The sequence below is a fragment of the Saccopteryx bilineata genome, chromosome 9 (genome assembly GCF_036850765.1).
Source record: "Saccopteryx bilineata isolate mSacBil1 chromosome 9, mSacBil1_pri_phased_curated, whole genome shotgun sequence".
Taxonomy (NCBI): Eukaryota; Metazoa; Chordata; class Mammalia; order Chiroptera; family Emballonuridae; genus Saccopteryx; species Saccopteryx bilineata.
In genome coordinates, this window is record NC_089498.1 from 88,304,604 (window position 1) to 88,376,692 (window position 72,089).

Sequence of the window (72,089 nt, forward strand, 5' to 3'; positions counted from 1 at the left end):
CAGCGACAGCATCAAATCCAAGTAGATGCTAACCCACTGACTTGTGTAGAGGGAGCTCTCCATTTACTTCCAAGCCAGAACCTGCTTGGGTCAATGTTGGGACCAGACCTAGCCTACAGATAGTGAGGTCAGTCTTGTTGGCAGCTGGGTGGGGTTGGGATGGTTTGGAAGTGTTCCTCAACCTTTGTCATTCTGAAATGATCTGTAGGAGGATCTTACTGTTGGTGTTCAGGCAAGTGAAGATGTTGGTGCTTAGCTCTGCCAATGGAAGGTACATGTAATAACACTGGTTTCATAGATGTTGTGGGGGTTTTGTATGTTTGTTTTGTTGTGTTACTTCTCTTTTGTCTCCTCTTCCACCCGTTTTTGCTCCTTTTTTCTTTCTCTCCCTCTTCCCATCCACCTATTCTCCACTTTCCCTTCCCTGCCTCTTCCCTTCCTCTTTCCTTTCTCTTCCTCTTCCATATTCTACTTCTCGTCTTCCTCCTCCCCTCCTGTTCCTTCTTATCTCCTCTTCCTCTCTACCTTCTCCCTCATCTTCCTCCTTCTTCCTCTCTTCTTCTTCTTTAGTTGTTTTGTTATCTGCCATTCCCAAAAGTGAAGGTAACAAGAATAAAACATTGATTTTTTTAAAATATAGATATCTATGTCTTTTATCAGAAAATTTATCCTGTCAAAGTTTTTAATCAATTTCTAAATTGGACATTCCTGAGGGGAGCTACTAAGGCTAGAGATGACTCCTGGGAACAGAGTTCCTTATTGGTTTATCTTGCACCTACAAGTCCCAGGATCAGCAAGAGGTCTGTGGTTGAGAATATTCACCACTTATGATCTAGTAACTATATAGAATATCCTTCCCCAACTCACCTTGCCCCAAGGAAGTCAGTATCAGAACCCAGAAGAATGTCTTCTTTGTGTGTTACTAATTGAAGTCCAAGATCAATCTAGGTGAGAGGGAGAAGGGTAAAAGGGACCCATGTGAAGCTGGGATCAGAGTTTATTCTCAGTTAAAGTTTAGATAGATTTTGGGTTAGGGATCAATTAAGCTCTAGAGTTAGGGATCCAGTTTTGGGCAGGGTTAAGAAATACTTGCAAACCAGGGCTTAGCTCTGCGCTTTGTTGAAGATGCATTCTCTTTAGATGTCCTCAGTGTTTTACAAAGATGGACAGCTAGTCTGAGCTGCAATTTTGAAGGCTGTTGGATCCAGTGACTCTGACAGTAGACAGCGCTGATGTTCCCCACTCTGACTTTGGGAAGAGATTCAGTGCCTGTGTTTGCTTACCTGATGCATTGCAAAGTGCCAGATCAGAATGTCTCAGAAGACAAGAAAGTGATTTCCCCCTGTAGTGGTGGTGGGAGGTGGGCGTGAGTGACAATCCTGGGTATGTTTAGTGAGATGTGAATATCAGATGGGCTGTTTCAAGCTGGTACTATTCTGCCATAAGGTGCCATAGATCCCTCTGCTCTGTCTGTCTTGAGTAAATCCTGGACCGAGGAACAGCATGGTGCTAACATGTCATTGTGAAACCACAATTACCCAGCAATGGTGTTCCTGCTCAGGAAGAGGCAGCAAGTCATTCACAGGCTAGACGTGGTGCTATATGAGACAACCAATGAAACAAGTAAACCAGACTGCTGAGATTTTTCTTAAATTTCCTTCTTAAAAAGTTCTATCCAGGACTGGCCACTGTTCCTAAAACAAGAGTATGAGACTGAGGTCCAAAGAAGCTCTCTGGAATTATAATAGCCATAAGAAAAAAAATCCCTAATAATTGAGTCACCACTAGATAATGAAAGATACTCTGATATGCAGTGCCTAGTTCCTGAGGCAATGATAGCACAGCACTAGGGACAGAATGAAGACTGAATCCTGACCAGGGCCCAACACGTTCTCTATCCTACCCGGTAAGAGAAGCCGAAATATGAAATACAGCGTATCTCTGATCATCTCCAGCTAACAGTTGTGTTACTCATCAATTTTGAAGATTCCATATTCAAATAAACTCAAGTGACAGGGTGAGAATAATACATCGAAGAGTGGTGGAAACTTTGAAGTACATGTGTTAGTCTGAAGTCCAGCAGTTAACTATTCAATTCTGGCAAACTATTGACATATTAAAATATAGAGCCAGTATTAGCAGATCTTTCAAGGTTTTGGAATGGTCATGTAGCCAGAATTTACGTGGCCTATCTTATTTTTAAAAATTATTGTGTAATTTTTTTGAAAAACATGTTGTGGCCTGAAGCTAACACATGGACTGCGCCACACCTGTCCTGAGGCTATCATTTGTAACCTGGAGCTTTGCAAAGATAATGGTTATGTATGGTGGTTCTCTAACTCACTCTAATCCAATTGAATTCTCTGTGGGACTCTGGGTCTGCTGGTAAGAATAGAAACAAAGTGGGTTTTATGTACCGTAAATGAGATTGTGGATAGATGACCTGACTGTAAACTCCGCAGATCTGAGAATAATGTGACAGATTCTTATCCCTAGATAGGTCACACTATGGGATGACAGTGTATTTTCTCTGGGGCTTTAGGGATCAACCCATCTTTCAAGATTGGAGTGTTCACAGCCCCTTTGCTTCAGAATTTATAAACAGCCTTGTACAATGAGCACTTCTGTACATTCTCTGCACTCTCAGCCTAATGTGATCAAATCCCCATGTTCTTCAGCTGGGGCTGTAATTGCAGCTGACAGATGATATAATTTCAAAGACAAGAGCTTTCACAGCCTATAGAGGACTGAGCAGAAACTCTGTGCAGGGACAGTGGCACAGGAGGCAAAGATTAGATATCACGGTTGGGCTCTAGCTATGATCGCAGTTTCTGTAGGCCCCAGAAAACAGCTCTTGATTTTACCGATTTATTGCAGCCCACTCCTTTGGGAGGAGAAATGCTTTTAAATATTTCATAGGCAGCTCAGCCCTCCTCAGAGCCCCTATAGGAAGCACAGGTCCTTCTTCCTTGTCTCATTGACTCATAAAATGTACTTTGTTTCACTTGATGAAAAATTTCTTTGTTAGAAGAGGAGAAGAAGTCCTGTTGTGTGGAGAACTGAATACAAAGCATCACCCCAGCATCTGTCTGTGGCCAGCCAGACCTCCAGGAGTGGCCAGGAGAGAGCGCAGGCAGCAGCGATCTGCTCGTCCTGTGGCTCAGGCCTCTGCAGTCTGGGGAGCTGTGGGCAGGAAGGGTGGTCAGCCTCCTAATATCCCAAGGTTTATGAATTGGAACTGTGGAAATCTGAAGTCCAAATCCAAAAGTTTGCTTTGCCAGGAGGCCCAGGAAAGAGGGGCCCCCCCACCACTGCACACATTCATGTGCACACACAGCCACAGCCCATGATTTGGAATGCTGCCCACGGGCCGCCGTGCTCAGTCCAGTGTTTGGTGGATGTGTCCCTTAGTCATGAAACAGCAGCCGACCTCGCCATTTGGCATGAATTCTGTTTATACCTCTGGTGTTGTGCAGCTCCAAGACTGTTGGGAGCATTCCCCATTCTGCTCTGCCTCCCTGACAACACCTGGGCCAGGCAAAGGGCATAGAGTTTGTCCACTACCTCTTACCGTCCCTCTGTCTATCTCAATATTAGCAAGGGCCAGCAGCAGTTTTGGAAATTATTGCCAGTGTATTTCAAATGTGGGTCAGCATCCCCAACTCTGACCCGTAGCATGGGAAATAAAGTGGCCAAATTAACCTGTGTAGGATTGCAGGGTTTCTATGGTGGCCCATCTACCTGTGCCTTGAGACTGGAGAGACACAAGGTCACCCCTGGAAAACTTGTACCTAGGATGAGCACGCTCACTTCAGAGGGCACAACCTCACCAAGGCCAGAACAAGACATCACAGATGCATCCGTGGGCCAGTGAGCAGCCCCCTACCCCTGCTTTTATCACCAAGTGTTGTCTATCTTATGCTGCATAATACAGGGTCCCACAGCTCAGGGACTTCACAAAACACTTTCTTCTCTTTCATATCCCTTGTCTTTAGTAGATGGAGTGTGGCTGTGTCCCACATTTTTCGTCATTCCAATTCTAAACATGAAGAGTCAGCTCCTATCTAGTGAGAGAGCAATGGGGATCCAAACTATGGCTCCTAAAGCTTCAACTTATGAGTGGTGTCAGTTACTGAAACTCACCTTTGGTTAGCCAAAGCAAGTCGTCAGGCCAAGCTGGGATCAGTGGGAAAAGGAAATAACATAAACTTGCCTGAAGAAATAGCAACTACTTGGTAAGGAATCGTATACCATTTCAGCCATTATTTCTTGCAGGTTCAATATACTGGCTTGGATACAGGAAGAATAAAGCTCAGAAAAATAATCTATTCATTAATTTAACCCTTTGAGTAGTACGAACGTTCATGTACGTCCTCATGCCTCCTGACCATCCAGAGTACGATCGATTTATTTTAAAAATGTGTAAGGCAACATTAAAAAAGGTAAATGTATGTTCTTCTTGTTTCCATAAATTGGTTATCAAACAAACATGATTTTATGTTAATAGAACTGAACTGGAACTAATTTCATTTTTTGAAAAAAAAACAACTCACTCCTGGGGGTCAGCGAGCATGAAAAAAACTCACTAGTCAAAGGATTAACTAATATTAATTGGATACCTACCATATGTCATACACTCTAGCCATAAAGAAAAAAACAAATTAGGACCAAGTCCTACTTTTATAAAGCATATATTCTGGGGGAAGACAGAAAACAAAACAAAACAAAACAAAAATATATATATATATATATTTATATACACATACACACACATACACATACATATATATATGATGTATTTGTGATTAGTGCTATAAAAATAATACAGTAAAAAGAGGAAAATGAAGGAACCATGCATGTGTGTATGTGATGTTTTATTTAGAATTTAGAAACTACTGTCTGGTTTAGTGGAGGCATGGCATGATCTTTTTTTTTTTTAGAGAGAAAGAGAGAGGGAGGGACAGACAGGGGTAGACAGAGACAGGAAAAGAGATGAGAAGCATCAACTCAGAGATGTGAAACTTTAGTTGTTCATTGACTGCTTGTCATAGAAGTCTTGACTGGGGCATGGGGGGGGGGGCTCCAGTTGAGTGTGTGACCCCTTGCTCCAGCCAGCAACCTTGGGCTTAAGCCAATGATCTTTGGGCTCAAGCCAGTGACCATGGGGTCATATTTATGATCCCGAGCTCAAGATGGTGACCCCATGCTCAAGCTGGGTGAGCTCAAGCCAGCAACCTCAAGGTTTTGAGCCTGGGTTCTCAGCACCCCAGGATGATGCTCTATCCACTGGTCAGGCAACATGGCGTGATCTTATTGATCCTACTGCCATCCATTTACTGTGGTTGCTATCTGGCAGAGTTAGCCTGAGAATAGGTGGATAAAAGGGTTTTTGGTAATAAGGCTAGAGTTTGGACATGGGTGGTGGTAATGATCAGAGTGTGTGAGAAGTCATCAGCTTCTGAGTATAATTTGAAAATAGACAATGGATTTTTTATGGATTGGATTTGAGGAACATGAGGAAAACATAATATGAAATAGTAAGTATTTTGTTTTGAGAAGCTCAAATAGATGACTTGCATTTATGGAGTTGGTGAACTATAAGGTGAGAGGTTTAGGGGCGAGTGAAGGAGGGCACCCAGGAGTTCAGCTTCGGCCCTGAGACATTTGAGGTTCCTGTTAGACATCCAAATGGAGATGTCATATAACAGTTGTAGATGTGGTTTTGGAGCTTAGGGAGATTTGAGGCCAGATATTTTAAGTTTTGGGTGATATTAAAAGCCATGAGGCCAGATGAGATGACTGTAGGAGTGATCTGAGCAGAGAAAGGGCCTGAAGTCAGAACCTCAGAGGAGGGGGGACTAGGGAAGGAAGTGAAGCCAAGGGACTGAGATCATGAAGGTCTTTTGGGTACACAGGGAAGAGGGAATGCCCAATGCCCAGTGGGGACAGCGGGAACTGAGCATGGCCACTACTGTTGGCCAAAGGTGGCAAAGAAAAAATGCTGTACAGAGAGGGTTTCTAGGGGAAAATGTGGCACAGGGCCCCATCTTTCTGAACCGTCTCAGCCCTAGTCAGTGAGGATGCCCAGCATTCTGGCTGAGTGCACCTGAGCCACTGTTAGCCCAGAACCGCAGGCTATCAGCCGACTCAGAGTCCAGCCCGTGGAGTCCAGAGGCCCTTTGAGACTGTTGGATCCCAGGAACTCACTAATTCACTGAGTAATGTTTGTTTAATCGCATGTAATCCACATAAAACTGGCCCAAATACAGGGAAGAGCAAAGAGCATTGAGAAGCAGCTGAATTCTTTATTGAGGGCTCTTTCAGAAACACCAAGTGGGGATTATTCACTAACCCAAATTCAAAATTCTGAAATTCTTTTTCTCCACCTTTCTCCTCTTTCATTTATAAGATGCTGAGATTGCTTCTCAATCTCTTGTCCACAGCGACAAACTTCCATGAACCCTTGGTAAACATGATCTAGCCTGGTTCTTTCCCTTTCCTTCTCCTCTTGTCTCTTTGGGTCTATTGTGTATTTTCTTTCTTTTTTTTTTTTTTTTCCTTATTATGCATAGCTTTCTGCCCTTTCTAATGTAGATTAACTTAGCCTTTCTAGTGGTCTTTCAATTTTCTTCTCTACCATTATAAGATCAATAAAGCAAAGGCCAGAAAACTAGCCAGGCAAACACAAAAAGCTCCTCAAAAGGTAAAGAAAAGGAGGGAAGCAGTGTGCCGCTGTTACCCATTACAGTAAGTTTGTTTGTTCTGCTTTGATCCACCTGTGACCTCCGGTCTTTCCTGGGACCAGGAGCCTCACGGGAGCCCACACCACCCTCTCTGGATCCTCATGTCTGCCCAGATCCATTGAGGGATCTCTTGTCAACAGCTTGGACCCTCATCCTAAGCTTTGCCCACTGCTAAGGAATTAGAAATTAGACTTTTCTTCTGTTCTGACCTATTTCTCCTCCTCTGGCACACAAGGGTTGATGCCCTCCTTTGAGGATTTGCCCAAAGCAAAAATAACAAGCCCAGCTGCCTGTCACTGAAACAAGAGGAGATTTACTCGATTTATCAGAAAATACATAGTGCCAGAGAGATAAAAACACAAGGTTAACTTCAGGTCAGACAATCTTGACTCTCGTCCAGTCAGGCATTCCCAAGCAATCATTTTTCAGGCACTATGGCAGTCTTGCTCCTCGGCCTCTGACCCAGAAGCATCCACGAAAAGGAGTAAGAGGATCCCAAAGAATTCCAGCTGCAGCCTTGGAGCCTTCCCCATTCTCTGGGCATCGGCTTCAGAGCTGTAGTGGGGGTGGGGCCGCTGCCTTCTCCCCCCTGCAGTGTGGTCTGATCAGAGGTGGTGGGGGGGTGGGGACTGGCTACCTTCATCCCTGCTATTAATTACAAGGTCACTGCAGGGGCAAAGTCAGCTTTCAGCGGCACTTAAGGAGTGAGGTGTAGGGTTTGCTGTGGCAATTCCTGCTGTCACTTGAGTCCCTTGTGGGAGTGTGGAGAGTACTGAAGAATTGAAATAGAAAATTCTATGCAAGAAGCAATCACAACTTTTTTAGTTTCTCCTTAAACATACAATCCTACAACATCTCCTTGGACTGAAAACAGATACATGATAACAGAGACCTATATTCTAGAAAAAAAATACAATATTTCAGAATGAGTGATCAGAAAACAGAAGGTAGTTTTGTCTGTCTGCTTATGTGTGTGTATATGTGAGCCCTGAACCTTTCCAGTATTTTATTCCAAAGCAGAATTGAACATCATCCTTATAAGACAGCAAACTCACTTCTGTTCCCCAAAGGGTCCTGACCAGAGTCAGGTGTGTTGAATTAATGAAAGCAGAGACATCAGGGTCACTGCAGTTCCATCACTCAAATGAACACTTCCACATGCCTTCGTTGTACTTTACTCACCATATTTGGTATCCACAGGAATCCAATGCCAGAACTGAATTTGAGTTTGCAATACCTCCTGGGATGCTTGGACTTGAACCACTCCTCTGATCTCATAAGTTTAGGCTGAAAGCAACCCTTAGCTCATGACCCATATATTTCCATCCTTCTTTTCTTTTAGCAAGAGTTTGAGACAGAAGCATAAAAATGGTGAGACTAAAAAAAGTACCAATTAGAAAATGTGTCTTAAAATATGTCAGCATTCAGGGTAAAATATGACTGTATTGGACCATGGCCTCCCCTTCCTATGATAATCATTCTTCAGACTCCCAGGGCCAGTCCTCACTTTCTTCCTTGCTATAATATGGACTGAGATGGGGTGGTAGCCAGAACATGAGAGGGCAAGGCCGGTGTAACGTGGCTACTTCCTTGTGTGAGAAGCAATGTTAATGGGGAGTAGGATAGGTGATGGAAACTGCTCACCAAGAGGCACAAAGAAACTTTCCTGGGAGTCTCAAAGTATATCTCTGCAGGGTGCAACCAAATGCCAGATGGTTGTCCAGTAAGGTATCAGTTATACAGCATTAGGACCTTTAGGAATTCAACTAGGAATTCTGCTTGTTACTCTGATTTGCTTTTATGGAGCATCATTTGCATGCTTTGTCCTAATACTGATTGTGTTATTTTATACAGATATGTAATATTCTATTGAGTGAGTAGAATACTTTAATTCAGCTTGTTTCTTATTAATGGACATTTAGATTATCAGACAGTACTATAATCTGCATGTAGAATTAAAATTTGTGCTATTGTTTCTTAGGATAGTTTTCTAAAATTTGAATTGTTGGTTATAGAATAAGACATTTTAAATTTGGGTAGGTATTTCAGTTACAACTGAAATTTTATAGCAATCTAAATTCTCATCAACCAACAAATAAAAATAGTTATCATTGTAGTTACCAACAGTCAACATTTTAATTCCTTCATAATTTTACTTGTCTAGGTGATAATCAATATCTAATTACTTATGTGCTTATTTATAAGTAAAATACATAATTTGTTCAAAATTTATCAGGTCTTAATATGCCTTTCTATGAAACTTTTAATGAAATTGTTAACCTTTTTTGCTTATTGAATTGGTATTGGTATTCTTTTATTTTCAAGAAATGTTTCACTAAGAAATTTAGATCTTTGTATATGATGCAATATCTTTCTAAGACAGAAAGCATGTCTGTTTTGCACATGATGATTTTTCTATCAATTCATGCAGTTCTGGCCCAGAGTGGGCACTCAATTACATATGTGTTAAAAAAATAAATAGATGCACAACACCACAGGGTTTATGAATGCAAAGGCCCTTGCTTGACTTGCAGCCTTTACAGCATTGATTTATTGACTAAAATAACCTCCTTGTTCACCTGAACCCCAAGAGTATGACTTGCTTTCTCCTAGACACACACAATTCTTCCTTGGTAAAACTTGAATATTTTCCTTGTGTGTGCCTCCCAGATTATCTATGGACTTCTAACTGATGTGAACATAACTTCTCCTCAACCTCTTGACAGGAAATGATGACTGTCCAAGTAATGATCGTGAGTGATGAAATGCATTTACTGCCATATATCAACTTTGTTCTCTTAGTAATAATTTGATCATTAAATGAGATATTTAATATTATTTCTTTAGGGGTTGGCTGAACATCTGTGGCCTTCTCAAATTATTTGTATGTTGGTGCATGTAAGTGAGACACCCCCTTCATACAGAGGGAAGATTTTTCAAACGCTGATTTCACCTGAAAAAATAAAAATAATCACAACCTATTTATGATAATTTTATTATCTTAACTACCCAAACCACTAAGAAAGACCACAATACAAACAATTGTCAGACTGCATCTTCTTCAATGAAAAAATTCAACAGATTTTTATAGGTAATCTTTGCCTCTTTTTTAACATTCCTAGAAAAAGCCTAAACAAACATCTTGGTGCTGATAGAAACAGAACTATGTCTTCTATCCAATACCTGGAATTTAATGGCATATCTATGCTGTAATTTGTCAAGCTTTGAGCTAAACACTAAATCTCCTGCTGCTAGTTCCCACCTAAGAAGACTTACAGTAGATGAGTGCAAGCATTCTCTCCCGCACTCCAAGTAATTTGCCCAACACCTGACTTATAGGGCACCATAAGACAGGAGGAACAAATAAAATTTTAGGGACACATACCCTTATAGCAAGAGTCCTACTACAGAGGAAAAAATTCTGATTTATTTCTCCACATATGTATCACACTCAACCTTAAGGAAATGAGGGTGGGAAATCTCCATTGAAAAGAGAAAGTAAAAAATGTAGGAACACCAAGGAACAATATATAGAAGAGGTCAAACTGTTTATAAAGATCCCATTTATTACAGTTCACCCAGAAGTTCTTGGAAAATTGGGATCTGATTGATGAATGAAGGCTTAAACATTACAACTAGAATATTACATTAAAAAAATCATTTAGAATATGGTGCTAAGATCAATTTAATTGACCCTGAGAATCAAGTTTCAGCATATAATGCCGACAAAGTACTGTAGAATATAAGATAAAAAAACCAAGACCCTGTACCCCAGTAGTTTACCATTAAATATTGCCAATAAATGCTTAAGAAGTTCATAAATCTAAAGGCCCTTTATGAGAATGGTCCTCTCTCCATAAAGGTCAATAAGGACTAGCATTCCAAAACACATTTTTAAACTTTGTGTGCCTTAGTTCCTTTGGTTGGAATAATATCTTCCATTGATCAAGTGAGTCAAAGGGCTTGAAAACACACGTCATTGCAGTGAGATGTTGGGATACTACAGGGGTCCTTATGATTTTAATATCTTAGAGGTCATAGTGAAGATGAGAAGGAAGACACAGTGTCTGGATGGTGCTTTTACTACTATTAGATTAAGGACAATAATCTTCATCCCACTCTACCTCCTGGTTTCCCAGGGATTATCCTACCTGCCTGCTTACCATTTGGCCTTATTTTGAGGACCAGATCTCTTTGTGACCTGAACAAGGAAAAACCACAGAACTAGCAACTCCAGAATTATAGCCTGACTTCTGAATAGGGACAGGAGACATGTATGTATAATATACTAGGTGAGGAAACCTATGACTGGAGGCTTACCCAGCATCAGTGCATTAAGCACAAATGGATGTTAGGACCCATAGGGAAACTGCCTGCCCAGTGTAGATCAGACCTGAAGGTATATTTCCCAAATTTTACTATGAGCTCTGTATTTTTTATAAATCTTTCCCTGCTTTAGTTTATTTTGACCTACAACTGAAGGCAAAGAGTACTAAGTATCTGTTTGTTTTCTATTTGATCCCAGATGTGAATATATATATAAACTCTTTTCCTTCATACAAACAACCAACCCAATCATATAGTCATTTAAAATTGTGGTTTCCAGGAAAGTAAGGCAGTGAAGTCAAATAAGAACCTTTTCTGTGCATCTCAAAAGATATAGTGCTTAGGTGAGTATTAAGGGTGGGCAAGAGCCTGGGACACGGGACACACGGTAGAACAATCCTGAGATGACTTCAGCTCTCGGGGAAGGAGAGGGCTCATTGTAAGTCATCAAAGAGGGGAATGAAGCAGAAGTGTAGACCCAGAGGAGCTGTGAAAGGATCTGGCTGTAGAGTGCTGTTCATACATCTTGAAAGCTGGCCAAGATACATGGTTACTTGCTGGCTTTTACCTCTAATCTTGCCACATCTAGTTAGCCTTTCATCTTTCTGACTCTGGGAAGACAATTTTTAAGCTTATATTAATGTACAGATTGGAGGCAGTGGGAAAATCTGCAGTCACAGAAAATTAATAATTTAGGGGTAGACCCATGTATTATGCAGAGTGATTCTGTTCTTTCCAAAATGAAGATGGTGATTGACAACAGAAGGTTTCCCTGTTGGTCTGCTGGAGAACAGAAAAGAAAATCATTTAGCACCGCTCATGGGAAAGGATGCTAACTCCATCCCCAAGCTTCTGCCTTTTATTTTCTTGTTTGTCTGCCCTCCCCTTGGTGGGCTTGAAGTGGCCAGCCAGGCAAAATGCAGGCTTGGCCATTTGGATTGTGGAGTCAGAATGAAAAATAGCATATCTTTTATCATCAGTTATCTTTCCAGGGCCAGAAAGCAAAGCAAATACTAAATGTATGATGTTTAAAGATCATAGAGTTGAATACAGATTGGCAATTCTCAACATGGTTATCAAGTAAGGCAGTGGGATAGTACGACAATGGTTTTCTTGGGAAATTATTGGAAACCTAGTTGGAGAAGGAGAACTTAGAGAACCAAGAATGCCAATAGTAAAGTGAAAAGGATTTAGGGTCAGTCTGAGGTCCCATGTACCTGGCTGATTTGTGATGACACAAGTTTGGAAAAGCTGATTCAGAGGCCTGAGCCAGAGAGGACCTTCTTTCCTCCTATGAAAGGTCCATAATTCTCTTGCCCTGGGATGTCAAGTGGAGGCTACAGCTGTCATTTTGTAAGAGGAAGTACAGGGGGTGGGGAAACTCCATCAATTACATACAAAGCTCAAGTTCATGGAAAAAAGAGAAGGAAGGCTCTGCCAGTTTCCAACAACATCTGACCTCCCAGTGATTTATATTTAAAAATATGAGTTCTATATTTGTCTTTCTGATTGTCTATCTGGCTTGTTTGCTGGCCCTGGCACACTGGACTCTGAGACATACCGTACCAGCCACCATACTGGCCCAGCACAGACAGATCTGAATGTTATTTCAGTGAGGGGAAACCAACACAAAATTCAGAAGCCTGGAGTGATATGAAGCTTAGAAGGACATGTGACTCATCGTAAGAAAAGCATTCTCTCTGGAAGATACTAGTACCTCCCTCACCCACAAGGGCCTCAGTCCATTCCTCATCCTGTATTCTCACACCCCACTGTTTATGCAATGCTAGGCAAGCACCACTTCAAAGTCTCTGCCTCCTTTGCTCACTCTAGATGCTGATGCCCATGTCTCCCCACTGGCTGTGACATTCACTCTGGTGGAGGATGTCTCAAATGGAGCCTTTAGGCTTTCTTCAACTTTCTGGAGATCTTATTCCCAGTGGTGACCCTGAGCATTAGTCCTTTCCTTTTGACCTGTTGTGCTAACCTAAAGTGTATTCACACCTGTGATTCCCTTTGCAGACTTCAGGTTTTTTATCAAGCCTAGACAACATCTGGGACAGAACAATCTCTGCTTTTGACAACACCAGCTATCTCTCCTCCATCCTATTGTAGCCTTCCTTCTCTCCTTTCTAGAAGAGTCTGACTGCTCTTATTCTTTTATGCCCATTGCTTCCATACCTTACTGTCGTTTAGCCTTCCTTCCCTTCACCTCACAGAAACCTACTTTCTGGTGCTCACCCCAAACACAGGCATCCGAGACTTCACTATAGTGTTTGACACAGTGGGCAGCTCCCCCTTGAAATAGTCTCATTCTTTGCTTTTCTTAACATTACACTGTCCTGGGTCTCCTTCTGTGGTCTTCTTCCTTGTTCTTCATTGGTCTTTGTTTCTCCACTTGCCCCTAAATGTTTGTGTTCCCTAGGTTTCCTTCTTGTCAGTCATGGACTGAGAGTAAGTATAAGTGTTGGCTAAGCATCTGTGCTGTGACACCAGACTTCTTGGGTGTGAATCCCAGCTTGGCCACTTCTATTCTTGGACAAGTTGCTTTTTTTTTTTTTTAACTCTTTCTGAATCAGTGTCCTGCATATAGGAGAAACAGCTATTTTATGTAACTTACAGAGCTGTCATAGAATTAAATGAATTTATGTGAAGTGATCATACCATGATCGCCCAATACATGTATCATGTTTTGACTATTAGTTTCTTCTCATCCTCTCTATGAACTTTAACACCAACTCTATCTTCTTGAGTCTAAATCTATTTCAGTAACTCATAGTTTACCTTTAAGTTCCAGACCTGTATTTCCATTTCTACATTCCTGAGTTAACAAAAGAACACAGAGATCAGCATGTCCAAAGTAAACTCATTACCTACTTCCTAGAACCAGCTCTTCGCCCAGCGTTTTGTATGCGCTGAGTTGTAATAATTAGGATTCTCAGAGTCAGTCTCTATTACTCCCTTTTTCACCTTCCGCCATCAGTTTTTAAACAATACCTGACTACTTATTTTTAAAATTATTTCTTTAATCTCTTTATAATCTTTTCTAAGCTTCAATTCAGCCCCTTATCATCTCTCACTCAGATATTACAATAATTTTCTTCCTCCACTTTCACTCTCCAAATCTTTTCTTCTTTAAACAAACAAAACAACAGCAACAAGAAAAGTTCCTTTATGGAGTCTCTGATGTCTACCAGGTAAATTATAGCTATGTAGCCCTTCATCCTTCCAGCTCCAAAAACTGTCCCTTACTGCTCAGAACTCACATGTGCCACTTTTCTCCTGAAGTATCTAAACTCTGCTACTAAAAAGGTTTCATAATTTTGTAAAAAAGTCACACCCTTTAACCTCTCTTTGTCATTATTTCCCCCTTTTATCTATTTGATAAAAATCTTACACAAGTTTAAGGTCCAGAATAAATATAACGTTTTTCTGGGCAGCTCTTCTTCATCAACACCCTACCTTTATACCCCAAAGCCCAAAGCAAATACACCACTTTTTCTTCTAAGCTCTCGCTGCTGTTTGCACAGACCTGGGTCCTGAACTCGAAGTAATACAGAGATGTTAGGTTTCCACATCTCTCTCTTGTATGTTCTTAACATTTCTGTGTGCTGGGTTTCTTGTCTCAGCCTACTGACATTGTTATCGTGATGGGCACTTCTCTGGGAGCAGGCAAATTTTCCTACAATCCATTTGAGTAAAATTAATTTGGCTAATGGAAACTTTTATAATGACACTCTCTTAAGATCCATATTTACTTAATGCAATGCATTTTATGGAATGTACAATGTTATAAACTCATTAGAATGAACTATTTGCATCTTTTTAGGGATATTTTGATCTGTGTTGTCTACTTTTGAGTATTTCAAGTATTTTTAGATTCAGAAATTTTCTATTTATGAATTTTACATTATGTCTTATGGAATCATCAAATGCATCCTTTGGTGTTCTGGCCTACATTTTACTGCTTGGGGGCTATTTTAGGAGACTTCGTATGTGGACCTACAAAGCAAATCAGCTGATACCCAATTTGATATTTTAGTGGAGCATTATATTTTGACAATAAGAATGAAAATCATTTATCTCTATTTCTTTATTATATTTAATAATCAACATCATAAAGAAATGTTTGATTAAAAATGTCACGCACTGCAATTTAATCTAAAACTTTAAAATTTTTTAGATAATTGCTTTTGATAATAACATAGTATATATATATTCATTAAGTGAAAATTGGAAATTATAAAAGAAAGAAGTAAGAAAAATCAAACTTTCTTGGTTATCCTTCAAAAAATCCATATTAAAATTAAGATGCACTTCTTTCTAATCTTTTCCTGATCATTGATGCAATTTTTATTTGATATTTAATATTAATAATTATTTTATAATTATTATAATAAATATATTATAATTATTTAAGTTATATTAATAATATATTATACTAATAATTATTAATATTGTGATTATATTAATAATTAATATTTATATTTAAATATTATTTTTATTTTATATAAAAGTTTTATTTATTAGATGTACAGATACCAACATTTGTAAAATATGCAATATGTATAGTTCCCTCTGGTTCACCAGTAGTTGTAGTTCACTCACATTCACTGCTGAACAGTGTCCCATTTTGTAAATATACTGGAATCTGGTTATCTAGTTATTAATTGATATTACTCTTTGCTAAGAGAGAGATTTATTTTAGAATTATTAATGTTTAACTAATATACAGATATGACCTTATATTACATATTAATAATAAATGTTTAATATATACATATTATTTAATATATACATATTATCAATGTGTTATATTGATAATAAATATCATTGATATATATGTACATATAATGAGAAAAATCAAAGGGTAGACATTTCCAAATGCATCATCAGAGGGCATGCTTCTTGCCAGTTTTGTCAGTTGACATAAGATTATTTTCTAAATAATCTAACATTCAAAAGTATATAAATATACTGGCTGCTCTGCAAATGTTTTCAACACTTGCATTTTGAGGGCTTAAGTCCAATTTAATTATGATTTTGTATAATTGACATACAAGAAAGTGCATAAGAAGTACATTATTTTATTATATACTTTGTATATTATATTTTGTATAATTGAAATATAACAAAGTGCACATAAAGCATATAGTTTGATACATTTTCTATATGTAGACACCCATAAAATTATCAAAATCATCAAGATAATAAACATTCTTCATTCTCACACTGCAAAATTTTTCCTTATTCCCCTTGGCAGTCCCTCCCTGATGCTTTTCCCATCCCTGTCTCCTTATCCTCAGGCAAATGCTGACCAGGTTTCTATCATTTATAGATCAGTGTGCATATTCTAGAACTGTATATAAAGGGAGTAATATAGCATATGATGATTGTGTCATTCTTCCACTCAGCATAATTGTTTTTCATAATACATCATCTGTACATTGCATAGTGTGTTCACTGCCCCAGGTCAAGTCTTCCTCAATCACCATTTATCCCTCTTTACCCTCTTCTGCCTCCCCACCCCTTTTCCTCTGTAATCACCATACTGTTTGTGTCTATCAGTTTTTTTTCTTCCTCTCACTCAGCATAAATTTTAAAAACTGTTGTTGTGTGTAAAAATAGGCTATTTCTTTTTATAGCCAAGTAGTGTACCATTGTATAGATATATAAAATTTTGTTTATCCATTGATCTGTTGATGTACATTTGGTTGTTTCCAGTTCTTGGCTATTTCTGTATATATATGTATATATACTTATATCTTCTTTTTCTTTTTTAAAAGATTTTATTTATTTTACAGAGGGGAGAAAGGGGGAGGAGCAGGAGGCATCAATTCCCATATGTGCCTTGACCAGGCAAGCTCAGGGTTTTGAACCAGCAACCTCAGTGTTCCAGGTGGATGCTTTACTCACTGTGCCATGACAGGTCAGGCAGTTGTTGGCTATTTCAAATAAAATTTTATGAGTATTCAGATACAAATTTTTCATATGTATCTTCATATGTTTTCATTTCTCTTGGGTAAATATCTTGGAATGGGATGAGCAAATTTTTAATTGGCGTATGTAAACTTTTTAGGAAACTGCAAAAATGTTTTCCAAATGTGCTATTTTACATTCTTAGCAGCTGTGTACAAGAGTTCTAGTTGCTCCTTTTTTTTTTTTTTACCTATATTTGGTAGGTAAATTTTAGTCTTTTAAATTTTACCCATTCTAATAGATTTAAAATTGTGTCTCATTGTAGTTTTAGTTTTCAATTTTTACAGACTAATGCTATTGAACATTTTAAAATTAAATTTATTGGAGAAATATTGGTTAATAACATTACATGAATTTCAGACATACAACTTTATGACAAGTGTATACTCTATTGCAGGGGTCCCCAAACTTTTTACACAGGGAGCCAGTTCACTGTCCCTCAGACTGTTGGAGGACCTGACTATAAAAAAAACTATGAACAAATCCCTATGCACACTGCACATATCTTATTTTAAAGTAAAAAAACAAAACGGGAACAAATACAATATTTAAAATAAAAAACAAGTAAATTTAAATCAAGAAACTGACCAGTATTTCAATGGGAACTATGGGCCTGCTTTTGGCTAATGAGATGGTCAATGTGCTCCTTTCATTGACCACCAATGAAAGAGGTGCCCCTTCCGGAAGTGCAGCGGGGGCCGGATAAATGGCCTCAGGGGGCCGCATGTGGCCCGCGGGCCCGTAGTTTGGGGACCCCTGCTCTATTGTGTGCTCACCATGCGAAGTCTAGTCTCCTGTTACCATTTATTTGACCCCTTTTACCCTCAATCCCCCCTTCCCCTTTAGTAACTACCATTCTGTTGTCTGTATTTATGAGTTTTTCTGTTTGTTTTGTTTGTAAACAAAATATATTGTATTAAGAGCCACCCTAATGATCTCATTTTAACTTCATAACCCCTGGAAAGACTGTATTTCTGAATAAGATAAAATTTTGAGGTACTGAAGATCAGTACTTCAACATATCCTTTTTGTGGGGACAGAGTTAAACTTATAACAGTGTAGTATCTAAGATACTTTTACCTAACCTAACTTTACAAGGATTTGTTTCAGTGTTTTCTTTCTAGAAATTTTATAGTTTTATATAGTAAAGTTTAGGTCTATGATTCACTTGTTTTTTATATATAGTAAGAGATATGAACTAAACTAGTTCTACTGTTTTTTTAGGCTTTTAAAATTTTTTTATTTTTAGTTTTTACATATGGTTATCCAATTTTTCCACCACTACTTTTTATTTTTTAATTATTTTTTAATTATTTTTATTTATTCATTTTAGAGGAGAGAGAGAGAGAGAGAGAGAGAGAGAGAAGGGGAGGAGCAGGAAGCTTCAACTCCCATATATGCCTTGACCAGGCAAGCCCAGGGTTTTGAACTGGCGACCTCAGAGTTCCAGGTCAATGCTTTATCCACTGCGCCACCACAGGTCAGGCCCCACCACTATTTATTTAAAAAACGATTCTTTTACCAGTGAGTTGTTTTTTCATCATTGTAAAAAATTAATTGTTATATTTATGTATGTTCATTTTGGGGCCCTTTATTGACTCTATCTTGACACCAATATAACACTGTTTTAATTTCTATTCTGTCCTTCCAAATATAGCTCTCATTTTCTCTGAAATTCCAATAGATCTTAAGTTAGACCTTTTGATCTCATATGTTATTTACATTTTCTCTTCAATTTTCTGTGTCATTTTTTACTAGTTTTTATTCTTTATAATTTTATTTGGTCCTATTCTTTAATTATTTTCTCTTCAGCTCTGTTGAATTAGCTGTTAAACTTAGATATTGCATGTTTTAAATTTAGTAAGTAGCTCTGTTCCACTTCTTGAATTTCAGTTTGATAATTTGAAAACAAATTTTTGGTATATTTTATATATATTTTCTTGTCCTTTAATCATAGTTTCATTTTTCCTCTTCAAACTTATATTCTTAACTGATCTTTCTGATATTGGATGTTTCACAGATCTGACTTAGACATGCTGTTTCTTCTGCCATTTGCTCATGGTTTTTCACCGTATGGCTTTGTTTCAATTTTTATTTTTATTTTTTTATTTTTTTAATTTTTTTGTATTTTTCTGAAGCTGGAAACGGGGAGAGACAGTCAGACAGACTCCCGCATGCGCCCGACCGGGATCCACCTGGCACGCCCACCGGGTGCGATGCTCTGCCCCTCTGGGGCATCGCTCTGCCACGACCAGAGCCACTCTAGCGCCTGGGGCAGAGGCCAAGGAGCCATCTCCAGCGCCCAGGCCATCTCCGCTCCAATGGAGCCTTGGCTGCAGGAGGGGAAGAGAGAGACAGAGAGGAATGAGGGGGGGGGGGTGGAGAAGCAAATGGGCGCTTCTCCTATGTGCCCTGGCCGGGAATTGAACCCCGGTCCCCCGCACGCCAGGCCGACGCTCTACCGCTGAGCCATCCGGCCAGGGCCTGTTTTAATTTTTAAACAAGAAATCTCATTCCTTAAAACTTTATTTATTCATTTTATTCAGTTTATTAAGGTGACATTGGTTAATGGGATCATATATGTTTCAAATGTATATTTCTATGATATATGATCTGTATACTGCATTGTGTGCCTACCACCCAACCTTGAAACTTTATATATTGAAACTCTTTGACATTTATTTACAATTTGCTTTGCTCTGGAGAGAATTTGTCTTTTCTTTTTATCGAACTTGAGCTTTATTGTTTATTTATTCATTTTGTTTTTAATCAATATCATTGATAAATGTAAAAAAAATTTCACCATGTTTACCAAGAACTTTTAATAGTTTTAAGCAATAGTGTTTGTCATGTCATCTAATTCCTAGACCATCCAAAATGTACACATTCAGGCTTTTAATTTTTATGTAGTAATTTTCCTAATGATACATGTGTCAAGAATGCAATTATATGGTTAATGCCTACAGAATAAGCACATATTTGAAACTCTCTTTTCACTTAATGTTGTTATCTTATACTTATCACTGGTATTACTAGATACTCTATAAATATCAACTTTGAGAATTGTATAAATATATCAATAAATTAGTATTTTCCAAATTATTATTGGCCCTTAAAGTTTTTTTTTACATGTGATATTTATTTTAAGGTAGTCAAAATTGTTTGATTTCTCTTTGTCATATCTTTTACTGAATCTTAGCATCAAAGGTCATTCCTATAGAAATTGAATAAATGTAAAATTCTATTTTTTAGAAATCAATTGTTTTATTTTTAAAATATTTACTTGTTCATCCACCAAGGATTCATCTTTTTGTGGTATGTGAGTCTCTAAGCACATACTTGTTTATAGCCTTCTAAAGAAAAGAGTCATGGTGATCCCACCCACCTTTCCCTCTATCCCCTGATTATTCATTCTCCTCAGGCTCAACAGTAAGTAGGACAAATCTGTACTCTGAAATGATTATTATTGTTCTACTCATTATAAAGAAGACATTGCCACTTCTTGCACATTTATTTTACTTTCTTTGAATAGCTACACTTTTAATTATTACATCAAAATGTTTTTGTTGGATATGCTTAAAAATACACTAGATGGAAAAAATACACCTAAAGAAATATAAAAAAAATTGGATCTACAATAATTTTTTTACACAATAACAGTTTTAAAATCAACCTACCATACAAGAAGATTTGATGCACAGGCATTTCAAATTAATGTCTCATTTCACAAATTGTTAGTAAAATCTAGTAGAATTTGTGTAGGCTAATTGCCCAGGAGCCTGAGTTGTCAGCTAGTCTTCTGCATGCCACCTTGATACCGCATATCTAAGTAGAGAATCTGGCAGCCATCTCCAAGAATACCATCTATTCCAATATTTAATGTGTAAAACACTTTTTAATGCAACTTGCTGAACAGGTTCTTCTTAATGATATGAAAACTATTGATATATTGGTAATAGTTTAATGGAAGGATTCCAGATCCCCTAAATTAAGTGGGTTAAATTATTTCTTGGGAAATTATTAGTGTTCATCATTTTGAATGATTCCTAATTTTATTATATATATTTTTTTTATTTCCTAAAATAAGAATAAGAATTTCACATTTAGTTCAATTCAGTCCATGCCTCGCCAGCTACATGGGGCCAATGTAAAGCCTCTGGGTCATTCTTAAGGTTTGTGTCTCTGGTTTAAGAGCTGTTTAGACAAAGCCACTGTTGGAGGGGGACCTTACTGACACATGCTGAATTGCTTCTGCTTTTACCATTGAGGACATCTCTCCTTGTCCTTACTCTTGTGTCCTTGACCATGGTGGCTGGACCCTTATCTTGAGATTTTGCTATTCTAAGGCTCTAAATTTGTTAGAAAAAATCTCTCTTTACCTATACAGTGATTTTGCTTAACTCAGTTCTACTTAGACCGAAGGGGTTTATATCTCAAATATCTCTCTTATCTGTATACTGTTTTCCATGCCCATTGCTCAGTCTTGGTTCAGGCCTTATCACAGGAACTTTTCTTGTTAACCCCAGTGTGCTAATCTCCACACAACTTGTTAACCACACTAGGATTTGGGTGAGTTTCCCTAAGACACAAATACACTTTGACTTTCTGCTACTTTCTTCTGAGAAAAGTCAGATACTGACTTAGTGTTTGAAGTATCCTGTGATCCTGAGTGGCCTTCCTCACCAGCCCCTCTTCTCTTCTGCTGGTCTTCACAGTCCAACCACCAGCTGGGGAGGTCAACTGTCTTTGTTCCCCAGAAGATTTTGTGCATTGTAAAAGGGACCTCACCAGAGTACCTCTCCGATAGTCCTCATTTAGCAAACCTCAACTAATCCCAGTTTCTTTTGGGAAACCTCCTATTTTACATGAGGTCTCCTTTGTCTCTATTTAGTGACCTGTGTGAGTCTTAAGCATACATCCCCTACAACAGTGGTTTCCAACCTTTTTACTCTTAGTGATTGGTGAAAATAGAAGAATTATTTAACTGGTGGTTGGAAAACACTGCCCTATACAGTAGTTGATTTTCATTTCCTTGTTCCCATTGCCTGGCATGGTGTAGAGTAATGTTTTCCAAAGGCTGATGTTAGAACCAGACAGTCTGAATTCTCATCCTTACTGTGCTACTTACTAGCCATGTCATCTTGAGCATATTATACACTTTGTTTTTGACTCATATGCTTCATCTACAAAACAAGAATACTAATTATAAATTATATATGCAGTTCATAGGGGAACATGCTGACTAGTTGGAAAGCAAAGTCCTGGTATCCTTGAAACAGAATAAACACCCACTAATTGCTATCTTTTCTTAATATAAAAAACTAAGTTGAATGAATTGAGCATGTGTTCTATACGAGACAATATCAATGACTAACATGATAAAACATTTCCAATTTGACAGAGAATATAACAGTTTATCTAGTTAATTTTTATAGAAAAACTACAAGGTAGGTGCTATTATTATTCGTATTTACATGTGAATGAATAAAGCCTAGAAGGGGGTTGTTAAAATTGTTTCAAGTCTTGAAACAAATATGTGGTGAAGTGAAGTGACATTTGGTTCCACGAAGTCTGACTTCAGAGCTTACACTTTTAACACTAAACTCTTCTCAAAGTTGTTTCCCCAATGCATATTTGTTTTATAAATATATTCTAAAAATAACATGTAGAATTTCTCTGTATATATTATATAGTTCTAGATATCTATGGGATGACAAATTACATGAATGTCCTAACCCAAAAGATCTTTGGAATTTTTCAATTTCTGAATTTTATTGTATTAGATATGGAAAACTCTAGTCATGATCATAGAGTGATGGCTTGTGTATACCATAGATAAAAAGATGTGTGTTATAAAGTTCCTGGGGAAGGGCTATACACCCTGGATAAGAAGACTGGGAAGTGGTGAGGGGAGAGTCAGGAAGCAGAATTGTGTAGGCAAGCCAGACCTGGGGATAAGGCAGGTCTTATTTCTCGTTCTGCTTCTGCCATGTATAAAGTGGCTCATTCAAACAGTAGTTTACTTACACCTGGCTCATATTTTCTGTACTGCTGGTATGTTTTAAGAACGGCTACTTCTTTCTAAACCCCAGCTTCCCCTTATGTAAAACAGTCATAGTAGTTCTTACCTTGAAAGATGTTTAAGAAGATATGGCGAAAAATATGAAAAGGTGTAGCACAAGGACCTTCTGTGTGTGACTTTCTCACCCCTTTTCCAAGCTGTCCCTAGCCAGGGGTCAGAGTATCGATTTACTTATACATAAAGTGTCAGGAAAAGGATTGTAAACCCTAGAAGGAGAAAGTAGGATCATCAAGCTAAGATCCATGAGAAACTATGGGGCAAGTCAGTGGAACCAAGGACAGGTAGCTAAATCAGATCAGGGTGCCAAGGGTGTGAGGCTGAGCCACAAAGGGAAATCTTGTTGAGATTAAGTTAGGAATGGGACAGGATGGATTCCGGATTGTTACATTAATCACTTGCTAATGTGTAAAGTCCATCTCTATGTCTGTCTAGAGTCTGAAAATGCATTCTGTTAAGAGTTTTCTTTATTGAGTGAATTTCCCCCAAAATGTTTTTGGCCTCCTGCCCCATACTATACTCTTTTTACCTAATAAGTTGAAATGACTTAATTGGGTAGAGGACAACAGCCACTGGTCTACATTCCTCAGTTAGATAATGTATCTCAATAGATTATCAGAGATTCTGAGCATGGGGTATGGGATCTCTCCTGCATGTTGTAGATGCCTACAGATACACACTAGGTCCCCATAGCATCCCCACAGTGGTGCTAACCAAAAACGTCTCCAGACCTTGGAAAATCATATTGAAACCACCACTCTAAACAGATGTGGAGAATTGGCAGACCACTTGGCATGACACCAAATTGTGCCATTTAATTTAGTTTTATCAGAAACAAAGCTGATATTCTGAGCTCCTTTTTTACTGTTTCTTTAACAGTGTACAACATACTCAGAACCCAGAGGAGGGTCTCCTAATTGAGCTCAGAGAGTTGCTTAAGGTAGGTGAGTGTGTCTCAGTTGGGGTGGACCTGTCACATGAGTACTTCATCTCTGAGATAATTATTTTCTCTCACACACAGGATTTGAAAAGTCATAAAAGATAAGATCCTGAGATCTGTCACTGATCTGATATGTGGCTAAAGTTCCAGGGAGAGATTCTACTGGATCTCCTGAATATCCAATTCAGATAAACCATGAAGTCTTAAAACCTGGGTCAAAAGCAGGCACTAATCTGTTAGCAGATTGGCAGCTTCATCTCAGCAGCTCGTTGGTAGATAGATCAATTGGCTATGGCTTCAGCTACATTTTGTATAAAGGTTGTGTCAAGTAAGATGCTTTGTCTTCTTTTTTTATTAAATTTATTGTAGTGGCATTGGTTAATAAAATTATATAGGTTTCAGGTGTGCAATTCTATAATACATCATCTGTATATTGCATTGTGTGTTCACCATCCCAGGTCAAGATGTAAGATGGTTTTTGACACTGGGGAGGTTCTCTGCTGGATTTTGGTGGGCAATAAAAAGTCAACATTGGGCCTTCAAAGTTTGGACTGGGCATTCTGGAGGCTATTTTGCAAACTGGGGCCATGTTCCTGGCTGAGCATCACCCATGGCCACTGTGTCCCAGACAGGCCCAACCCACAGAGCAGAAAAGCTTCATTTTCAGCTCTGCAGAGGCAGCAGCCTTTAGGCTAATTAATAAATCATCAACACATTTGTGGTATGAAAGATGAAATATTTATGCTCACCAGACTAATATTTCTATCTTGCAGCCCCATGCTCTGTTGATGCTTGATGGGGGATGAAGTAAATACCAGCTGGTATAGAATGAGTTGAATATAATTACTCCCTGCAAAGTTAAGTGAATATTAACACACAGAAATCACAGACACTGGCACTCATCCTCCCCAACTCCATGGCCCAGTAAATGGCCTCCTGACCTAGTGTTGGCTTTCCTACAGATTCCAGTAGGGATTTCAGTAAAGAGCTTAGTTGTCAGTGATGTGGAAGCATCAGGAACACAGGCTGCTGAGACAGGCATGGGGTCTACCACCTTCCAGGAGCACAGGGTGCTCTCCCTGATGCCCAACAGACAGTGTGATATGTGAAAGGAATGTGGCTATGGGAATAGTGAGACCAAGTTCTTCGGCCAACCTCTGAAATTCACAAGCCATGTGACCTTGGCCAAGGTCCTTCACTTCTCTGTACCTCAGTTACTTGTCTAAGAAATAAGGTTAGTACTACATTGTATGATGAGAGAACAGTGTGTCTGAAATTAATAGACAAAATATTGTTTGGTGACATATGGTGGAGATGAATTGTGAGAAGATTGGGTGAATAACCCACAAATGGTGAGGTTATGGCAATGGAAAGCAAAGGAAGGAACAGTTGTGGAAGGCAAGGCTAGCAGGGGACGTAATGACTGCAAGGAGAGGCAACATTGTGAATCCCAGCAGCTGGAAAAACATAATGGCCTGTGAGGGAGTTTGGGATGCCCAAGAGAGCACGTGTCATGAGGGGAGGAAGCAGAGAGGAGGCTGTTTTGGGGGTGAAATTGAAGTAGACAGTCTAAAAGGAGCAAGTAATCTGTGAGATTTCACCTACTTTGGAAGTGTGTGTGTGTGTGTGTGTGTGTGTGTGTGTGCATGCACGCGCAAAGGTTTCTGGCCCTACCCCCATAACTCCCTTTACCATGTAGGCACAATCTCTACTCAGCAGAATTTTCACCATGCGAAAACTACACAGCTCTCTCTCTTCCTTTCTGAACTCTTCTCTGTCCTTCATTTCCTGTGCTGAGTGCCTCAGAGACAACCCAGGTACTGCATATCACACCTGTGTGTGTTTTGGGAGACTCACTCTCACAATACTCAACATTTCCTTTCACTTGAATCTCACTTTGAAGGCCCATCCTCACCTTTGTGCAGAATCACTGTGTCATCAGCCCAGTGATCCAGGGCAGCCAGTGCATGGTGTCCACTGAGCCTGGATGTGGTATAAAAGATCACCATAACTTACAGCATCCCAGAGAAGCGCCAAGTCGCTTCCCTTTAAGAGCAGAAGAAGTCCTCAAGATATAGTATAAAATACATGAAAAAATTAGAGAACCAAAAGTGTGTGCAGTTGAGTGTTTTAATATTTAATAGGCTTCAGGTATTAGAGGAAGAAAAATACACTTTTCTTATTAGCACTTACTTCAGGAGTCGGGAACCTATAGTCCACAAGCCAGATATTGCTCTTTTGATGGCTGTGTCTGGCTCGCAGACAAATCTTTAATAAAAAAAATAACATTAAAAATGTAAAACATTCTCATGTATTACAATCTATTCATCTCCTACCGTTCATGTTCATGGTTGCGGGTGGCTGGAGCCAATCACAGCTGTCCTCCGGGACAACACCAAATTTTTATTGAATAATGCGTAACATACACGAGTTGTTGTGAGGTCAAGAAGTAAACTTCCCTACTTACTCAGCTAGCTAATTGCAGAAACCCTTTTGATAAAGAAGATGGCTAAAAGAAAAAAAGATGAGTATCGTACTTTTCAGTAGAAATGGGCAGAGGAATTCGCCTTTGTGGAGAGAGCAGGTTCTGCAGTGTGTCTAATATGCAATGATAAAATTGCATCGATGAAACGGTCAAATATAAAGCGGCACTTTGACACACGCCATACTACATTTGCATCAAAATATCCAGCGGGGACAGCAGGAAGAAAGCATGTCAACAGCTACTGTGCAGAGTGAAAGCTAGTCAGCAGCAACTCCGTGTTTGGACACAACAAGTGACTGGAATTCGACTAGCTTTGCTGGTGCTTTAGCAATTGTGAGAAACGGAAAGCCATTCACAGATGGGGACTATGCCAAAACATTCATGCTTGACATTGCCAATGAATTTTTTGACGATTTTTCAGATAAAAACAAGATAATCAAACAAATAAAAGACATGCCTCTGTCAGCAAGAACTGTTCACGATTGTACCATCATGATGGCAAATCAAATTGAGGCAACACAAGTGAAGGACATAAATGCAGCACCATTCTTTTCTCTCACTTTGGATGAGTCAACAGATGTAAGCTATTTATCTCAGTTCAGCGTGATTGCAAGGTATGCTGTTGGTGACACACTATGTGAGGAAAGTCTTGCTGTTTTGCCTATGAAAGAGACAACAAGAGGGGAGGATTTATTCAAGTCTTTCACTGAGTTCGCTAAAGAAAAAAAAAAATCTACCGATGGATAAACTTATTTCAGTGTGTACTGATAGTGCTCCGTGCATGGTGGGGAAAAATAGAGGATTCGTAGCACTTCTTCGTGAACATGAAAAGAGACCCATCCTAAGTTTTCACTGCATACTACATCAGGAGGCGCTTTGTGCTCAGATGTGTGGCGAGCAGCTTGTGGTAAGGTGATGTCGCTGGTCATTCAGGTGGTGCACTTTATTGTTGCCCGAGCTTTAAATGATTGCCAGTTTAAAATACTGCTGGATGAAGTTGGGAATAATTATCCTGGTCTGCTTCTGCACAGCAATGTGCATTGGTTGTCAAGAAGGAAGATGCTCAGCCGTTTCACAGCTTGCCTGAGTGAAATCTGGACTTTTCTTGAAATGAAAAATGTCGAGCATCCTGAGTTAGCTAACACTGAGTGGCTCCTGAAGTTCTACTATCTCGTGGACATGACTGAACATCTGAAACAGCTCAATGTGAAAATGCAAGATGTTGAAAATACAGTCTTGTCCCTTCAACAAGCAGTGTTTGCATTTGAAAACAAGCTGGAAATCTTCATCACCAACATTGAAACAGGTCATTTACTACACTTTGAAAAACTGGGAGAATTTAAAGATGCATGCACAGCAAGTGACCCTGCTCAACATCTTGATCTCCAGCAGCTAACAGGCTTCACATCTAATCTGCAGTCATTCAAGTTGCACTTTGGAGAATTTCATGAGCACACTCATCTTTTTAAGTTCATCACCCATCCACACGAGTGTGCACTGGACAGTGCCGACCTGAGTTACATCCCCAGTTTCTCCGTCAGGGATTTTGAGCTACAAGCTGCTGATCTGAAGGCTTCAGACATGTGGGTGAATAAGTTCAAGTCACTGAATGAAGATTTGGAAAGACTTGCACGACAGCAAGCAGAGTTGGCAAGCAAACACAAGTGGGAAGAAATGAAAAAATTTCGACCCATGGACCAGCTGATTGTCAAAACTTGGAACGCGCTTCCCATCACATACCATACACTGCAGTGTGTGAGTATTGCTGTACTGACAATGTTTAGCTCTACGTATGCATGTGAGCAGTTTTTCTCACATCTAAAGAACGTTAAGACCAACCTACAATCATGTTTAACGGATGGAAGTCTCAACGCCTGCATGAAGTTTAACCTCACCACGTATTCAACCAGACTATAAAGCCATCAGCAAAACCATGCACACCAGAAGTTGCATTAATGGTAAGGAGTACTTTATTCATCATTGGTTAGCAACAGCATAACAACATTATTAAAAAGAATTCAGAGACTTATTGTACTTTAAAAGTGTTGGTCTTACATAAAATGCACACATTTACTTGTATTTAGTGATAAACATATTGTATGACTCTCACGGAATTACATTTTACAATATGTGGTGCTTATAGCTCTCTCAGTCAAAAAGGTTCCCAACCCCTGACTTACTGTATGCAATCGCTATTCTAAGAATATTATATAAATGATCTTATTTAATCCTCAAAGCCCACTTTTAAGATAGGTGTTTTACAGTTGGGAACACAGTCTTAAAGACACTAACTTACCTTCAATCAAAAGCATGAAAGTGGGCCCTGGCCAGTTGGCTCAGCAGTAGAGCATCAGCCCAGTGTGTGGAAGTCCTGGGTTTGATTCCCAGTCAAGGCACACAAGAGAAGCAACCATATGTTTCTCCACCCCTCCCACCCCTATTTCTCTCTCTCTCTCTCCCCCTCCTGCAACCATGGCTAGACTGGTTTGAGCAAAGTTGGATCCAGGCACTGAGGATGGCTCTATGGCCTTGCCTCAGATGCTAAAATAGCTTGATTGCTGAGCAACAGAGCAGTGGCCCCAGACGGGCAGAGGTCCCCTGGTAGGGGGCTTGCTGGTGGGTCCTGATTGGAGCACATAAGGGAATTTGTCTTTGCCTCCCTGCCTCTCACTTAATAAAAAACAAACAAACAAACAAATAAATAAATAAACAAAAGCATGAAAGTGATGACAACAAGATTTAAACCCAATTCTATGGCCTTCAAGTACTGTCCATTTCATCTTCCTTCTACATTTATCCCTTTCTTCCTTCACTTGTTTCCAGTTCTCTGTTTTCTGCCTTCTATTTTTCTTCATTATGGAAACCATTTTACAAGTTGGCAATAATTTTAAGTGCTTACTATTAATTGTGTTCAAGTTGGTAATGTTCCAGCTTTAAAAAAATTGATTTTGGTCAATGAATGTGGCCTTGTGACATATCCTGGCCAATGGTATATACTCGAGAGGATGAACTCAGATTCTCCCATTCCTGGCTGTCTTTCCTTCCCCTTCATCACAGGAAGGCTTGAAGCTCAAAGTAGAATAGCTATCCTATGAACACTAGGTGAAGTGAGGGAGACATAAGACTACCTGAGATGAAAAAGAGGACCTTGGTCCTGGAAAATACTGTGGACATACCATAATAACCCTGGACCAACTGCTTTTGGACTTGCACAAATTACTACTTTCAAGGTTATGTCACTTGAAGTGGAATGCAATTTCTAATTTCCTTTAATTAGAGGCACTGGAACATTTTAAAAAGAGGCTCCCAAACTCCCCTTCTCCACTCAAAGAAAACTACTGGCAATAGGGGATTGGTGCACATCTTCCTATATTCATTCTACATTTGCTCCACTTACAAACACTTAGATGTTCATATATATCTCTTTAGTATATTGACGATGGGCTCTACCTGTTTTTCTGTAACATGCTATTTCCAGTTGTGTAAAACTATGATTTGAAACTCGACAATTTAGAGCATTTAGATGTTTACTAAGCACTATCACCTGTATGTCAATGGAACAGTGATTTTTAAAAATAAATGGAAAAAAAAGTTGTCTTAGTCCCACATCCTATGACATATAGAACAGCCTCCTGCAACGACAAACTATTCATCCCCAAATGTCAAGATTCACAATGAAATGTCAACACCTCAGCTTAAAGACTTTGTGACCGAGTATTATATAATATACTTGTATTATAATTTGTTTAAACAACCCCTACTAATCAACACTAAGATTGTTTCTGACAGTGCTGAAAAGACCACCATTGCCTATCTATATTATATAATGTTTTTGTATTTTTCTGAAGTGAGAAGCAGGGAGGCAGAGAGACAGAATCCTGCATGCACCCCATTGGGATCTACCTGGCATGCCCACTAAGGGATAATGCTCTACCCATCTGGGTTGTTGCTCCATTGCAATGGGAGCCAATCTAGTGCCTGAGGCAGAGGCCATGGAGCCATCCTCAGTGCCTGGGCCAACTTTGCTCCAGTGGAACCTTGGCTGCGGGAGAGGAAGAGAGAGACAGAGAGAAAGGAGAGGGGGAGGGGTGGAGAAGCAGTTGCGCATTTCTCCTGTGTGCCCTGGCTGGGAATCTAACCTGGGACTTCCACATGCCGGGCCAAAGCTCTACCACTGAGCCAACTGTTCAGGACTATATAAATATTTTTAAAATCATTTTTAGGCATGGAGTTGCTTAGATAAAGAATATGTACAGTTAATATTTTGATACAGCTGCCAAATCACTTACCAAAGCAGGCTTCCTTAATTTATACACCCATCAAAGTGCAATAGACATTGTCTATTGCCCTGAATCCTCATGAGCATTATATATCATCAATATTTTTAACTTTTGTGACCCATTGGAATTATGGTTACTTAATTTGCATTCTCTGATATGAATGAGGTTGAGCATCATTTTGTCTGTTATATGGACACTTTATTTTCTTTTATGTGAAATGCTTCATCCACATTTTTTAACCATTTTCTTTCTGATTATTGTCTTTCTTTACTTTTGATTTATAAGAGCTCCTCTTATATATTACATATTAATGTTTTTAATTGAATATGCTTGAGCCTGCTGCTTAATCATTTAGTAAAAAAAGTAAATGAGGTTTTAGAAGTTAAGAAACATTTTGTTTATAATTACCGTATTAACTAAACTTGATTTAACTGGGCACCTCCGATGGATCACATAGGGACTATGGGAAATTAAGTAGGAGGGAGCCCATCCCTACTTTCAGCTAGCTCAGTCTAGATGTGGGTGACAAAACATGCACATATTGCTTTTACTTTTTTTCTTATTAGGGATTAATTACCTAATAACAGCACCTCTCCTTCATTCACAGCTCCTGAATCTATTGAACATTAAGACTAAAAATTAGCAGAAGGGATCTCTTACCTATAATAATGGCACTGGAGAGGAAGGCAGATGTATGAGGTCACAGCCTTAACACTGATCCTCAGGGTAGGATAGACAGACCTGCTCGGTTGTTGTATGGTTGGCCACATGGCAGTGCAGTGAAGAACAGTGCCCTATGCTGGCAGGGCCTGATCCTAAAAGAGGGGGGAGGGCTCTGAGTCACATCCCCTGACTTTATTCTTTCCGTATTTACAATCAGATAAGTCACTCATATACTCTGAAGGAAGAGTAAGTGAGGGGGCAGAGAAAGACCTGGAGTGTTAGGTTAGTAATGACATTATCCTGGAAAGAAAGAAAGGGACAAGGAATAAATGTCACCTACCTCTCTATTATAGAAAACTCCTACAAAACCTTTGCTTCCTGCACTATTTTATTTTCAATGTGTCTGACAGTGTGTATACTTTTTCTCATTACCCCTGATTTTGGGTTTATTTACCATTTATTCTAGGAGCATTTTTATAATTCTTTTTTTTACCTTCTCTCTGCTCCCTCTCACTATGTAATGTAAAGTGTTGGGTTTTCCAGGGTACCACCTCCATTCTTTTCTCATTCTCTGTGCTCTGTAAATGCATGACGCTGTTGCCAATTATATAATAACAATTCTGAAATATATGTATCTTCTAACTGAAGCTACACACACACACACACATGCACATAACACCTGTTTTCAATGCATCATGCATATTTATACCTATCACATCACTATTTTAAACTCAGCATGACCAAATCTTATTTTCATTCTATATTTGTTTCAGTTAATATCATTGGCTTCTGTTCAATTAAAAATTTTCTCACCATCAGCAATAAAACTCTATTTTATAAATTAAAGGTTTGATCATTACTTTATTTGTACTTCCGATGGCTCCATATTACCCAAAAGAAAATAAATAAAATCTTTGGGTTTCTAAATATGACTTTTCATACATCTATGATGGTTAATTTTTTTGTTGTTGTTGTTGTTTTTTATTTTTTTTTATTTTTTTATTTTTTTTTATTAATGGTAATGGGATGACATTAATAAATCAGGGTACACATATTCAAAGAAAACATGTCTAGGTTATTTTGTCAATAAATTATGTTGCATACCCCTCGCCCAAAGTCAGATTGTCCTCCGCCACCCTCTATCTAGTTCTCTGTGCCCCTCCCCCTCCCCCTAACTCTCTCCCTCCCTCCCTCCCTCCCTCCCATGTCCTCCCTCCCCCCCAACCCCTGGTAACCACCACACTCTTGTCCATGTCTCTTAGTCTCATTTTTATGTTCCACCAATGTATGGAATCATGTAGTTCTTGTTTTTTTCTGATTTACTTATTTCACTCCTTATAATGTTATCAAGATCCTACCATTTTGCTGTAAATGATCTGATGTCATCATTTCTTATGGCTGAGTAGTATTCCATAGTGTATATGTGCCACATCTTCTTTATCCAGTCTTCTATTGAAGGGCTTTTTGGTTGTTTCCATGTCTTGGCCACTGTGAACAGTGCTGCAATGAACATGGGGCTACATGTGTCTTCACGTATCAATGCTTCTGAGGTTTTGGGGTATATACCCAGTAGAGGGATTGCTGGGTCATAAGGTAGTTCTATTTGCAGTTTTTTGAGGAACCACCATACTTTCCTCCATAATGGTTGTACTACTTTACAGTCCCACCAACAGTGAATGAGGGTTCCTTTTTCTCCACAGCCTCTCCAACATTTGCTATTACCCGTCTTGTTGATAATAGCTAATGTAACAGGGGTGAGGTGGTATCTCATTGTAGTTTTGATTTGCATTTCTCTAATAACTAAAGAAGCTGAGCATCTTTTCATATATCTGTTGGCCATTTGTATCTCTTCCTGGGAGAAGTGTCTGTTCATGTCTTCTTCCCATTTTTTTATTAGATTGTTTGTTTGTTTGTTGTTGAGTTTTATGAGTTCTTTGTATATTTTGGATATTAGGCCCTTATCTGAGCTGTTGTTTGAAAATATCATTTCCCATTTAGTTGGCTGTCTGTTTATTTTTATATCAGTTTCTCTTGCTGAGCAAAAACTTTTTATTCTGATGTAGTCCCATTCATTTATCTTTGCCTTCACTTCTCTTGCCATTGGAGTCAAGTTCATAAAATGTTCTTTAAAACCCAGGTCCATGATTTTAGTACCTATGTCTTCTTTTATGTACTTTATTGTTTCAGGTCTTATATTTAGGTCTTTGATCCATTTTGAATTAATTTTAGTACACGGGGACAGGCTGTAGTCGAGTTTCATTCTTTTGCATGTGGCTTTCCAGTTTTCCCAACACCATTTGTTGAAGAGGCTTTCTGTTCTCCATTGTGTGTTGTTGGCCCCTTTATCAAAGATTATTTGACCATATATATGTGGTTTTATTTCTGGGCTTTCTATTCTGTTCCATTGGTCTGAGTGTCTATTTTTCTGCCAATACCATGCTGTTTTGATTATCGTGGCCCTATAATATAGTCTAAAGTCAGGCATTGTAATGCCCCCAGCTTCATTCTTTTTCCTTAGGATTGTTTTGGCTATTCGGAGTTTTTTATAGTTCCATATAAATCTGATGATTTTTTGTTCCATTTCTTTAAAAAATCTCATAGGGATTTTGATGGGAATTGCATTAAATTTGTATATTGCTTTGGGTAATATAGCCATCTTGATTATATTTATTCTTCCTATGCAAGAACAAGGAATATTTTTCCATCTCATTGTATCTTTTTCGATTTCCCTTAACAATGCTTTGTAATTTTCATTATATAGGTCCTTTACATTCTTTGTTATGTTTATTCCTAGGTATTTTTTTGTTGTTGTTGCAATCGTGAAGGGGATTATTTTTTTGAGTTCGTTTTCTAATATTTCATTGTTGGCATATAGAAAGGCTATGGACTTTTATATGTTAATTTTGTATCCTGCGACCTTACTGCATTGGTTTATTGTTTCTAATAATCTTTTTGTGGAGTCCTTCGGGTTTTCGATGTATAGGATCATATCATCAGCAAAAAGTGATAGCTTTACTTCTTCTTTTCTGATATGGATGCCTTTTATTTCTTTGTCTTGTCTGATTGCTCTGGCCAGAAATTCTAGCACCACGTTAAATAAGAGTGGAGAGAGTGGACAGCCCTGTCTTGTTCCTGATTTAAGGTAGAAAGTCCTCAGTTTTATGCCGTTTAATAGGATGTTGCCTGATGGTTTATCATATATGGCCTTTATCATGTTGAGATATTTTCCTTCTATACCCATTTTGTTGAGAGTCTTAAACATAAAATTGTGTTGTATTTTATTAAAAACCTTTTCTGCATCTATTGATAAGATCATGTGGTTTTTTGTTCTTTGTTTTGTTGATATGGTGTATTACGTTAACCGTTTTGCATATGTTGAACCATCCTTGAGATTCTGGGATGAATCCCACTTTATCATGATGTATTATTTTTTTAATATGTTGTTGTATTTGGTTTGCCAGTATTTTGTTTAGTATTTTAGCATTTGTATTCATTAGAGATATTGGTCTGTAGTTTTCTTTCTTTGTGCCATCCTTGCCAGGTTTTGGTATGAGGGTTATGTTGGCCTCATAAAATGTGTTTGGAATTATTGCTTCTTCTTCAATTTTTTGGAAGACTTTGAGTAGAATAGGAACCAAGTCTTCTTTGAATGTTTGATAGAATTCACTAGTATAACCATTTGGGCCTGGACTTTTATTTTTGGGGAGGTTTTTAATAGTTTTTTCTATTTCCTCCCTGCTGATTGGTCTGTTTAGGCTTTCTGCTTCTTCATGACTCAGTCTAGGAAGGTTGTATTGTTCTAGGAATTTATCCATTTCTTCTAGATTGTTGTATTTGGTGGCATATAATTTTTCATAGTATTCTACAATAATTCTTTGTATATCTATGATGTCTGTGGTGATCTCTCCTCTTTCATTTTGGATTTTATTTATTTGAGTCCTGTGTCTTTTTTCCTTGGTGAGTCTTGCTAAGGGTTTGTCAATTTTGTTGATCTTTTCAAAGAACCAGCTCCTTGTTTTATTGATTTTTTCTATAGTTTTTCTGTTCTCTATTTCATTTATTTCTGCTCTGATTTTTATTATCTCCTTTCTTCGGCTGGTTTTGGGTTGTCTTTGTTCTTCTTTTTCTAGTTCCTTAAGGTGTGAAGTTAAGTGGTTTACTTCGGCTCTCTCTTGTTTGTTCATATAGGCCTGAAGTGATATGAACTTTCCTCTTATTACTGCTTTTGCTGCATCCCAGAGATTCTGATATGTCGTATTTTCATTTTCATTTGTCTGTATATATCTTTTGATCTCTGCGTTTATTTCTTCTTTGACCCATTCATTTTTTAGAAGTATGTTGTTTAGTTTCCACATTTTTGTGGGTTTTTCCCCCTCTTTTTTGCAGTTGAATTCTAGTTTCAAGGCTTTATGATCAGAAAATATGCTTGGTACAATTTCAATTTTTCTAAATTTGCTGATATTGTCTTTGTGGCCCAACATATGGTCAATTCTTGAGAATGTTCCATGTACACTAGAGAAAAATGTATACTCTGTCGCTTTGGGATGAAGTGTCCTGTAGATGTCTATCATATCCAGGTGTTCTAGTATTTCGTTTAAGGCCACTATATCTTTATTGATTCTCTGTTTGGATGACCGATCTAGAGCCGTCAGCGGTGTATTGAGGTCACCAAGTATGATTGTATTTTTGTTAGTTTTTGTTTTAAGGTCAATAAGTAGCTGTCTTATATATTTTGGTGCTCCTTGGTTTGGTGCATATATATTAAGGATTGTTATGTCTTCTTGATTCAACTTCCCCTTAATCATTATGAAATGACCATTTTTGTCTCTGAGTACTTTTTCTGTCTTGTAGTCAGCATTATTAGATATGAGTATTGCTACACCTGCTTTTTTTTGGGTGTTGTTTGCTTGGAGTATTGTTTTCCAGCCTTTCACTTTGAATTTGTTTTTATCCTTGTTGCTTAGATGTGTTTCTTGTAGGCAGCATATAGTTGGATTTTCTTTTTTAATCCATTCTGCTACTCTGTGTCTTTTTATTGGTAAGTTTAATCCATTTACATTTAGTGTAATTATTGACACTTGTGGGTTCCCTACTGCCATTTTATAAATTGCTTTCTGTTAGTTTTGTATCTAGTTTGATTCTTCTCTTTTGTTTTTCTATCATTTGTTTTTGTTTGTTTGTGTTCCATACTTCTTTCCTCTGTTGCTACCTTTTTTAAGTCAAGTGTTTTTGTGGTAGTTTTTTTAAGGGTGGTTACCATTAAGTAATGAAAAGGGTACCTACCATATTCATTGTAGTACCCTATCTTATAAGTATTTCTGCACTTCATCGTCCTTTGCTACTGTTAATCTCCAACCTCTCCCCCCTTTTTTTCCTTTGTTGTCACAGTTTATGTTTGGTTTTATTGTGTTCTTGGTGGAGCTGTTACTTGTGGTGTTGTTTTCTTTTGTTCTTTGAATCTGGTTGGAAAACCCCCTTTAGTATTTCCTGGAGTGGGGGCTTTCTGTTGATAAATTCTCTCATCTTTTCTGTATTTGTGAATGTTTTTATATCTCCTTCATACTTGAAGAATAGCTTTGATGGGTATAGTATTCTTGGCTGAAAGTTCCTCTCTTTCAGGGCTTTAAATATTGGGGTCCACTCTCTTCTAGCTTGTAGAGTTTCTGCTGAGAAATCTGATGATAATCTAATAGGCCTTCCTTTATATGTTGTACTCTTCTTTTCCCTGGCTGCCTTGAGAATTTTTTCTTTGTCATTGGTTTGTGTCATCTTTATTATGATGTGCCTTGGAGTGGGTTTGTTGGGGTTAAGAAAACTCGGTGTTCTGTTTGCTTCTTGAATTTGAGGCTTTAGTTCCTTCCACAGGCTTGGGAAGTTCTCGTCTATTATTTGTTTGAGTATATTCTCCATTCCATTTTCTTTCTCTTCTCCCTCTGATATACCTATTATTCTTATGTTATTCTTTCTGATGGAGTCAGACAATTCCTGTAGGGCTTTCTCGTTTTTTATTATTTTTGAGTCTCTTTCTTCTTCTCTCTGTTGTGCCTCAAGTTGTTTGTCTTCTATTTCACTAATCCTATCTTCAATCTGGGCTGTTCTGTTAGCTAAGCTTGTTACCTCGTTTTTCAGCTCGTGAATTGAGTTTTTCATTTCTGTTTGATTTGTTTTTATAGTTTCAATTTCCTTGGTAATATATTCTTTGTGTTCATTGAGTTGTTTTCTGAGCTCCCTAAATTGCCTTTCTGTGTTTTCTTGTATATCTCTGAGTATTTTTAAGATTTCTATTTTAAATTCTCTGTCATTTAGCTCCAAGGCTTCTAATATGTTAAGTCTTTTCTCCATAGATTTTTCCACATCTATTTGTGTTACCTCTCTTTCTTTTGTATCCATAATATTTGATTTCCTCTTTCTTATCGGCATCTGAGGGTGGTCTTGTTGATAGCACTAATTAGAATTAATAAAGAGTAAAAAGTAAAAAAAAAAAAAAGGTAAAACACCCCACAAAAAAAACAGTAATAATTTATTATTTCCCCCTTTTTTCTTTCTTCTCTTTCCCTCCTCTCCCCTCCTCAGGGAAATATCGTGCCTATAATGGAGGGCCTGATTTGGGGTGAAGAGTTCAAGGGGCAAAAAAAAGGGAGTAGGGACCTATTAAATGCAAAAAAAAAAAAGGAAGAAAATCTTAGACAAGCATAAGATGATTTGCTTGTAAGTGATGGTCAACTAAGAGATATAATGAGAGGGATAAGAGGGAACCAGAAAAAAGGACCAAAAAAGAATAATAAAGAAGAGAAAAATAAAAATAATAAGTAAAAATCTCTTGTATTAAGTGGAGCGAAGACTAAATACAATGGAGACCTTGGGTTGGGAGGACCCAAAATGCCACAAAAATAAACAAACAAGAAAAAAATAAAAACAAAAGCAAATAAGAAAAATAAAGCCAAAAAAAGCCTTGAGTCCCAAATTAACTAATTTGTTCGTGATTGAGGATTAAATGGGAGGAAAGTACAATGAGAGAAGAAAAAACTAATAGAAAGGAAAAAATAAGAAAAAGAGAAAAACGAAGGAAGAAATAAAAAGGAAAAGAAAAAAACAAAATAAAGCAAAACAAACAAACAAACAAAATACAAAAGAGGAGAGAGTGAGAGTTAAGTGTTTTGGAGTATAACCTTAAAGGAGGGTGAGGATGAAGAAGAGAAATAAAATGTAACACTCATGGGTAGTGTAGTTCAAGAAAAGGGAAGCATAAGATGGGCAGAGAATAGAAGGGCCGAGGTGGAGGAAATAAAGGCAATAAGATAGAAGAAACAAACAACAATAACAACAAAAAAAATTAGTGGAACAAGTTGTAAAGTCTGTGGATTTTTCTTGATTTTGAGAGGTTAACTTCTTCCTTTTTCTTTTCTCTCCCTCTTCCTGGTCGGTGACTCTGTACCCCAGGCTCTGCCCCTGTGTCACACTTAGGTAGGGATTTGCAGTTGATGGGATTCTATGGCAATGTCCTATAATTGGCTTTAGTCTTGCTGGTAGTCAAAGCTTGTTGGCGTTTGCAGGGTCCAACGATGAGAGAGTTTGCTTTCCTGGATTCTCTCTCCTAGTCCCCCCTTTCTGAATTAGCAGCCTGGTGATCCAGCTATAAGGCTGCAACTGCTTCTGCCTGGGGAGTAAGAGGCTCAAAGAGCTGGGAAATCCCCACTCTATCCCCACTCAGTGCAAGGCTTTGGGAAAGGCTCTGACAGTCAGGGCCTCCAGTGTAATCAGGCGGGGGTGGGAGTCAATTGTTGTCAAGGTGACTGTTCAGTGCCTATCATTCAGTTGGACCTCTCAACCCAGGCTTTCCACACTTTGTAGCCTGTTTTTGCTGGGAAGAAGAGGCACTAGTCTCTGCTTGCGACTAGTGTAGTATAGATCTTATTATCTGCCAAGTCCTTCTTGTTAGCGTTTATCCCTGAATATGGAGGTTCTATCAATCAGAAGTTGCCCCCGCCCCTTTAGCGAGAGGCACTAAAAAATATCACGCCTCTTTTCTTGGGTCGCTGAACTGAGAGAGATTTTATCAATTAGAACCGAGGGTGCACAGATTTCATGGGTTAAGCTAATTTCAGTGATTGGGTCGCAGCTGTGCTCCCGAAGGTATTTTAGGCTGCCTGCGTGCGCCCCTCCCCCAACGCTTGATTGTTAGCTTGAATGGCTGGGTGAGGTGCCCCGCCCACGGAGAGAATCTCCCAAGTAGGGAAGACCACCCTTGTGCCTCTCCCGCTCGCCCTGCCGCTGGCGGCTGGATCGCACCAGGCGCAGGATAATGGGGCACCCTGGGTGTGCGGGCCAGTAGGGCGCTCTGGGCGCGTGGAATGCCCAGGGCACGCGCGCGAATGGGGTGCTCCGGGCACTGGTGGCTGGCGACTCTCACTCGCAGTTAGCGGTGCTCGCTCTGCAACCGGACCGGGCGCGCGCCCGCGGCTGCTCGTGGCTCCCGAGTATGGGCTGACTCACCACAGGCGCACAACCTCGCGGCTTGAATGAATGCCCCTGCGGTAGCTTCCTCCACACCCTCGTCTCTCAGATTCAAGTGATAACAGTCCTTTCGCTATCAGTTTGTGTGGAACTCTGGAATGCTCCGAGGATAAATTTTTCTGTTTCTAGTTGATAAATTTGTTGTGATTTAGGGGAGAGCTGTCGGACTTGCTGCTCACGGCGCCATTTCCGTGACATCACTCTATGATGGTTAACTTTATATGTCAACTTGGCTGGCCACTTTGCCCAGATATTTGGTAGAACATTCTGGATATATTTTTGAAGATTATTATTTTTTGATAAGATTAACATTTAAATTTATGGACTTTGAGTAAAAAAGATTATTCTCTGTGATTCAGGAGGCATCATCCAATAATTCAAAAGCCTTGTTAGAAGGAAGACTGACCCCTCCTAAGCAGGAAGAAATTCTGTCTGCAGTTAACTTTTAGACTCCACCCTCTGGCTTGTTCCACACATTTTGGGTTTACCACGCCTCCACCGCTGTCTGAGCCAGTTTTTTAAAGCAGACGACCCTCTATATACACACATGCATTCTGTTGGTTCTGTTTCTCTGGAGAACCCTGACTAATGCAGGGATGTGGTCCTGTCTCTAAATTAGAATGTTCCTCATGCCTTGGGACAGGATTACATTCCTTCATCTTGGATTACTCTCCTATGTCCTTTGGGCTGACTTTATAAGCAACTCCAGGTGAATTTAGATGTGACCTTCTCTTTGCTCCTGTAACACTGTGTCCCTTTCTTTATCTGGGCAGTTTCCAACATTTATGTATATCTGACTCCCTTACTAGGGATCATAGCTTTAACACCTACTAGGTCCTCAACCATTATGGAATAGAATACCTTTCATTTACAATGAACTTCTCTCCTTTAAATTCTTCTGATGTTCATTCAGTATAATCAATTTCTCCAGAGAAAATGAAAGTCTGTACTTCCTCTACTGAGTTCTTGATATTCAAATCCTCATCAATTCCTTCTGCATTTGGAGTGCTGTCCTATCCTCCAGCAGGAATCCCAGGAGACAAACATAACTGTCCCCTGTGGGTCCAAGCTCATGCAGCTCATGGTTTTCCCTTAAGGATTCACGACCTACAAGGGCAACAGCCAGTCTTGAGCTTGGGCAGGCAGCATCACTGGAGCAGGCTGCTGCTGCCTCTCTACAGACAGTGCAGACATCATTACCCGAAGACCATTCTGCCTCTCCCCACACCCTGGAGAAGTGGCCGAGTCCTTTCATTACAGACTAGGGGCCGCTTGCTGGCAAGGGCTCTTCTCCCTTCATGACTCCCTTTCATGAGCAAAACTGAATAGATGAATAAGTGTTCATGTCATAGTAACTGTCAGTAAATAGTGCCTTGATTTGATTGGCATGGTAAGGGAGTATCTCAGTTTGGGAAGCTGGCATACTGAAGTAAAAAGTAAAAGTATGTGGTACGTTTTGAGGGAAGCCAGGAGAGACCTTGTTCCTTTCTAAAAGTTGTATCTACACCATTACAATTTATTACCTCCTTGGACATCACAAGATTTAGCATGACTTGTATAAACTTTAATTTTGACCTTAGTGTTACTATGAGATATTGGGCAATTATTCTGCCCTTCTACTTTCAATTTCCTCATCTATAAATTATGTGTATTTAATCCCTCCTTACAGCTGTGAAGAGTATTTGTATTAACATATGTCAAAGTACCTAGTAGCATGAGTCCCTCAAAGAAATAGTTGTTGAATCTGAGTGTTCAACAAGCTCTTAATTACAAGCAATCATGGTAACCCCTGCTTTCTCTCTATGCTGTAAACCTTCCCATAACACTCCAACTATATTAACCCTGCAGTAATAAAGAAAAACAGCAAGCTCGTTTGAGAAACTTCCAACAGCAAAAACCATCTATTAACATCTGAAAATGGCATAAAAACCATATGACCACAATAGCTTCTTTTCTGTTTTCCTTGGGAATCAGAAGTGAACATAACATTTCCTCTCCTTGGTTTTCACTGTTTGCTTCCAGTAAAGACAATTTAAGTGCTGGTTATTAGAAGCTGTCAATAAATTTCATAATTGAAGCAAATCTGGCTTGGCTGACTGACAGCTGCAAATCAATTTTGCTTTCTTTGAATCACTAACCCTCCTAATGTTCATGCAGCTAAGTCTCACTGTGTGCGCTCCCTTGGCTTACGCTGCATGGTCTGAACATGCCGCTTCATGTAGCCATGCAGGGCAGGTTGTTTTGCCTTCACTCAGCTTCTCAGTGGGGAAGGTAGTGCAGTTTGTTAAGAGACACCTGGGCAGTGGAGGCCAGCAGTTCAGAATTTGGACTGTGAGAATTCTGTAGCTCTGCCAGGAGACACTTTTGGCAGTCTTGGCCCCACACTGGCAGGAGTTCCCTCAGCTCTGTTTGTAATTTCTTTTTGCATTCATTCAGCAACAATTGACTAAACACTGTGTTAAGTGCTGGAGATGAAAAGAAAAATGCCACACTGTTTTTATAAAGATGTCACAAACTAAGAGCAAAAAGATGCAAATAAGGACAACTGTTGTAATTATAGCTATAAGAGTGTGTGGGGACATACAGGAGAGAGTGATTATTTTATAGGTAGAGGTTGGGTGTGGTGACCAGCCTAAAGTAAGAAATGCTTTCTCCAAAATGTCACGTGTTGGCATTTGATTTCTTTTTAAGTGAGATGCATACACCAGTAATGTATGTGTCTTTATCGTGCAGCTCAATGAACTCTTACATATCTGTACACCCACATAACTAGAGTCCAGGTCAAAGTACTGGATGGGGTATTTTCACTTCCCCTGCCTGGTTAGTCTTCCCCACCTCCCAGACGTACCTAGTGTTTTATCACTGTGGATTTAGTTTGCCTGTGTTTAAACTCTGTATAAATGAATTCATAGGCTGTGTTCCCTTTTGTAACTGTCTCATTCAACTTAACACTTGTCTGGAAGCTCCATCCATGTGCCATGTGTACCTGGACCTCGTTTTATGGCTTGAAAGCCTCTTGTAGAAATTGGTATTTGAAGGACGGATACAAGCTGCTCCCAGGTGGACAGTGGGAAGGAGCCATGGCACACATTTAAGCATGGTGTATTTGGAGAGTAACTAGTTATTTTATAGGGATCTGGGGATTCATAAAGATGACTGCACTGGAAAAAGGATATTAGTATACTGGGAAGGATGTAGACTGTACAGCAAGGTGTCTGAACTCTATTTTCAGAGATCATCCCCCAACATCTTCAAGGATGTTTAACCAGGAGGTATGGTATGGTCAGATCTAAGTGTCAGAGCCACTATTATGATGTAAATATGAGGAGTGCATGGCAGCAGAGAATCCAGCATAGGGGAACTGGAAGACAGGCCACAGTAACCCAGGGGCTTGGCTTGGGGAGAAAAAAAGTCAGGAATGGAATAGTCAGAGTGAGACAAACATGTTCCTAGGAGCTCAGGAGGGAGAGTGAGGAATCAAAGGAAATGGTCTGGTTTCTGGCTTGCAACACTGAATTGTTGCAGGTGAGGCTAAAATCAGTGAGGACATGAGAAATAAGTCCCCACTTTGGCTGTTCTTTTGAAACTGGGATATGAGAGTGAGCAAGAGCATCCTGTGCCCCACCCCAGTTATCCCTGCCTTGACCCATGCTGACCTCAGCAGCACAGCCCTTAAGAGAAGATGGATCAAAGCACCCCACAGAATTATGCACATTTAATTCACATCTGGGTCTGAATTCCGGTGCTTGTCTTTGTGTCATTTTGCCATTTCAAAGAATAAACACATCAGGGCTTTTTATTCCAGCCCTGTGGTGCCCTTTTTGAGAGAATAACCCTAAGTAGTGTTGCGAAGAGCCACTGACATTTGCCACGTTTGGAAAGGCCTCACTTTGAAGAATGATTATTGATTCTTTTTCACATTTGAGAGTGTTTCTTTGAGGCCATCTTTGACTGGCCTGGTGAGCAACTTTAGCTGTGCTTGTGTTTCCCTGACACAACAGTTCACCCAGAAAATAGTCAGTGTTCCTCCAAGTGGCAGTCACCCTGAGCCTGACCACTGGAAAAGTCACTGTTTCTCTAAATACTTCATCACACCAGAGCTTCTTTAAGCCTCTGCAGGGTTGTGGAATTATGTAGATATGCTTGTAAATGAACACAGGCTGTGAGGGGGCATGTGGAGGGTAGACTGAGAGGTGTCACTGTGTTTCATTAGAATGAGGGACAACAATGTTAGCTTCACAACATTGCTGTGGCCTGCCAACCCCAGAGAGAGGTCAGATTTGGAAGGGAGGTAGCAGTAGGTTCTGGTAGACCAGGAGAAAATGATAAATAGTCCACTGAAAATGCCCTCAAAATATTGACTCCCAAGCAATTAATTTTGAAGACAACCATTGAGTATGGAGAATGTCCCTTCAACAGAAGGCATTGATTTCTGGATTTTAAAATTAGAAATCCACTAACTCATATATCTTGGCAATCTGGATGTTACCTATGATTGGTACGAATGAAACCTCACATTTTAAAGGCAGTGATAGTTTTGGGAGTCTAGTAGGAGCAGTAAAAAGAAAGAATAAGGCTTCAAATTGTACTATGTGCACTTGAAATGTGTTATTTATTCTCTGTAACATACATCATTTGATAGTACACTGCCTTCAGGGTGTTGGCAAGGAGAATGAACAGGACATTGCATACCAATGAATTTCTAGATCTAGAAAAAAACTTCATCAATAATTTAATATTCCATGGATGGAGAGGGCTAAACATCCCAAATGCAGTAAGTTCTGACTTAATGTCATCAGTGGGTTTTTAGAAACTGTGATATTACACTAAAACAAAACATGAAATTTTACCATAGACTGATATGAACAAGAGTTAAGTTCCTCTGGCATAGTTCTGGTCACAGAAACATCCTCAAACTGCTCAAGGAACTTCCAAGCACTTTAATATTAAACATTGAAATAAATGTGAGCCATACATACATTTAAGAAAGGTTAACAAAAACAAGCAAGAACATTATTTTCCAAACTGCTGATTTCAGTTCAGGATCATTGGTGGACAGAGCCTCTCCTGGATGCTCAGGGAACCATCCTGGACCCAGCCTGGACAGCACACCCTCAATAGCAAGGCACACTCACACCACTCCCACACTCACTCAGACTGGGACAGTGCAGACATGCCAGTGCAACTCATGTGTTGAACTTTGGGGTGCATAACGAAACCAGAGTCCCCTGAGAAAACCCACCCATGGGCAGAACACGCAACTCCACAGCTGGGAATCAATTTTTTTCTCATCAAAGTTAACTCAACAACTTTGAATGAAACGATGTTATTCGAGAGCCTGCTACATATCAGAATATATAACTATATATTACATAAATATACAATATATGTAAGATTACATATAGTTTAGCACTTATTGTGTGGAAGGTAAAGTCTTAAATTGTGAATAAAGCACTTAGCATGATGCATAGAACAAGATAGTGATTACCCTTCGTTTCCTTAGACCAGCTCTCTGGACTGGGTATGGAAGCTTCTGTTTCAGACCTGAAGGTCCAAACCTGAACTGGCACATCTTGACTGTTCTGCCAGCACTAAGGTTTTTAAGTAGCCTGTGAACTCAACTGGCATTGGGAGGTTTAAATGTGTCCACAAAGGATGAACAACCCTATAACATTCCATCTTTTGTGTCCTTTGACTATACTCTTTCTATGCCAGTGCCATCATGGACCCCAACAGTACTTCAGAAATAGAGCATCTCCCTCACAGAGGTTTATTCATTCAATAAAGAACCTATAGTAGATATCTCATTGTAACTTTAATTTATATTTCTCTGATTATTAGTGACCTTAAACATCTTTTCATATGTCTGTCCACCATTTGTAAGTCCTCTTTAGAGAAGTGTCTTATGCAGGTCCTTTGCCCATTTCTTAATTGGATTTGTTTGTTTGTTTGTTTGTTTTAGGAATTGAGTTTTATAAGTTCTTTATAAATTTACCTATCAGAATTGTTATCATCATTAAATCAACAAACAAGTATCAGTGAACATGTGGAGCAAAGGAAACCCTTGTGCACTGTTTTGGTGGGAATTCAGATTGGTGCAGTCACTGTGAAAAGCAGTATGGAGTTTCCTCAGATAATTGAAAATAGAGCTGCCTTACGACCCAGAGTTCTACTTCTGAGAATTTATCCAAAGAAACCCAAATCATTAACTTGAAAGAATATGTGCACCCTTATGTTCATTGCAACATTATTTACAATAGCCAAGAACTTTAAGCAATCCAAGTGCTCATCAATGGATGAATGGATACAAACTCTGTGGCACATTTACACAATGAAATAATACTAAGTTCAGTAAGAAAGAAGAAAATCTTACCTTTTGCGACAGCATGGATGGACCTGGAGAGTACTATGCTACGTGAAATAACCCAGTCAGAGAAAGACAAGTACCATATGATCTCACTTACATGTGAAATGGGATGAAAAAAATAAACCAACAAACAACATAGAAACAGAGTCATAGAAATGGAGAACAGACTGACAGCTGTCAGAAGGGAAGGGGGTTTGGCACTTGATGAAAAGGTGAATGGACTAAGTAAAAAACAACAACTCCTAGACAGGTAACAGCATGATGATCACCTGAGGGAAAGGGGTTTTGGGAGGTAGAAGAGGATAAGGAGGGATAAATGGTGATGGAAGGAGACTTGACTTGGGGCAGTGAAAAAACAGTACTGTATACAGATGATGTAGCACAGAATTAACACCTGAAACCTGCATAATTTTATTAACCAATGTCAGCCCAATAAATTCAATAAAAAATTTAGATAGAAAAAAAAAACAACACATAGTAGAGTATGCTACTTCATATGACTGAGGTATCTAAGACTCAAGTACAAAGATAGAGCCTGTAATTTAAAGATCTTCTGTCAGATAATAACTTTTTCTCTTTTAAAATGCTGTATGTTTCTATTTATTTAACATTAGAACAAAATGCTTCCACTTATAACTTTATATCAGCCTTTATACTACCTTTTCATAGATGCTTATGTGTTACAATACACAGTGGTTCTCAAGTATTAATGTCCATTATCAGCACACAGGAGCCCAGCTCCAAACTGACTCAAACCGACACTCTAGGTAATGTAATAGTAGTAATAATTAATAGTAATAATTCTGATCCTGATGACCCCCATTGGCTCAATCAACCTGAACTCTTCTTTAAAATTTACCTTAACTTTAGGCTTGGAACCAAAGTCATCCTGTGATTGGACTGGGATCTGGTTCTCTAAGTTCTTGCCGTTTCACAAAGTCAAGTCCTTTGTCTGCCTGCAGCATGATTGGTCAGTTCATTTGCTTCATGTTTTTGGATTATTAGAGGTATTACCTTCCGGCCTGCCTCCCAGTTGACTATTGTACATACCACGCTTTCCATATGCTGAGAAAGAAATAATGAGCTTGCATGTGGTAAATCTATAGTCCCCAGTGTCCCTTATAGGAGCATAAAGTCAAGAAACCAATAGTTCAAACAAACTAGCAGAAAGTGCAAATGGCAAAAACTAGGAATGTCTCAACCCAGCAATTGGCAATGTTTCAGAAATAGTTATCAGAATTCCAAAGCACAACAAAGTAAAAAACAACAGAGGAATCATTTCAGCAAGTAGAAAAAACATGCTTATGATGAATTCTCTTATATATTAGTCATGGGCTGCCACTTCACAGGGGTGGGATTCTTAGTCACCTCATGCAGATGTTTCCACTTCTTGAATGACTTCAAGATCTCAGAAACCTTTTGAAAAGATGTATGAGTTTTAAAAGAGTATTTTAGTTAGAATAATATTAAATTCTGTAATAAATACAAATTTTCAGTCTCTTAAGACAACAGAAATAAATTCCTTGCTTGAGAAACAGTAGAGTGTGGATATTCTTGGTCAACAAGTGACTTTTCTTCATGCAATGATTAATTCTTCCAAATTTTGGTTTCATCATCTTCTTGGGCCTTGAGTTTCTCCAAAAACAGCTGCCAGATGAGTAAATACAAGATGAAGACAGCATACATATTTCTTAAATGTTTCTGCCCCAAAGTAACTAAACAGCACATACGCTCATTATCTTTGGTGAATTCTGGATTAGAGAGGTCAAAGAGTTGGAAACTATAATCTCTGGCTGGGCGTACAAAAATTGTGTTAAATCTATAATTTGCTTTAGATAGTATGGACATTTTAACAATGTTAACTCTTCCTATCCATTAGCATGGTATATATTTCCACTTGTTCACTTATTTGTATTTTCTTCCATTTCTTTCTTCAATGTTCATAATTTTCCTAGTATAGGTTAAGTGTACTCCTAGATACTTCTCTTTTTTTATGTAATTGTAAACAAGATTGTTTTCTTGGTTCTCTTTCTGATATTTCATTGTTACTATACAGAAATGCATCCAATTTCTGGATATTTATTTTATATTCTTCTATTTTACTTGAATTTATTAATCAGTTTCAGTAGATTTTTGGTGGGATCTTTAGAGTCCTCTATCATGTCAATGGCAAATAATGACAATTTTACCTCTTCCTTTCTAATTTGGATTTCTTGTATTTCTTCTTGTTTGATTCCTGTGGCTAGGCCATCCATCACTATGTTAAATAAGAGAGATGATTGCAGATACCCTGTCTTGTTGCTGATCTTAAGAGAAATGCTTACTTTTTCCCCATTGAGAATGATATTAGCTGTGGGTTTGTCATATATGCCCTTTATCATGTTGAGATATGTTCCCTCTATTTCCACTTTGCTGAGAGTTTTTATCATAAATGGGTTCTGGATTTCTCAAAAACTTTTTCTCTGCATCTATTGATATGACCATATAATTTTTATCCTTCATTGTGTTTATGTGGTGTATCACATTAATTGACTTGCAGATAATATAGCAACTTTGTACCACAGAAATAAAATATACTTAATCATGGCATATGATTTTTTTAATGTATTGCTGGATTCAGTTTGATAATATTTTGTTGAGGATTATAGCATGTATATTCATCAGGGATATTTGCCTGTAATTCTTTTTACTTGTAGTGTCTTTATCTGTTTTTGGAATTAGTATAATGCTGGCCTCATACAATGAGCTTGGGAGTTTTCTCTCTTATTAAATTTTTTAGACTAGTTTGACAAGGATAAGTGTTAGTTCTTCTTTGAGTGTTTGGTAAAATTCACCTGTGAAACCAATGGTCCAAGACTTGCTTTTTGGACGTATTTTTGTGCTCTTTTCAATGCAACAGGAATTTTTCAACACCTTTATCATTGTTTTCTTTCTCATCCTTCTTCCTCTCTATTTCCTTCCTACTCTTCCTCCTTCTCCTCACTTCCTTCTTTTCAACAGCACAGCTTTTTAAAATGAACTCTGATCCAGAAATTTAACATATAAGCAGATCTTCTCTGGTGGAAATAGGGGTTCAAGCCAAAGCTCACATTCTTCTCCAGTAAGTTCTTTGTCTTGATTAGTAGAAAATACCACATACTATGTGGGCTGTTTTTTCCTTTTATCTTTTTTAAAAATTTTAATTAAGTAAAGAGAGAAAAAGGGAGAGAGAAACATTAATTTGTTGTTCTAGTTATTTGTGGATTTATTAGTTTTTTTTCTTGAATGGGTCTTGACTGAGATAATGGCCCACAATTTTTGCAAATCAGACTGGATGATACTCCACCAACTGAGCTACTTGGCCAGGCTACCACGTGGGCTGTTTTCTGATCAATTTTTCCATTTCTAATCAATATTCTGATTATCAAAATTATATGTCATATAAAATTTAAATATATAAATATTGAAAACTAAACATCACCAAATGTCCTGGTTTTTACCAAACTGATGGGCAAGAAGTGACATAACATTATGTTTTCAATTTATATCTTCTTATTATAGTATGAGAAAAAATAGTTTAATATATTTCTAAACATTTATATATTTTTGTTTTTAAATTGTTCATTTTGTCATTTACCTACTTTTCTGTTGTTTTTTTGCCTTTTATCTTCTTGGTACAAAGGAGGACATTATAGAGTGTAGACAGGAATGTATTTTATATATGTTGAGAATTGTTTATGCCAAGCTATGATGTCTTTTAACCTTATGTATAAAATATTTTTAGCTTAATTAAATAAATAGAGTGGTCACTGTGAAGGGGTGGAAATACTGCTATTTTTATTTCAAAGGAAGGTCTGGATTTGTATCCTGATTCTTCTACTCACTGTCTGAACTTTTGGAAGTTGTCTAAATCTCTCTGAGCTTTTATTTCTCTTAAAGAAGTAGGCCCTGGCTGGTTGGCTCAGTGGTAGAGCATTGGCCTGGCATGTGTATGTCCCAGGTTCAATTCCCAGTCAGGGCACAAAGGAGAAGCAACCATCTGCTTCTCCACCCCTCCCTCTCCCCTTCTCTATCTCTTGTTCTCTCCCTCTATTTCCCTCCCACAACCGTGGTTTGATTGATTTGAGTGAGTTGGCCCCCCCAGCAGTGAGGATGACTCTGTGGAGCCTCTGCCTCAGTTGCTAAAAGTAGCTCCGTTGTCAAGCAACATCCAAAAATGGGCAGAGCATTGACCCCAGATAGTCTGTCTCTCTGTTTCCCCTCCTCTTAACTAAAAAATAAAAGTAGATGTTACCTGACTAATGCAGTTTTGAGAGGATTAAATGATATAACTCATCAGATTAGACTATGCAGATATCAGAGCACCATTCAAATTTAAGTGATCCATGTTGATTACAGAATTTCAGTAGGAAATGGTGTGTTTCTCAGCCTAAAATAGACATAACCTATGTCTTTCAAACAAGCAAAATATCTCAAATTTAATGATGGATGATCCTAAGTACTATACCTCAGGTCATTGTTTTTGCAATCTTGTCTTTTTCCATAACTGATAGCATTAATACAAATTGAGTGGCCTGCTTAGTTTTTCTTTTTTGTGAAATGACTTTAAGAATGTCATTTGTTGTGAACTGACCTGTTCATTTAATGAACTCTATTCTTCAGTCTAAAGTGTGCTTTGTACCAGTCTATTTGTCTTTTGGTTATCAAGTCCATTCTTCCTATTTCCCCTGCTCTGTCTTTCAGATAGTTACATTTTCCAGACTTTACTGACTGATGGCTTTGTTACTAATTCTTCAGTGATTTAAAAAAGAAAATAATTATTAAAATGTATATACAATCAAGCTTGTCAATCACATTTCCTTTGTAGCCTCTGGGTTTTATTTTTAATTACTTAAAGACATCTTGCCCTAAATAAGAATATGAAAGTATCTTCTGATATGTTTTACAGTGTACTTTATAATATGGAAAAGGGAAAGTTATATTATCTATCTAGAATTTGTTTCTGTGTGTTGTGTGAGATATTTATATTTTGCTAGCAAAAGAGTAGTGAATTGTCTCAGTACCATTTATTGAATAACCTCTGTTTCTCACTGATTTGGAAAGCTACCTTCTTTTTTAAAAATTTTATTTATTCATTTTTAGAGAGGAGAGAGACAGAGAGGGAGAGATAGGAGAGAGAGCAGAGAGGGAGAAGGGGGAGGAGCTGGAAGCATCAACTCCCCAGCTGGAAGCATCAACTCCCACATGTGCCTTGACCAGGCAAGCCCAGGGTTTCGAACTGGTGACCTCAGCATTTCCAGGTCGACGCTTTATCCACTGTGCCACCACAGGCCAGGGGCTACCTTCTTTATATATGAAATTGTCATATACATGTAGACTGTCTTGTTCTTTTTTGATGACTATTAATCCATTCTTCTACATTTTTGTGCCTTTTATCTTACAAACAAATTTAGAATATTTTTTTGAGGCTCTCAAGTAATTTAAATGACACAAAGAGGCTTGTTCCATCAAGTTCCATCATCAAAACTTTTAGATAAACCATTTGGGCTGAAGACTCTGCGGTGGCTATTTAACTGTATTTGCAGACTCTTAAATGAACTAAAAGTAGATTTAAGCTATGAATAACCTACCAAAGCAAGTTTGTTATTTAAATTTTTTATATAAGTATTTATTTTATCTAGGTATATAGGGACATTTTTACATAATAGTAGTTTTAAGGTCTTTTTCTAGTATCACTCCTTTGATTTGCATGTATGTATCTGTGTATGTGCTTGTGCATGTGTGTATCTGTGTATGTGCTTGTGCATGTGTGTATCTGTGTATGTGCTTGTGCATGTGTGTATCTGTGTATGTGCGTGTGCATGTTTTCCTTGACTGACTTGCCAGAGTTTTACATATATATTTGCTAATCATTTTAAGGAAAAAAAATTAAAGCTTACTCATAAAGTCTATTTTTTACTATTAAATTCTGATGTTATAATTATGATGTTCTTTTTAAATATATTTTATTTGACTTTATTTGATTGCTTATTGCAATTGTTGGGTAAAATGCTGTTTTTCATTTTCACTATTTAAAAACAATAACAAATTTAGCCAAACAAGGATATGTATTGGCCTCATTCAGAAGTGTTTGATAATGACTCCAGTGTAAGATCCTGGGGGTGTACAAGAAAGAAAGAGGGAGCCAACCACACGGGAATAGCCAGCCTTTCCCTGGTGACTTACTTCCAAACCTCTCACCCTCTGGTTACATGTTCAGGGGATGCTAAATTCTCACCAATATTGCTAATCAGATTAGACATTCTTGAGGGGAGGCATGAATAAGAAGAGGAGGTTAAGAAGACAGACATGTCCTTTAACACCCTACAGCTTTCTGAAAGGCATGTCTTCCCTATGATGTCACGGAAATAATTTTACTCTGAATGGCTGATAAATTATACTCTCTAACCATAATTTAATATAACTGTGAAGACTCAGGTCACCCAGGATTTTTTAAAATACCTCTAGAATAATTTACAAAATGTTTGTATTTCCCATATAATAAGGTGCACCCTTTTCTGAAAAACTGGGGATCTAAAAACTGGGTGCGTCTTATAGAGTGGTTGTAGATTTTTTTACTTGGCATTTCCCACATTTTTGCTCTTGATTTTGTGCTCATTGTTGAAGACAGTGATTCATCATCAGACACAGATGAGGACAAGCTAATAGAAACAAGTTTTGACAGTGATGAGGAGTTTTATGAATTTTATGATGAATAAAACTTGAGTTCAATAATTTTATGTAATACAATTTTTTTTCAAATTTTGTGTCCCAAAATTAAGGTGCATCTTATACATGGGAGCATCTTATACATGGGGAAATATGGTATTTTCCATACATGGTTCCTCCTCATCAGATATTAAGTACTATCACCAGACTGATTGTGTCCTTTTAGTTATATATTTACATATAAATATATACTTAACAAATTTGTAAGGGAATATTAATTTATTTATATACATGAGATTATTACATATGAATTATTCTGTAAAATGCTTTTTTAAAAAAATTTAAGAATGAGTCTTAAAGTTTTCTTCTTTTTTTAATTTATTTTTATTAATTTTAATGCAGTGACATTGATAACAGAGGGTATATATGTTCTGAGAAAATATCTCCAGATTATTTTGACCTTTCATTATGCTGTATACCCCTCACTCAAAGTCAAATTGTCTTCTGTCACCTTCTATCTGGTTTTCTTTGTGCCCCTCCCCTCCCCTACCCCATCCCTCTCCTTCCTCGCCCCTCCCCACCCCTCCACCCCACTCCCTGTTACCATCACATTCTTGTCCATGTCTCTGAGTCTCATTTTTATGTCACATCTATGCATGGGTTCATATAATTCTTAGTTTTTTCTGATTTACTTATTTCACTCCGTATAATATTATCAAGGTCCATCCATGTTATTGTAAATGATCCGATGTCATCATTTCTTATGGCTGAGTAGTATTCCACAGTATATATGTACCAATGCTTTTTAATCCACTCATCCTCTGATGGACACTTGGGCTGTTTCCAGATCTTCATTATTATTATGAACAATGCTGCCATAAACATGGGGGTGCATTTCTCCTTCTGGAACCGTTCTATGGTGTTCTTGGGGTATATTCCTAAAAATGGGATGGCTGGGTCTAAAGGCAGTTCGATTTTCAATTTTTTGAGGAATCTCCATACTGTTTTCCACAGCGGCTGCACCAGTCTGCATTCTCACCAGCAGTATAGAAGAGTTCCCTTTTCTCCACATCCTCGCCAGCACTTATTCTGTGTTTTGTTGATGAGCACCATTCTGACCGGTGTGAGGTGATATCTCATTGTGGTTTTAATTTGCATTTCTCTAATGATTAGTGATGATGAGCATTTTTTTATATGCTTATTGGCCATCTGTATGTTCTCTTTGGAGAAGTGTCTATCCATTTCTTTTGCCCATTTTTTGATTGGATTGTTTGTCTTTCTGGTGTTGAGATTTACAAGTTCTTTATAAATTTTGGTAATTAACCCCTTAACAGATGTACTGTCAAATATGTTCTCTCATTGTGTAGTTTGTCTTTTTATTCTTTTCTTATTGTCTTTAGCTGTGCAAAAGATTTTCAGTTTGATATAGTTCCATTTGTTTACCCTGTCTTTTATTTCCCTTGCCCGTGGAGATAAATCAGCAAATATATTGCTGCGAGTGATGTCAGAGAGCTTACTGCCTATGTTTTCTTCTAAGATGCTTATGGTTTCACGCCTTACATTTAAGTCTTTTATCCATTTTGAGTTTATTTTTGTGAATGGTGTAAGTTGGTGGTCTAGTTTCATTTTTTTGCAGGTTGCTGTCCAATTTTCCCAACACCATTTGTTGAAGAGGCTGTCTTTACTCCATTGTATGCCCTTGCCTCCTTTGTCAAATATCAGTTGTCCATAGAGCTGTGGGTTTATTTCTGGGTTCTCTGTTCTGTTCCATTGATCCACGTACCTGTTCTTATGCCAGTACCAGGCTGTTTTGAGTACAATGGTTTTGTAGTATAGCTTGATATCAGGAAGTGTGATACCACCCCATTTATTCTTCTTTTTTAAGATTGCTGAGGCTATTTGCGTTTTCTTTTGGTTCCATATAAATTTTTGGAATATGTGATCTATATCTTTAAAGTATGTCATTGGTATTTTAATTATTATTGCATGGAATTTATAAATTGCTTTGGGTAATATAGACATTTTAATGATGTTTATTCTTCCTAACCATGACCGCAGTATATGCTTCCACTTGTTTGTATCTTCCTTGATTTCTTATATCAATGTTTTATAATTTTCTGGTACAAGTCTTTAGTCTCCTTGGTTATATGTAATCCTAGGTACTTTATTTTTTTATTGTAATAGTGAAGGGGATTGTTTCCTTAAATTCTCTTTCTGACTGTTTATTGTTAGTGTATAAAAATGCTTCTGATTTCTGATTATTAATTTTATATCCTGCCACCTTGCTGAATTCATTTATCAGGTCTAGTATTTTTTTGACTGAGACTTTAGGGTTTTCTATATACAATATCATATCATCTGCAAATAATGATAGCTTTACTTCTTCTTTTCCAACTTGAATGCCTTTTATTTCTTCTTCTTGTCTGATTGCTGTGGCTAGGACTTCCAGGACTATGTTGAATAAGAGTGGTGAAAGGGGGCACCCCTGCCTTGTTCCTGATCTTAAGGGGATTGCTTTTAATTTTTGCCCATTGAGTATGATGTTGGCTGTGGGTTTGTCATAGATGGCCTTTATCATGTTGAGGTATGTTCCCTGTATTCCCACTTTGCTGAGAGTTTTTATCATGCATGGGTGCTGGATTTTATCAAATGCTTTTTTTGTATATATTAAAATTATTGTGTGTTTTTTCTCCTTCCTTATGTTTATGTGATGAATCAAATTGATTAATTTGCGAATATTGTACCAGCCTTGCCTCCCCAGAATAAATCCCACTTGATAATGGTGTATGATTTTTTCCATATATTGTTGGATCCGGTTTGCTAATATTTTGTTGACGATTTTACCACCTATATTCATCAGGGATATTGATGTATAATTTTCTTTCTTTGTGTTGTCTTTGCCTGGTTTTGGAATCAGAATTATGCTCACCTCATAAAAGGAGCTTGGAAGTCTTCTTTCCTCTTGAATTTTTTGAAATAGCTTGAGAAGGATAGGGTTAGTTTTTCTTTGAATATTTCATAGGATTTCCCAATTTGCTGTGCTGCTTCCCGAGAAAGTTGAAACTGTTTACACAGGGCTGCAGTGTTCTGGTGATGAATAGTATGAGACTGAATTGCTCAATCTGTCATGATTGCTCCAAATAATTTTCTTTTGGGTAGCTTGACCAAGAAAGGCATTCCTAGGCCCTGGCCGGTTGGCTCTGTGGTAGAGCATTGGCCTGGTGTGCAGGATTCCCGGGCTCAATTCCTGGCCAGAGCACACAGAAGAAGCACCCATCTGCCTCTCCACCCCTCCCCCTCTCCTTCCTCTCTGTCTCTCTCTTCCCCTCCCGCAGCCAAGGTTCAGCTGGAGCAAAGCAACCCTAGGCACTAAGGATGGCCCCGTGGCCTCTGCCTCAGGTGCTAGAATGGCTCTGGTTGAAACAGAGCAACGCCCCAGATGAACAGAGGATTCCCCCCTTGTAGGTGTGCTGGGTGGATCCCCATGGGGCGCATACGGGAGTCTGTCTGACTGCCTCCCCATTTCCAACTTCAGAAAAATACAAAAAAAAAGAAGAAAAGAAAAAAAAGGGGGGGCATTCCCTTGTGCTACAGCTCCAGGGAGCATGGAGTGAGCTTGAGTATGTCATGTCCTATGAAACATGGAGCTCTATGTTGACATACAAGTCTTTGAAGAAGGAGGAACTGCTGAAATAGTTCATCCGCATTTGTCCCTAAGACAGCAGTCTTTATAGTGGAAACACCATAAGTAAATATTTGCTGTCTGTATATAGATTAAAGGGGGAATATGGCAAATGCTGAAAAGCCATGATAATGGCATATAATTCTAGACTTTGAGCTGATTTTAAGTTGAGAGTTTCAGTATAAAGTTGTCCATTGATTTGCAAGGGCGATTTGCCATTTCGTGGAAGTTTCCCAGAGCCATTGTTGTTGATCCTTTGAAAAAAGGAAAAACAATAATTTTGAGGCTCAAAACCTATAAGCTGTAAGGGTTGCCTATGCCCCTTGATAATCCAGGAGGCAACAAGATCAAAATATGGAAGTGTATTCCATGGGCTATTATATGGTTCAATGTGCCCAAGCTGTAGCTGCTCTTGTACCAATTGAGCAGCTGCCCTAAGTTTCTCCTGAGAAAGGGGCCATTGGTCTACCAATACAGGATTATCTGATTTCCAAGTAATTGGGTCTGCACAATGCATTATTGAGGTAGCAGGAACTACCAAGGCCCCTATGCTAAATTTTGATACCCTAATCCACACCTTCTGGTATTGGGTGCCACTTCTATGGGGGTGAAAATTCCTCATTGTTCTTTCCTTAGACCCTTGGTGGGCAAAAATCCCCTATCAAGCATCTGAGTACTGACTAAACCATTAGGACTGACAAGCAACACTCCCATATTTTTCAAAACATCTCTACCTCACAAATTAATTGGCCATCCAGGGAGCACATAAGGCTTAAAAAAATCCAGAAAGACCTTCTTAATCTTCCCAATGTAGAAAACTAGAACTTTGTTGAGAGGATTTACTCTGCCCTATACCTTATAATTCTGTGGCTGCTGCATGAGTGGGCCAGGAAGGAGGCCAGTGTAGCTTAGCAATAACAGATACATCAGCTCCAGTATCTAAAAAATCCTTTAAATTTATGCTCATGTATTGTTAGTTCCAGTTCAGGGCATTCCTGACCTATTTTTTTTTTAAATCCAATTGGCAAAATCAGAGGAGCGAAATCACCAAATTGCTTGGGGCCCCTTTTGCAAGATGTGGCTTGAGAAACAGAATTAGCATACTTATACTATTCTTCTAACTGTCTGAATTAGCCATGAGACACATTCTTTTTTTTTAATTAATTTTGATGGGGTGACATTGATAAAATTGTCTTCTGTCACCTTATAACTGGTTTTCTTTGTGCCCCTCCCCCAACCCCCTCCCTCTCCTCCCCCACCCTGTAACCCCAACACTGTTGTCCATTTCTCTGAGTCTCATTTTTATGTCCCACCTATGTATGGAATCATATAGTTCTTAGTTCTTTCTGATTTACTTATTTTGCTCAGTATAATGTTATCAAGGCCCATCCATGTTGTTGTAAAAGATCCGATGTCATCATTTCTTATGGCTGAGTAGTATTCCATAGTATATATATATCAAAGCTTTTTAATCCACTCGTCCTCTGATGGACACTTGGGCTGTTTCCAGATCTTTGCTACTGTGAACAATGCTGCCAGAAACATGGGGGTGCATTTCTTCTTTTCAAACAGTGCTATGGTGTTCTTGGGGTATATTCCTAACAGTGGTATAGCTGGGTCAAAAGGCAGTTCGATTTTTAATTTCTTGAGGAATCACCATACTGTTTTCCCCAGTGGCTGCACCAGTTTGCATTCCCACCAGCAGTGCAGGAGGGTCCCCTTTTCTCCACATCCTCACCAGCACTTATTCTGTGTTGTTTTATTGATGAGCACCATTCTGGCTGGTGTGAGGTGATATCTCATTGTGGTTTTAATTTGCATTTCTCTAATCATTAGTGACGTTGAGCATTTTTTCATAAGCCTATTGGCCATCTATGTGCCCTCTTGGAGAAGTGTCTATTCATTTCTTTTGCCCATTTTTTGATTGGATTGTTTGTATTCCTGGTGTTGAGATTTACAAGTTCTTTATAAATTTGGTTATTGACCCCTTATCAGACGCATTGTCAAATATATTCTCCCATTGTGTAGTTTGTCTTTTTATTCTGTTCTTATTGTCTTTAGCTGTGCAAAATCTTTTTTGTTTGATAAAGTCCATTTGTTTATCCTGTCTTTTATTTCACTTGCCTGTGGAGACAAATAAGCAAATATATTGCTGCAAGAGATGTCAGAGAGCTTACTGCCTATGTTTTCTTCTAAGATGCTTATGGTTTCATGGCTTACATTTAAGTCTTTTATCCATTTTGAGTTTATTTTTGTGAGTGGTGTAAGTTGGTGGTCTAGTTTCATTTTTTTGCAGGTAGCTGTCCAATTTTCCCAATACCATTTGTTGAAGAGGATGTGTTTACTCCAGTGTGTGCTCTTATATCCTTTGTCAAGTATCAGTTGTTGGTAAAAGTGTGGGTTTACTTCTGGGTTTTCAGTTCTGTTCCATTGATCTATATGCCTGTTCTTATGCCAGTACCATGCTGTTTTGAGTACAATGGCCTTATAATATAACTTGATATCTGGAAGTGTGATACCTCCCACTTTTCTCTTCCTTTTCAAGATTTCTGAGGCTATTCGTGTTCTCTTCTGGTTCCATATAAATTTTTGGAATATGTGTTCTATATTTTTGAAGTAAGTCATTGGTATTTTAATCAGTATTGCATTGAATTTATAAATTGTTTTTGGTAATATAGACATTTTAATGATGTTTATTCTTCCTAACCATGAGCACGGTATATGCCTACATTTGTTCCTATCTTCCCTGATTTCTTTTATCAATGTTTTATTATTTTCTGAGTACAAGTCTTTAATCTCCCTGGTTAAATTTATTCCTAGGTACTTTATCTTTTTGGTTGCAATGGTAAAGGGGATTGATTCCTTGATTTCTCTTTCTGACAGTTCATTTTCAGTGTATTAAAATGCCTCTGATTTCTGATTATTGATTTTATATCCTGCCACCTTGCCAAATTCATTTATCAGGTCTAGTAGTTTTTTGACTGAGACTTTAGGGTTTTCTATATACAATATCATATCATCTGCAAATAATGATAGTTTTACTGCTACTTTTCCAATTTGGATGCCTTTTATTTCTTTTTCTTGTCTGATTGCTGTGGCTAGGATTTCCAGAATTATGTTGAATAAGAGTGGTGAAAGGGGGCACTCCTGCCTTGTTCCTGATCTTCAGGGGATTGCTTTTAATTTTTGCCTATGGAGTATGATGTTGGCTGTGGGTTTGTCATAGATGGCCTTTATCATGTTGAGGTATGATCCCTGTATTCCCACTTTGCTGAGAGTTTTGATCATGAATGGGTGCTGGATTTTATTAAATGCTTTTTCTGCATCTATTGAAATTATCATGTGGTTTTTCTCCTTCCTTTTGTTTATGTGATGAATCACATTGATTCATTTGTGAATATTGTACCAGCCTTGCTTCCCAAGAATAAATCCCACTTGATCATGATGTATGAGTTTTTTCATATATTGCTGGATCCGGTTTGCTAATATTTTGTTGAGGATTTTTGCATCTAAATTCATCAGGGATATTGGCCTATAATTTTCTTTTTATGTGTTGTTTTTGCCTGGTTTTGGAATCAGAATTATGCTCGCCTCATAAAAGGAGTTTGGAAGTCTTCCTTCCTCTTGAATTTTATGAAATAGCTTGAGAAGGATAGGAGTTAATTCTTCTTTGAATATCTGGTAGAATTCACTTGTGAAGCAATCAGGCCTAGGACTTTTCTTTTTTGGGAGTTTTTTGATAGCTGTTTCAATCTCATTTGTTGTAATTGGTCTGTTTAGGTTTTCTGATTTTTCCAAATTGATTTTTGGAAGATTATATGTTTCAAGGAATTTGTCCATTTTATCTAGGTTGTCTAGTTTTTTGGCATACAGTTCTTCATAGTATTTTCTTACAATATTTTGTATTTCTGTTGTGTCAGTTGTTATTTCTCCACTCTCATTTCTAATTATATTTATTTGAGTCCTCTCTCTTTTTTTCTTGGTGAATCTAGTTAAAGATTCATCGATCTTGTTTACATCTTCAAAGAACCAGCTCCTCGTTTCATTGATCCTCTCTGTATTGTTTCTTTAGCCTCTATGTCATTTATTTCTTCTCTGATCTTTATTATTTCCTTCCTTCTACTACATTTGGGCTCTACTTGCTTTTTTTTTCTAGTTCTTTTAGATGCAGGGTTCAATTGTTTATTTGAGCTTTTTTTAGCTTCTTAAAGTGTGCCTGTAGTGCTATGAACTTCCCTTTCAGTACTGCTTTCGCTATTTCCCATAAATTTTGACTTGTTTTATGCTCATTATCAATCGTTTCTAGGAATATTTCTATTTCTTCTTAGATCTCATTCTTAATTCATTCGTTATTTAACTGCCTGCTATTTAGTTTCCATGTGTTTGAGAATTTTTGAGCTTTTCTGTTTTGGTTGATTTCTAGTTTCATGCCATTGTGATCAGAGAAAGTGCTTGATATGATTTCAGTCTTCTTAAATTTGTTGAGAGCACTTTTGTGCCCTAAAATATGGTCTATCTTAGAGAATGTACCATGAGCATTTGAAAAGAATGTATATTCTGCATCTTTAGGGTGAAATGTTCTGAAGACATCTATTAAATCAAGTTGATCTAGTGTGTCCTTTAAGTCTGCTGTTTCTTTGTTAATTTTCTTTCTTGAGGATTTATCTAGTGATGTTAGTGGGGTATTAAAATCCCCTACTTCTTGTTTTCAGCTGTGTCTTGTTGCACTGATTGGATCTGGAGAGATGTCTGCAGATCTGTGACCTGGAAGCACTTTGTATTTTGTTTTGTGGAAGGATCAGCCCCTCCCCCAGCTATGGCTGCCTCCAGCACTGAATGAGTCAGCTTTTCAGGTCATCCCCTGCATTTCTCTGCCCTTCACCATCTGTCTCTCTCTCCCCATTTCTTTTTGGATTACAAGCCGGCCCTTTCAGCACACCGCATTCCCTGGTCGCCAGGCAAGTGGCTGTGAGTAGTATTTACTGTTCTTTTTCCTGGAGTGAGATCCCTTCTGGGTTCTCATTCTCACACCCTCCCCATTCCTGTAAACAGAGGAGATTCAGGCGATCCCTACCAGGTTTGTTATGGCTTCTTCTTTGCTCCTTGGTTTTTGAAAGCTGTTCTTGTAATCCAGATTTGGTTTTTCACACTGATTGTTCATAAATTCGTTTACAATCTCAGTCAGTGGTGTGAGCTGGATGTCTGTGTGTCTGCCTACTCCACTGCCATCTTCAGGTCTCCCCTGTCTTAAGGTTTTCTAATTAGTAAATATAGGTTCATATATACTTTAATAATTACAATATTCCATTTTAAAGGTATAAAATAATTAAGTGAATTACCTTTCTGTTAATATTTATATTGTCTTCTAATTTTGGCTATTGTAATCAATAAGTAGTAAATATTCTTGCATGTAATTTTTTATATACTTCTATAATTGCCTTTACACTTTGATATGTAGTGAATAAATTTTTTCTAAAAGTTGTCTGCAATTGCCCTACCCTCCAACATTGTGTGAGAGTTCCCATTATTCCAAACTCCCACCATACCACCAATACTGGAGATCAATTATGACAGCTTGAATGGACATTGATAACATTATACTGAGTGAAATAAATAAATCAGAAATCTAAGAACTGTATGGTTCCATACATAGGTGAGACACAGAATTGAGGTTCATGGACATAGAAAAGAGTGCAGTGTTTACCAGGGGGAGAGGAAGGGAGAAGAAAGAAGGTGTGGGGAGAGGGAAGGGCATAAAGAAAACCAAATAAAAGGTGATGGAGGACAATTCAAGTTTGGGTGATGAGTATACAACATAATCAAATGTCAAAATGACCTGGAGATGTTTTTTCTAAATCTATGTACTCTAGTTGATCAATTTTACCCTGTTAAAATTAATTGTCTTAATAAAATTATTTTAAAAAAAGCCTCACCAATATTTTGTATCATACTACAATTTTTAGATTTCTACTTTGATAGCTGAAACCCATGACATATAATTTGTATTTAGAAAAACATTTTCTTGTCTGTTTGTCAGTGTAAGCATTCTATTTTTGTCATGTAGAACTTTTATATTAATGTAGTCAATTGTGTTAATCTTTAGCTTGAATTTTGCATATTTTTTATCTTCTTGTTTGAAAAATCCTTTACCCTGTTAATGCTTGTGACTTCTATTAAAAATTTTTTTACATGTAGTTAAGTCTTATGTAATTTATTTGGAGATGGTGTGACATATGCATGTATTTTTATATAATTACAACACTTAAAAAATGTTTACCTTTGTACATGTGAACTTCCCAAATATTTGTAAAATTTTTAGTTCTCTTTCACTGTTTTGTTTCTATTGTTGGTGATAGTGTGTGGTTTTGTCCTACTATTGCAGTATTAATACTATAGTTACTACATAATACTATAACTTCTAATATCTGCTGGACCCTGTTGATATGTTTTCTCACACACTTCAGAGACAGACAGAAAGAAGTATGAAAATCTCTCCAAGAAACTTTCTGCATAGCCAAGGAAGTGGTTTTCACAAAGTCTGCCAGACAGATTAGTCCTGTGGACAAGTGACTGACCTTTTTACAATAAAAGTGTTTAGTGTGAGTACTCCATGCCTTCTTTAGTTCTGTATATTAGAAATCAGATATCATCTTTTTATTCACAAATCACTGGCCCATGGGAAGCTACAAACAAACCTGATGCAAAAGAGTGAAAATCATCTGGAAGTATTCATCTTTGAACCCGATTCAATGACTGAATAGGCATTTCAATTATCTCCTTGTGTAGAGGGGAAGATAAAATGAATCTTTCATGATGTATTGGATAAAATATTATGCATTCATCAATGCTTTTTTATTACTCTTCCTGGATTCACTGGATTTCCCATCTATCTTTGCAGTCTTTCAGCCAAAAAATGTGAGTAGAAATAACAGATAAAACTGAATAGTCAACATTCTCATGTTGGATTTTTAGTTAAGATATTTTGATCAGGTTGTAGCCATTAAACATTTTAGGATTTGTTATGGCAGTGAACACCATCTTAACTAATACCCCAAGTATTTTTTTTCCTGCTTAAAATATATTCTACTTCCAGGAATTGAAGGACAAAGTATTTAATTAATTTTAGAATTTACTCCTTGTATATTGTCTTTTTTATATTCTCTCTATTCTTTTCTTCTGATTCCCAGAAGTAAATGTTGGTCCTTATCAGTCTAAACTATTGTGTCTAGACCTGACTTTCATATGTTTAATTTCTGTGCTGCCTCCTGGGTAATTTCTTGAGATCAATGGTTTATTTCACTATTTCTTTACCCAGTTACATCTATGGTGCTTTTTAATCTAAGCACTGAGTTTTTAGTTTAAAGGAGTATAAATTTTAATTTCTAAAAGTTTTAAATTGGTTTATTGTCCAGAGACTCACATTCTCTATAAATAGCATCTTATTTTGTATATTTTAAATTATAATTTTTTTTAAAAATATTTTAAGTAAGGTTTTCATGTTCTATATCTTTTTTTTTTATAAATAATTTTATTTTTTTAATGGGGTAACATCAATAAATCAGGATACATATATTCAAAGATAACAAGACCAGGGTATCTTGTCGTTCAATTATGATGCATACCCGTCACCCAAAGTCAGATTGTCCTCTGTCACCTTCTATCTTGTTTTCTTTGTGCCCCTCCCCCTCCCCCTTTCCCTCTCCCATTCGCTCCTCCCCCCCGTAACCACCACACTCTTATCACTGTCTCTTAGTTTCACTTTTATGTCCCACCTACGTATGGAATAATGCAGTTCCTGGTTTTTTCTGATTTACTTATTTCGCTTCGTATCATGTTATCTAGATCCCACCATTTTGCTGTAAATGTTCCGATGTCATCATTTCTTATGGCTGAGTAGTATTCCATAGTGTATATGTGCCACATCTTCTTTATCCAGTCATCTATTGACGGGCTTTTTGGTTGTTTCCATGTCCTGGCCACTGTGAACAATGCTGCAATAAACATGGGGCTGCATGTGTCTTTACGTATCAATGTTTCTGAGTTTTTGGGGTATATACCCAGTAGAGGGATTGCTGGGTCATAAGGTAGTTCTATTTTCAGTTTTTTGAGGAACCACCATATTTTCTTCCATAATGGTTGTACTACTTTACATTCCCACCAACAGTGTATGAGGGTTCCTTTTTCTCCACAGCCTCTCCAACATTTGCTATTACCTGTCTTGCTAATAATAGCTAATCGAACAGGTGTGAGGTGGTATCTCATTGCTGTTTTGATTTGCATTTCTCTAATAGCTAAAGAAGATGAGCATCTTTTCATATATCTGTTGGCCATTTGTATTTCTTCCTGGGAGAAGTGTCTGTTCATATACTCTTCCCATTTTTTTATGGGATTGTTTGTTTGTTTGTTGTTGAGTTTTATGAGTTCTTTGTATATTTTGGATATTAGGCCCTTATCTGAGCTGTTGTTTGAAAATATCATTTCCCATTTAGTTGGCTTTCTGTTTATTTTGTTATCAGTTTCTCTTGCTGAGCAAAAACTTCTTAGTCTGATGTAGTCCCATTCATTAATTTTTGCCTTCACTTCTCTTGCCATTGGAGTCAAATTCATAAAATGCTCTTTAAAACCCAGGTCCATGAGTTGAGTACCTATGTCTTCTTCTATGTACTTAATTGTTTCAGGTCTTATGTTTAGATCTTTGATCCATTTTGAGTTAATTTTAGTACAGGGGGACAAACTGTAGTCCAGTTTCATTCTTTTGCATGTGGCTTTCCAGTTTTCCCAGCACCATTTATTGAAGAGGCTTTCTTTTCTCCATTGTGTGTTGTTGGCCCCTTTATCAAAAATTATTTGACTATATATATGTGGTTTTATTTCTGGACTTTCTATTCTGTTCCATTGGTCTGAGTGTCTATTTTTCTGCCAATACCATGCTGTTTTGATTGTCGTGGCCCTATAATAGAGTTTGAAGTCAGGTATTGTAATGCCCCCAGCTTCATTCTTTTTCTTTAGGATTGCTTTGGCTATTCGGGGTTTTTTATAGTTCCATATAAATCTGATGATTTTTTGCTCTATTTCTTTAAAAAACATCATTGGAAATTTGATGGGAATTGCATTGAATTTGTATATTGCTTTGGGTAATATAGCCATCTTGATTATATTTATTCTTCCTAGCCAAGAACAAGGTATATTCTTCCATCTCATTATATCTTTTTCAATTTCCCTTAACAATGGTTTATAGTTTTCATTATTTAAGTCCTTTACATTCTTTGTTATGTTTATTCCTAAGTATTTTATTTTTTTTGTTGCAATCGTGAAGGGGATTATTCTTTTGAGTTCCTTCTCAGTTGTTTCATTGTTGGCATATAGAAAGGCTATTGACTTCTGAATGTTAATTTTGTATCCTGCGACCTTACTGTATTGGCTTATTGTTTCTAGTAGTCTTTTTGTGGATTCTTTGGGGTTTTCGATGTATAGGATCATATCATCTGCAAAAAGTGATAACTTTACTTCTTCTTTTCCGATATGGATGCCATTTATTTCTTTGTCTTGTCTGATTGCTGTGGCGAGAACCTCTAGTACCACATTAAATAAGAGTGGAGAGAGTGGACAACCTTGTCTTGTTCCTGATTTAAGGGGGAAAGCCTTCAGTTTAGTGCCATTTAATATGATGTTAGCTGATGGTTTATCATATATGGCCTTTATCATGTTGAGATATTTTCCTTCTATACCCATTTTGTTGAGAGTCTTAAACATAAAATTGTGTTGTATTTTATCGAAAGCCTTTTCTGCATCTATTGATAAGATCATGTGGTTTTTGTTCTTTGTTTTGTTGATATGGTGTATTACGTTAACCGTTTTACGTATGTTGAACCATCCTTGAGATTCTGGGATGAATCCCACTTGATCATGATGTATTATTTTTTTAATATGTTGTTGTATTCGATTTGCTAGTATTTTGTTTAGTATTTTAGCATCTGTATTCATTAGAGATATTGGTCTGTAGTTTTCTTTTTTTGTGCCATCCTTGCCAGGTTTTGGTATGAGGGTTATGTTGGCCTCATAAAATGTGTTTGGAAGTATTGCTTCTTCTTCAATTTTTTGGAAGACTTTGAGTAGAATAGGAACCAAGTCTTCTTTGAATGTTTGATAAAATTCACTGGTATAGCCGTCAGGGCCTGGACTTTTATTTTTGGGGAGGTTTTTAATGGTTTTTTCTATTTCTTCTCTACTGATAGGTCTGTTTAGGCTTTCTGCTTCTTCTTGACTCAGTCTAGGAAGGTTGTATTGTTCTAGGAATTTATCCATTTCTTCTAGGTTGTTGAATTTAGTGGCATAAAGTTTTTCATAGTATTCTACAATAATTCTTTGTATATCTACGGTGTCCATGGTGATTTCTCCTCTTTCATTTTGGATTTTGTTTATATGAGTTCTTTCTCTTTTTTCCTTGGTAAGTCTTGCCAAGGGTTTGTCAATTTTATTGATCTTTTCAAAGAACCAGCTCCTTGTTCTATTAATTTTTTCTATAGTTTTTCTGTTCTCTAATTCATTTATTTCTGCTCTGATTTTTATTATCTCCTTTCTTCGGCTGCTTTTGGGTTGTCTTTGTTCTTCTTTTTCTAGTTCCTTAAGGTGGGAAGTTAAGTGGTTCACTTGGGCTCTCTCTTGTTTGTTCATATATGCCTGAAGTGATATGAACTTCCCTCTTATCACTGCTTTTGCTGCATCCCATAGATTCTGATATGTCGTATTGTCATTTTCATTAGTCTGTATAAATCTTTTTATCTCTGCACTTATTTCTTCTTTGACCCATTCATTTTTTAAAAGTATGTTGTTTAGTTTCCACATTTTTGTGGGATTTTTTTTCCTCTTTTTTGCAGTTGAATTCTAGTTTCAAGGCTTTATGATCAGAAAATATGCTTGGTACAACTTCAATTTTTCTGAATTTGCTGATGTTGTTTTTGTGGCCCAACATATGGTCAATTCTTGAGAATGATCCATGTACACTGGAGAAAAATGTATACTCAGTCACTTTGGGATGAAATGTCCTGTAGATGTCTATCATATCCAGGTGCTCTAGTGTTTTGTTTAAGGCCACTATGTCTTTGTTGATTCTCTGTTTGGATGACCGATCTAGAGCCGTCAGCAGTGTATTGAGGTCTCCAAGTATGATTGTATTTTTGTCAGTTTTTGTTTTAGGTCAATAAGTAGCTGTCTTATATATTTTGGTGCTCCTTGGTTTGGTGCATATATATTAAGAATTGTTATGTCTTCTTTAGTCAGTGTCCCCTTAGCCATTATGAAATGGCCATTTTTATCTCTGAGTACTTTTCCTGTCTTGTAGTCAGCATTATCCGATATGAGTATTGCTACACCTGCTTTTTTTTGGATGTTATTTGCTTGGAGTATTGTTTTCCAGCCTTTCACTTTGAATTTGTTTTTATCCTTGTTACTTAGATGAGTTTCCTGTAGGCAGCATACAGTTGGATTTTCTTTTTTAATCCATTCTGCTACTCTGTGCCTTTTTATTGGTGAGTTTAATCCGTTTACATTTAGTGTAATTATTGATACTTGTGAGTTCCCTATTGCCATTTTATATCTTGCTTTCTGTTAGTTTTGTGTCTTGTTTGATCCTTCTCTTTCGTTTTTCTATCTTTTGTTTTTATTTGGTTGTATTCCATACATCTTTCCTCTGTTGCTATCTTTTTTATCTCATGTGGTTCTGTGGTGGTTTTTTCAATGGTGGTTACCTTTGGGTAATGAAAAGTGTCCCTACCCTGTTCATTGTAGCAAACTATTTTGTGAGTACTTTTGCACTCCATCGTCCTTTGCTACTGTTAATCTCCATCTTCTCCCCCTCTTTCTTTTTGTTGTTGTCACAGTTTAAATTTGGTTTTATTGTGTTCTTCTTGGAGCTTTTACTTGTGGCTCTGTTTTTTTGTTGTTGTTGTTGTTCTTTGTATCTGATTGGAGAACCCCCTTTAGTAATTCCTGGAGTGGGGGTTTTCTGATGATAAATTCTTTCATCTTTTCTGTATCTGTGAATGTTTTTATTTCTCCTTCATATTTGAAGGATAGCTTTGATGGGTATAGTATTTGTGGCTGAAAGTTTCTCTCTTTCAGGACTTTAAATATTGGGGTCCACTCTCTGTAGCTTGTAGAGTTTCTGCTGAGAAATCTGATGATAATCTAATGGGCCTTCCTTTATATGTTGTATTCTTCTTTTCCCTGGCTGCCTTGAGAATTTTTTCTTTGCTGTTGGTTTGTGTCAATTTTATTATGATATGCCTTGGAGTAGGTTTGTTGGGGTTAAGAAAACTCGGAGTTCTCTTTGCTTCTTGAAATTGAGGCTTTAGTTCTTTCCACAGGCTTGGGAAGTTCTCATCTATTATTTGTTTGAGTATGTTCTCCATTCCATTTTCTCTCTCTTCTCCCTCTGATATACCTATTATTCTTATGTTATTCTTTTTGATGGAGTCAGATAATTCTTGTAGGGCTATCTCATTTTTTTTAATTTTTGAGTCTATTTCTTCTTCTCTCTGTTGTGCCTCAAGTTGCTTGTCTTCTATTTCACTAATCCTCTCTTCTATCTGACCTGTTCTATTAGCTAAGATTGTTACTTCATTTTTCAGCTCGTGAATTGAGATTTTCATCTCTGTTTGATTTGGTTTTATAGTTTCAATTTCCTTGGACATATATTCTTTGTGTTCATTGAGTTGTTTTCTGAGCTCCCTAAATTGCCTTTCTGTGTTTTCCTGTATATCTCGGAGGATTTTTAGGATTTCTATCTTGAATTCTCTGTCATTTAGCTCCAAGGTTTCCAATATATTAAATTTTTTCTCCATAGATTTTTCCTCATCTAGCTGTGTTACCTCTCTTTCTTTTGTATCCATGATATTCGATTTTCTCTTCCTTAATTGCATCTGAGGGTGGTTTTGTTGATAGTATTAATGAGATTTAATAAAGAATAAAAAGTTAAAAAAATAAAAAATAAAAAAGAGTTTTTTTTTTAAAAAAAAATTAATAATGAAATAAAGAAAAATAAAATAATAATTTTTAAAAAAAGGAAATTATTCCCCCCCTCCTTTTTTCCTCTCCTCTCCCCTTTTTCTTGAGAAAATCTTTTGGTGAACTGTGAATTATAACAAACAATGCCTGTGATGGAGGTCCTGAATTGGGGAAAAGTAATAAAGGGGCAAAAAAAAAAAAAGAAAAAAAAAGGGGGGGCGGTATGGACCCACAAAAAGCAAGTAAGGAAAAAATTTGTGTCAAGAATAAAATGATTTTCTTTTAGGTGTTGGTGTTGTCTAAGAGTTATGATGAGAGGAATAAGAGAACAGAAAAATGGGTGACAAATTAAAAAAATACTATTGTATTTAGTGGAACAAGAACTAGATAAAATGGAGAGCCAGGGATGGGAGCACTGCTAGTGAGTTAAAAAGGTGAAGTAAAAAACCCCCAAAATGCCACAAACATAAGTTTGAGTCCCAGATAAGATAATTTGTTTGTTATTGAGGTTTGAATGAGAGGAGATGTAAAGGAGAAAGGAAGAAACTAATATAGAGGGAGAAAAGAAAGAGAGAGAGAGAAAAAAAGAGGGAACCAGTAAAATAAGAAAAAAGAAGGGAGAGAGAGAGAGAGAGAGTTAAGGGTTTTGGAGTGCAACCCTCATAGAGAGAAAGGAAGAGGAGAAAAAGGATAATGGGAGATGTAACACTTATGGGTAGTGTAGTTCAAGGAGAGGAGAGATAAGACCGGCAGAGAGTTAATCGGCCAAATTGGAGGAGGAAAAAAAGTATCAAGAATGAAGATAAGAGAAACAAACGAACAAATATAATAAAATGGGATAGGTTATAAAGTCTGCAGATTATTCTTGATTTTGAGAGGTTATCTTCTTGTTTTTTCTTTTCTCTCCCTCTTCCTGGTCGGTGACTCTGTACCCCAGGTTCTGCCCCTTTGGCACGCTCAGGTAGAGGTTTGCAGTTGATAAGTCTCTATGGCAATGTCATGTATTGTGCTTTAGTCTCGTTGGGAGTCAAGGCTCATTAGCTTTCATAGGCTCCGACAGTGAGAGAGTCCGTGTTCCTGGAGCCTTTCTCCTAGTCTTTCCTTCCTCAATTAGTAGCCTGACAATCCAGCTATGGGGTTGTTGCTGCCTCTGCCTGGATAGTAAGAGGTTCAAAGAGCTGGCAACTCCCCACTCTATTTCCACTCAGCACAGGGCTCTGGGTAAGGCTCAGTCAGTCAGAGCAGCTAGCATAATCAGGCGGGCTTTCCACCCACTCAAAGACCTCTGGCTCTGCCACTCTGTCCGGTAACACAGGCGGGCACCCACTTCCGGGGTGCTTGGAGGAAACTCTCATTCACTATCTGCGCGCGCAGACCAGGATATCCGGCCAGTAGTCTCACGCTCTGAGTGAAACCCCCAACCGCATGGAAATTTGCAGCACTGGAATTCGCTCTCGCTCCGTCCCCGTGCGTGGCTTTTGCAAGGCGCTGGGGCGGCCCGAGATTCCATTTTTGCCCACACAAAGGCCCCTGACTCTGCCCCTCTGTGTGATAACACGGGCGCGCACTGCCGAGGCACTCGGAGGAATCGCTCACTACCTATCTGCGCGCGCACACCAAGATATGAGGCCGGCCGCGTTTCCCTGAGTGAAACCCTCACCAGCACGGAAAATTTCCACCGTTGGAATTAGTTCTCGCTCCCTCCCGTGCGTGGCTTTCCCAGGGCGCTGGGGCTGCCCAGAGATTCTGCTTTCGGCCCACAGAAAGGCCTCTGACCCTGCCTCTCTGTGGGGCAACACGGACACCCACTTCTGGGGCTTAGGAAGAGATCTCTCGCCCACTAACTGCGCACCAACCAGGAGATCATGTTCTATATCTAATAATTTCTCTGTCTAAGTTCCTTGGAGATTTCATGCTCTTGATTGTTCAGTGTACTTGAGCACATCATGGCTTCTTTCTGAGTGTGAGCTCATCATTTTCACCCAGTATTTTTTGTTACAAAGCTGAGAAGCCTGACTGCCCTCTTGCTCCTGAAGGGTGACAAGGACATGGAGTCATTTTAAGTTTATATCCAGAAATTGTACTTTTTGTAAGATTCAAATAAATTTAACCCTCTTTCTTTGTATAGTCAAGACTACAATTGTAATTTTTAGAAGAGATATTTTTTTATTTACCCTGCACCATGATCAAGGCAATTCATTTCCTTATCTGTCTTTGCAAACAGATAACTTTCTTTGAGGGTATAACCTCTGAGAGATTTATATGGTGGACTTAGTGTAACTCCCACTTATGTTCACCTAACACATTTTCTCTTAAAGACCTTGAGGTTGTTAAGAGTT